General features: G+C 41.7%; 2 protein-coding genes across 4 annotated transcripts; both read right to left on the bottom strand.

The window, feature by feature from the left end:
- Window positions 1–20,968: 20,968 nt before the first annotated feature.
- On the bottom strand, window positions 20,969–55,257 carry LOC106585652 (apoptosis-inducing factor 3). Of its 3 annotated transcripts, none has more exons than XM_014172082.2 (20): window positions 54,807–55,257; window positions 39,257–39,480; window positions 35,866–36,085; window positions 32,999–33,108; window positions 31,149–31,258; window positions 30,997–31,041; window positions 30,805–30,898; window positions 30,043–30,155; window positions 29,448–29,534; window positions 29,080–29,171; window positions 28,818–28,948; window positions 28,485–28,600; window positions 27,666–27,737; window positions 27,104–27,167; window positions 26,623–26,699; window positions 26,201–26,318; window positions 25,950–26,048; window positions 25,209–25,284; window positions 24,895–24,999; window positions 20,969–22,843 (listed from the first exon to the last, which is right to left on the bottom strand). In XM_014172082.2, exons 2-20 carry the CDS (start codon window positions 39,285–39,287, stop codon window positions 22,801–22,803), a joined length of 1,803 nt encoding a protein of 600 aa, XP_014027557.1. In that variant the 5' UTR covers window positions 39,288–39,480; window positions 54,807–55,257; the 3' UTR covers window positions 20,969–22,800. The 3 variants fall into 3 exon arrangements, with proteins under 3 accessions (XP_014027557.1, XP_014027558.1, XP_014027559.1); XM_014172083.2 differs by lacking the exon at window positions 54,807–55,257 and adding an exon at window positions 46,881–47,113; XM_014172084.2 differs by lacking the exon at window positions 27,666–27,737.
- Window positions 55,258–58,845: 3,588 nt separating this feature from the next.
- Window positions 58,846–60,040, bottom strand: cldn26 (claudin 26). The gene has a single exon (XM_014172054.2). It carries the CDS (start codon window positions 59,728–59,730, stop codon window positions 59,065–59,067), a length of 666 nt encoding a protein of 221 aa, XP_014027529.1. The 5' UTR covers window positions 59,731–60,040; the 3' UTR covers window positions 58,846–59,064.
- Window positions 60,041–72,089: the final 12,049 nt, after the last annotated feature.

Here is a 72,089-nt window from a genome sequence, read left to right as displayed (position 1 = left end):
GCTAGGCCACAATCAAGAGCTGAGTCGGGTGTGAGATTAAGGAAGGATGGATGGAAATAAATAAACAAATGACAACGCAGGGACAGGGATTGGAGGTGCAACAAGATTTTAGCCTTGACATTGTGGCCTAACAATCAGGTGATTATCTGAGACATTTCCTAATGGAAATACATCAAGCAAATGATTGAGGGTATGAATTACCTAAGAATGTAAATGTATTTGTGTTTAATACATACAGGATGACATTGAAAGATTCTGTTTTGTTTCACGTTTTCTTTGTCTGACATTGTCATGGTTATCACTGTATCCTTGGAGGATATCTTGAATCTCATGTGGTCACCTATACATTTGAAATCAATATTCGTTCATATTAGCAAGTTTGATGTGATTTCACCAGTGATGAAATGAATGTCAATTTGGAGTACATTGTTGACCCAATTTCAATCGATGCCATTTCAGGTATGTGGAAGAACATATTCAGAAAATAGGCGTTGCCATCAATACACAGGGATTTAAATGTATCACAAACAGCTGGAAAAGAGAATCACTGACGGTACGTTTATAGCACCACGCCACCACTGCTCTGAACGGCTCTCAAAGCACTTTGGAATTTGAACCATGTTATGAAAAACTGATTTTGTATTCACCCAGTGCTGAATAGCATAATAATAAACTTTGTTTATAATAATGATTGCTTACCAATGGTTTATTGTTACAAGCTCCATGAATGTAATTCATTATAGCCATTGCTATGATCACTGCAGCCTGTTGTTAGTAACCACTGGTACATATTCAGGAAATCTTCTTGACAGCTTTGGTGCTATGATGTTATTAAAGGGACATCACACTTTCAAATATTTTATACTCATTTGGAATTGAGGCATATAGCTGGATCTACACAACCAATGTTGTGGGATTTGCTGATATTGATATTACTCTACATTATTTGTACTCCATATAGTTGTACAAGACAGTGCGATGAGAGGCCACGTTTTTTACTCGCTGAAGTGATGCCTGCATGCGTGTGTTAACATAACAGTACTGACAGTGGTGATAGCTCGCTCTGCATGCTGCTCCTTCCTCAGAGGAGCTGGGCTGCACAGAGAGAAATAGAGAGGGGATGGGGGAGAGGGAGAGCACATAGAGAGAGGGGAGAGCGAGAGAGCACAGAGACGAGAGAGAGGTGTAACTGCAGTATGGTTAGGCTCGGGAAAAAGCTTATTTCTATCCCTCCCTCCCCTACTACTGTGAAAGAAATGAAGATGAATAATATAATTATAGTGAAGGATTATCTGCTATATACAGGAAGGGCTTAAAGCCATGTGCGAGCCACAAAAAAGCCCCTGTCATTGAGATCAAGAGTGTCGCCTCGCCAGGCTACAGAAGGAGGAAGACATCTTTCTGACAACAAGTCCACACTTACCAAGACACTGTCTGTCTGTTCCTACCACCTCTCTCACCGTCTTTTTATCTTCCACAGAGAAACGCCACGCTCCATCTCTACCCTCATTTCCGACCACTCCTGGAGTTTAAAGGTAGGTCCTCCCCTGTGGTTGGAAATTCTTTCCGGAGTTCCAGTCTTTTTGTGGCACAATTTATATTTTTCTCTTGCGTGAGTAATATCATAGTAAGATTGATTGCCATCTATTTTCCACAGCTTTATATTGGGCCTATATTTCACTGTTTATGCTGTATTCCTGTTTCCTATACACCCATTGTCGTTTTCACAGTGGCAGAAAAGTCTGCCCACCTGTAACTTAATGACACTTCTGTGTGCTCCTGTCCATAAGTCTTATGGGAAGCATATTTACCTCAGAACCACCAGAGTTTCTGATAAGTTTCCACCTGTTTTGTTAAGGGAGGTTTAGAACACACACATTTAAAATTCACACTTGAATAAATACCATTTCGTGGTAAACTGTTCACTGGTGCAGAGGCTTAAAATTGTAAATCTGACCCAATTGACTTTGTCCACAGTATCAGAACATTACATCAAATCTACTTGGAATGCAATGATTTCTTATTGAAGATCCAAAGATGACCACAGTAACCTACTGCTAATTGTTTCTCTCTATAGCGTGTGTCTGTCTGATAGGAGCAAGAGGTTATAGGTTGTTCGTCTTGATGATAATGCTCAATTCAGAGTCATCATAGTCTCTGGTTGCTTCTTTAAAGTATTGCACTAAGGAATAGGGTGCCATCTGGGACGTGTCCTCTGAGATTATCAGGGAATTTGGCACGTCATCTGTCCTACAGACTCTGTGTACTTGCCTTTCAATCTCTTTTCTGTATTTATGAGATGGAGGTGAAATTGGGATTACATAGAACCATCAGATAAGGACAAATAACACTATGTATATATTGTTTCACAACAAGTACTGCTATCATCTTAGGATATGACACTTAGAAGATAGCTAGATGATGTGTCTGCAGCAAAACAAAGGGATGGTGTCAGAATGAATCAGATCCCCAACAATACAACAGCACACATGCATACACACCAATAACATTGTTGCCGTTATGATGTACAGTATGTAACACTGCAGTAGGCTGGAGCTCCAGAATGGTGGCTACTAGGTATGTGGTAATCACAATGTAGATATGTTCTGGGTGGGTGTGCCCAAGGTGCCTCAGGCCAGGGGAGGGCTGTGCAGTGTGGCTCAGTGTGGTGCCACATTGACAGTGAGATGTGTAGTACAGAGAGAGACTGAGAGAGAGAGAGAGGGTTCACAGGGTGCAGAGTGCACACTGTACTGTACAGAGCTGTGAGTCACACACCCCATTGACGGCAGTGCGGTGGAGTCGGGAGGACAGGAAGAGGAGCGGCTGAGAAATGTCACGGCCATTAGAGATGGAGCAGCCAAGGCACCCTCAGCCGCTGCCGCCGGAGAATCATCATGGATCTGTCCTGGATACAGTAGGCATTTATCTCCACACCACCCCGACACCAACGCCTCTCTCCAAAGACATGTTGAGATGTTATTAGGCACTGGAGGATGACTCATCGAAACGCTGTTTGATATCCTTCTTCATCTTTTGTGAGACTATTGGTTTTTGTTTGCTGGTTTATACTGTCTTTTAAGATGTGTTTCTCTATTTGCTTGCCACTATTCAGTACGCCTTGCAGTGAAGGGTGATTGAGCAGTTGTCAGAACAGAAAATGTGTACTCCTGTGGAACAGGTGTTTTATAAAACAATATGCGTAGTATCATTTCCACGGAGTGTTGGAACAGTCTTTAATCAAACTCCTGTCAAGAAGTTATTTGTTTTGACAGCCATCGATTTGGTCCAACTGGTTGTGTATACTTATACTACATTACTCTGGGGCCATATGTATCAAACTACGATCAGCTACACCTGTGCATGCAATCTGATTCATTGTGATCTAAAAAGGCAAAACTGACCGTAAATCAGAGCTCCTACTTCAAGATGCTTGATACATGCAACCCCTGTCCTGTGCTGCCCCCAGGGCCACCTTGTCTAGCAGTCTTGGGTGATGCTGCATTTTTGCAGCCTTTGGCCTTTTCCTGGTGCACTGGATATGGCGGGTATGTATCCCTCTGTCTGAGGCGGCCAGCCCAGCGCTAGCAGGGCCAGAATAGAATGTCTCTTTCTTTACCTTTTCATCTTTCAAGAGGCTTATTACGGCTGCTCGCAATTAAGTAATCTATTAAAGGAACATGTCTGTACCCAATCCATCTGATTGGCTATTTTTAGAGTTTCTTGTATAATGACAAGTAGCACAAGTTGTCTCGTGTCTGTCAACCCCTATAGGGGCAAACACAGGTGTCTGCGCTGGATCCTTAATGTCTTATAACTGGACCCTACTGGAGTGCAGTAACAGGAGCTCAAACTCGGTAACTGTGTTTGACATGCAGCTCGGTTGTGCCATTGAAGGGACCTTGCCCTTGAGTCTTGGTTGAGTTGTGAATGGAGACAAGTCCTGTTGGTGGAAATCTATGGAGACGTCTCGTCTCGAGCCGCTGGGGAGATTGATGCATTAGGGGAGCGAGCACAGAGCAGACATGTTGATGCAGGAGAATGTTGGGAATGCTGATGTGCACCAGCAGTACAAGACTGTGACAACCCAATGGGGGCGGAGTAGGGTGGGTATGTGTCTCTCAACATTCATCCATCCTGTTCTGATGCTGAGAGGGAAGGGGTTGGCTGGAGGGGGAGGGTCTGTCATAGCTACATTTAATGTGTTTGCGTATGTGTCTGTGTATGTGGAGTCATGTTACCCCCGCTGTGCGTTGCTTCACAGTCGTTCTTCACTGGCTAGCTTTATGTCTCCCTCCCCACCGTAAAGCTGCCAGTTGAAGAGCTGTTGTGGGTAACTATGACTACAGAACTCTCAGCAGATGGGGATGTTAAGACATGATTCAATCTAATTCAGGGCCCCTGATACCCCTCAGGTCAAGGACAAATCTACAGTTTTATACAGCACAATCACTGAATGGAATTCTTTACTAACTCACATTTTTCATGCAAAAAGTAAATCCACCTTCAAGAAAACAATAAAAGTACATCTAATGTGATCGACCATATTACTGCACAGAGACTAGAGAGCATCTACTGAATGTTAAATGTATTACCTGTCAGGTATTTGAATTGTCTGTAATGTCTAATTGTTAAATGTTTGTAACGTCTTAATGACAATTCTAATTGTTTGTAATGTCTTTTTAGTTCTGTGTTGGACCCCAGGAAGATTAGCTGACGTTATGGTGTCAACTAATGGGGATCCCAGAGTCAAATTGAGGGTTGATCTCTGAGGACATGTTTTTGCCTTAGGAGAGGGTCAAACAATGTGTACTATTAGCTCTGGATCAAGTCAGAGGGTTATTGAAGCAGTTTACAAACGATGAATCATAATTGTTACTGCAGGCGTATGCAAAATCATTTAGTTTAACAATTTGGAATGGACAGTTCTTGCATTATTGCAGACTAGGGCCACGTCCTCGGCTTTCCAAGTATTGACCGCACTGCGGTTTTATGGATAACAAATAAAACAGACATTGGAGCTGACAGCCTTCAGCGGGACTCCACTTCTTATTTATCACCTACAAGTTCTCCAGAAGGGCCACACTTTAGTCCAGAATCCAGTTCTGTATGTATGCACACAGCCAGTCCTAATTCACCCCTTCTTCTTGGACTCTAACCCGCTAATGTCTGCAGATATGTAAGGTGGAAGCAATATGGTGGAAGCTTCACCACTACACTGCTTATACCTATCCATACACTACAGCTCTGCTAACGTTAAAGGGTTGGGTCCAAGGGGGAGGGGTAGGGAGCGAATTGGGGCCAGCTGACCCAGTTGGCGTGTGTTGTTGATGTTACGGACTACCTGTCTGCTGAGATCTCCGCCCCCAAGCAGAAGAAGTTCATCCTGGTGACGTTCGTGGACATTCCGGGCCTGTTGAACGGGGACATGGCCTCCCTTTGATGTCAGCTGCGCTATAACCTCATTTGGTATGATTCCATGACTTGTTCCCTTCTCTGGTGTGGCTTCACATACAGTAAATGCACGCACGCACGAACACCCACACCCTGATCACATCACGTAGGTAGGACTGCATCACCTTGTGTAATCATTCTGGTATGTTGGTGGGTGGGTCTGTGGGGGGGTGGGTGGGTAACAAAGAGGATGCCTTTTGAAATAACTCTTAATCTTTTCAAAAATCACTCTACCTTGGGCTGCCTCTTATCTTTACATGTCTCACCAGGGGAGCAGGCGGACCTGGTTTTGTGTTCTTCGACCCCATGGGCCAGGCGCTGTGCAAGCGCACGCTCAACATCGTGAAGAAACTTAGCGATAAGATTGCGGACAAGCTGCGTTTCTACCTCAGCAAAGCAGACGAAGCCGGGAGGGAGATGAACAGACAGGTCAGTTACTCTTTGATGTCCATTAAACCTGTATCTAGATCTCTAGATCCCTCTGCTGTCCATGCAGGGACTGGATCGATGTCTGTAAAGAAACGTGTTTATGCTAGTTGGTTCAGAACTGGGTGGTATTACATTTTAAGTGATAATGCCAGAGAAGCCAATGTTTGGAGGATATATTGGCACGGGTGTTGTTATTATATTGGCCGGCAAACCATGCCAATATATCCTCCAAACACCTGCTTTGAGGCATGGTGTAAATGTAATATTCTTTACATACTATACTGTTTAATTAGACATACTATGCTCTTTTTACTTAGAGAATTGTCCATTGTTATGTGTTAATATTTTTTGCTGTTTTTAATTGTATTTATTTTTAATTTCACCTTTATTTAACCAGGTAGGCCAGTTGAGAACAAGTTCTCATTTACAACTGCAACCAGGCCAAGATAAAGCAAAGCAGTGTGACAAAAACAACAACACAGAGTTACACATGGGATAAACAAATGTACAGTCAATAACACAATAGAAAAATCTGAATACAGTGTGTGCAAATTAAGTAAGGAGGTAAGGCAATAAATAGGCCAATAGTGGCGAAGTAATTACAGGCTTGTCTTGTGTGGCTTAGTCATAAGACTGGGCTTACAGCTAAGAGCCATTTGGGTGCGACCGCAGCATGTGACATCCCATGGGTTTACTATCTACAGGAAGTCACATGTATGGAAACTTGCAGAAAGGAGCACATGATATTGTTTTCTGTTGTGAATACAGTTAGACGGTTGAGCCCTCTGGCTATCAACTTCATGCTATCTTAAATCTGCACAGACAACTAATTGCCTTTTACACACTATCTGCTGACTGGCACGTATACAAAAAGGATGTACTTCTCTATAAAAGCTGAGAACCGACACTGTTCGTTGGGCCTGAACTGCCCAACTGTTGAAGTGCATAGTTAACTGCTCAAATTTTTGCTAATCTTATAATAAAGTGTTGTTTGAAAGAATCTGCAACCTCTCTTCCTTTTGGTTAGAATTTCCACAACAATTGGCGACGAGGATGGGATGCTAACTCCGCTTACTGATCGTTCCCGAGGAGACCGAGGTTAATTGCGCACAGTAGATGCGGCTCAGGGTAACCACACTCAGATTAAGCACAGCAGAAAGGGACCCGCCTCGGACTGGCAGGGAGCGTCAGTGAGTGGATACAGTGGTTCCTCCTTTAAAAGTTGCGAGCTTATACCGCGTGACTTAGAGGTACCCAGCATCATGGCGTCATTGCTCCAGACCACCACAAGGGGGAGTTACAGCACTCATTATGCATTTGGGTCCCAATGTTTTTATATGACCAATCATATAGAGTGGTTCCAATGACGAATTTAACGCGAGCTACCCGTCCCTGGTGACTTTCTACGGCAAAGATGACATAACATTACGGGGGACATAACATAACATTATGGGGGAAGCAAATGTAAGTAATTTTAACATCATAACGAGTCAAACAAAAAATTTACAATTGAGAGGAATATGTTAGTTAATGTAGAGACAAACGATTCTGCATATTTTTCTGTCATAAAGTTAATTTACGAAAATTGCTATTTAGCAAGTTAGCTGACTAGCTAACATTAGCCAGCTAGTGAGCTGGTGTTGTAACATGAGTATGACATTCTAATTTGTGTTAGGGACTCCTAAGAAAACCAGCGAACAGGTTGTCGTCATGGGACACAGTGGATGTAAAGAATCCAGCTAGCTAAAGCATTTACTGCAAATTGAATGTACAATTGTGTAAGCTTGCCTTGCCGTGCAATGCAGCTGAAGTAACATAGCTAGCTAACTATTTAACGGTAACTAACTCACTTTTGTACATCGCACTGGTCCGTACAATTTACCTTAATTTAGCGCCCAAAAAACGTAATTCTTCCAGATCAACTGTAATATCAATACCATTGTAAAGTACAATTTCTCCCCTTTCCAACAAAACCAATGATGAGACCTTCATGATGCCCATCTCTGCATGATTCAAGAAGGCAATGAGCTCCGTCAGGTCTTTTTAAAAATGGCAGGTGGGGAAGCGAAACCTATTGCGTGATAGTGAAAGGGAGAGATATGTAATGTGGGGAAACGGCTTTTTTCACCAGATCTGTCCAACTTATCACCTTATCACCTCTAAAATGTAAATAAAACACTATAAAGAGTTCATATAATTTGTTATTCCATACATATTTGAAGGTTTGTGTCGAATTTGAATCGGGTTTTTAGGGTGGCGCTAAAGTTATCTTCAGAAGTAACAGCGTAAAAAATGACTAGGTAACGTTATCCCCCTTACCCTGTCCCTTTCTTATTTTTAAACGGTGAGAGAAGTGCTACACCTGGTGGAGAGAGGCTGTAAGACACATAGTTAGTTGCTTTATGTGTGCTGTACGTTACGTCATGACACAACACAATTTAACGTACAGCGTCGCAGGGGTCAGTTTTTTCAACTTTTCTCCAATACTATTGATCCATTACCGTGTCAATCAACGCATGAATAGAAACATAGTTAACATTCCAGATTTGGATGTCAACATCGCTGCAGTCCCATTAGTTTTCATTGCAGCCTCGTTTGAATGTCGTGGTTGCGCAAATTTGTACGGAATGGGGTTAGTCACCGTTACTTGCTTATTGTGTAGTGGAGGATAAGAATAACTATGCCTATGGATATGGATGTGTAGCTAGCTACAGTATGTAGCCGATCTGTGTATGGACCCTAAAATGTTAGGTTCTGAACTAATATTCATACCAATCTAGGAACCTCAGCTATCATAGTTGTTGTATCAACTTCAAGTCTGAATGGCATTAATGAAGCCTATGGATTGAGTAGAATATAATAACGTTATTGTGCCAAGGATGCAAGTCCTATATACATGTACTGTAGTTATAACCACGCATGAGATCCCCACATTGTAGCCTGTACATTGAATATATTCACTGATCATGTACTCTTCCTTGGCAATTAAAGGTGCAGTTCAGGTATGAATCTCTGTGAGACATTCTTTTTCAGTCATATCCAATACCAGGTGTATCAAACTCCATTCTTTGAATGATGCTGTGTCTGCATGTATGTATTACAATTATACACTTCAACAGTGTTTACCACTCCTGCTCCTGGGACATCAATGATTACACATTGTAGCTATGCAATAGAGAAGAAATGTGATTTAAGTAAAGGTTGATTTGTAATTCATATATACAGAAATACACCTATGCATATCTAACTCCCTTCATCTGCATTAATCTGATGACACAGGATAGGTGTAGTATTCCAATGAGATAATTAATTTCAACCAGTGGAGAATGTGAAACGCTTTATTGAAAGTTCATTATCCAGGTGTTATAAATACATAATACATGCATTATAAATATTATAATTGTAATATTCTAAATACAAGTTCAAGCTATACTTCAATGCACATATGGTGTGCATTATAAAAAATAGGAAGAAAGAGGAGGTGGGGAGAGAGGTGTAGAAGACAGAAAACAAAAGAGGTAAAATAGAGGAGCAGGGAAGGCAGAATATGATTAATGAATTACAGTGCTACCCTAATATTCTCTCAGTTCATCACAATTACATAGTGTCTCTTGCGGTGTCTCCTAACCAGCCTTGGGCCCCCAGTTAGCCCGAAGGTTATCTTAAGAGTGGGTGAGGTGGCGTTGACTGGACTGGCTTCCTCTCTCACATCAAAACATACCTGCAGGCGAGACAGATGGATAGAGAGAGAGCATGATTGAGCTTTGTTTTTTTTATTCTAACACGGTCAGTCATCATAATCATCAGGAGGTGAAATGCAAAACTGACCTTGGATCATTAACTCTGGGACTACTACATCTCTATCTGTATTTCAATGTAAAGCATCTCTTTAATAATACTTCCTGTATAATATAAGTATAATATCCCTTATAACAAATAATGATAACATTGGATAGATAGATGCATGTGACAATAGCAGGATCATATCAAGGATAGCGTCACAAATTAATACAAAAATACCACTTGAAGCTTGATTATGACTTGATCATTTGAATCAGCTATATACAAAATTAATAAGCAAAAACAAAAATGTGCACCCCTTTGAGTCCCCAGGACCAGGACTGAGAACAGCTGCTCTTCATTGGGACCTCTTAATCTGCAGACAGGCTTTCACAGCTCTCTGTATCTGTCTAGTGAAAATGGCTGAGTGTTTATGTGGTGTAAATCTTAAAATTAGCAGTTGACATCTTAAGGGTTTTTAAATGAATGCATGTGAGACAGGTTCCATGTACAACAAGACAGTCAGAGAGGAAGAGAGAAAAATAACACATAACAGTTTAATTACCTCTGGGTATGGACACTTTTGCCCACAATAAAGCTTCCACGGCCTGTTCCTCGGACAGTGAACATACATCTGGCAATATCTAAAATATCTACACCTACTTATGAGTTGCCATGAAAGAAAGTTAGATGAATTCAACTGAAAATGGCGATAACAGGCATTCGTAGCTAAATGTTTTTGGTTAGCTTGAGAATAATAATTGCATGATTTATCATTCTATGGTATGTATGTATCTATGTAATATAGTAGAATGTTATGAACCGACACTGAATCGTAGGAGCTAACTACTAGCTATGTAGAAGTTGGACGGAAGAACGCCCAGTGCTGCTTACCTGAGATGCCATCATCACACAGTCCTTCGTAGTATGTCTGCTATGACTTCCTTTGTGTCAGAAAGAAAGGCTGAACAGTATTGGTTGTAGTCAAAATGACACTCAAAAAATTGCCAAAATGGAGGGTGGTTGATAGCGAAATTAAATTGAAGTTTTGTTTTCAAATATATTTTTGGTTCTCAAAATATTTTGGTGGAATAAAATGCATAAAGTTTTGCGCTCTATTACAAAATATTTGATTGCAAAAAAATGTTTCTACTTTGAAGCCTTGTTTTTGCTTTCAGAACAGTTATTTTTGATTGAAAATAAAGTTTTGCTCTCAACAAAAAGACCTTCCATTTGTTGCAAGTTGGGGAGTGGGGCTAATAGCTGAACAATAGACTATTCAACCTTTACTAAAGAATAATCTAATAGCCGAGCTAGGTGTGAAAACCCCCCGTCCTATCACAGACCAGATTTGCCCTAATGACCAAGGGAGAGTTAGAGTACTAATTATGCTTTTGGGTCCCAATGCACTATTGTGTCTAACTGACAATGAATGGGAAATATAAACCTAATAACAAACTGATTATTGTGCACGACTTCAAATTAAACAAGCAGGGAGCAGGTTTTGAACCCTCAACCTTCTTGCCCGAAGTGCAGCGCGCTATCGACTGCGCACAAAAAGAATGCTCAAGCCGCAGAGTCGATAGAGCGCATCCTCGCGGTAGCTTGCTACTCAATGTAATAAAGTAATGACTTTTCAAATAAGTTACCTTACACGTTATGTTGGCTGACAATTTGTTAGCTACGCTGTCATTACGAACCACATAGAATATCATTACAGCAGTATGTACCAGTATGTTAGCTATCTACCTAACGTTAGTAGTTATACATCAAACTTGACAGTATATTAACTATAGGCTAACTACCCAACGTTTATTGACTTGATTATTCCCATCATTCTTAGCTTTTCTAAATGGTATAGTCGTTGTGCGTTCTCAATGGACATTCGGGTGCTTTCGTAAATTCGCTCTGGCTATCTACTCCGATTTCAGAGCACTCTCATCTGAGTGGACCAGAGCGCATAATAATGCATTTACAAGCACTCAACACCTGTTGAATATGGCCGGTGTCGGCAAAAAAGCGTAATTAAATTGTTTCCAGCAGCACAGTTACAGTCACCAATGCTCTGGTTAACGCAAAAACTGCCTAAACAGCTCTGCTAGAGCGAGTAAAATGGTCAGAGTGGTCTCATTTGTGTCTGGAAGTAGCTAGCAAGCCAGCCAACGTTAGCTTGGGTGCTTGACTGCCATTGTAAGGCCAGAATGCTCAAATCAACCCTACTCCTCGGCCCGAACGTCCAGTGTACGCTCCAAGAGCGAAACAGTCTGAATTTACCCAGAGGGTTTTTCATTTTTCATGGAATAGAAACACCATAATATTAATCAAATTAATTAAGCAAGTATCAGTCAAAAGTTTGGACACACCTACTCATTCCAAGATTTTTCTTTATTTTACAATTTTCTACATTGTAGAATAATAGTGAAGACATCACAACTATGAAATAACAAATATAGAATCAGTTAAGAACAAATTCTTATTCACAAGGACAGCCTACTCCTTCCTCCCTGTCGGGAAATTGAACCCCAGTCTCCCGTCCTGTCCAAACAAAACAGGGATTCTTTAGTTAAATAGCCTAATACTGTACTGCCGACCGTCACGTTGTACAGCGCCCTATTTTCTGTTCCATCCTAACAGAAATCCAGAGGGTTTTTTGTTTTTCATGGAATAGAACACCATAGTATTAATCAAATTAATTAAGCAAGTACCAGTCAAAAGTTTGGACGCACCTACTCATTCCAGGATTTTTCTATATTTGTATTATTTTCTACATTGTAGAATAATAGTGAAGACAACACAACTATGAAATAACACATATGGAATCAGTTAAGAACAAATTCTTATTTACAAGGACAGCCTACTCCTTCCTCCCGTCAGGGGATTGGACACAGGGACTCTTTAGCTCAATAGCCCAGCACTGTACTGCCGACAGTCACGTTGTACAGCGCCATATTTTCTGTTCCATCCTAACGGAAACCCAGAGGGTTTTTCGTTTTTTTTCTTGGAATAGAAACACCAGAATATTAATCAAATTAATTAAGCAAGTACCAGTCAAAAGTTTGGACACACCTACTCATTCTTGTACTTTTCTTTATTTTTACTATTTTCTACATTGTAGAATAATAGTGAAGACATCACAACTATGAAATAACACATGGAATCAGTTAAGAACAAATTCTCATTTACAAGGACAGCCTACTCATTTCTTCCCGTCGGAGAATTGAACCCCAGTCTCCCGCATGCACACCCCGTCTCTGGTAATAACAATATGGAAGACTAGGTTGGCGCCCCCCCCCCTTGGGTTGTGTCGTGGGGGAGATCTTCGTGGGCTATACTTGGCCTTGTCTCAGGATGGTAAGTTGGTGGTTGAAGATATTTTACATTTACATTTTAGTGATTTAGCAGACGCTCTTATCCAGAGCGACTTACAATAGTGAATGCATACATTTCATTAAAAGAAATTCTCTCCCCGTACTGGTCCCCCATGGGAATCGAACCCACAATCCTGGCGTTGCAAACACCATGCTCTACCATGCTCTACCAAATGAGCCACATGGGACCCTCTAGTGGTGTGGGGGCTGTGCTTTGGCAAAGTGGGTGGGGTTATAGCCTGCCTGTTTGGCCCTGTCCGGGGGTACCGTCGGACGGGGCCACAGTGTCTCCCAACCCGTCCTGTCTCAGCCTCCAGTATTTATGCTGCAATAGTTTATGTGTCGGGGGCTAGGGTCAGTCTGTTATATCTGGAGTATTTCTCCTGTCTTATCCAGTGTCCTGTGTTAATTTAAGCATGCTCTCTCTAATTCTCTCTCTTTTTCTCTCTCTTTCTTTCTTTCATTCTTTCTCTCTCTCGGAGGACCTGAGCCCTAGGATCATGCCTCAGGACTACCTGGCCTGATGACTCTTTGCTGTCCCCAGTCCACCTGGTCATGCTGCTGCTCCAGTTTCAACTGTTCTGCCTGCGGCTATGGAACCCTGACCTGTTCACCGGACGTGAAAAGCCAACTGACATTTACTCCTGAGGTGCTGACCTGTTGCACCCTCTACAACCACTGTGATTATTATTATTTTACCCTGCTGGTCATCTATGAACATTTGAACATCTTGGCCATGTTCTGTTATAATCTCCACCCGCTACAGCCAGAAGAGGACTGGCCACCCCTCATAGCCTGGTTCCTCTCTAGGTTTCTTCCTAAGTTCCGGCCTTTCTAGGGAGTTTATCCTAGCCACCGTGCTTCTACATCTGCATTGCTTGCTGTTTGGGGTTTTAGGCTGGGTTTCTGTACAGCACCTTGTGACATCAGCTGATGTAAGAAGGGCTTTATAAATACATTTGATTGATTGATTGATTGATTGACTATCAAATGCTTCTCAAAGATGCTCTCTGGTGGTCAAACTAGCACCAACTTGCATTAACAGAAAAAATGGCTGACAATTAAATGAAGTGCCACAGAATGCTGCGGTAGCCCGCAAGGTGTGCCGTAGTATTACGCAACTTTTAAAGGAGGAACCACTGTATGTCATTCCGAACATAGGAGTTAAGGGTGAGACTGATTTTCTTAAACACAACCTCGAATTGGTGAAAGTTAACTTTAAAAAAAATCCTGTTCTAGGAATAGGTCATGCGTGTTAGAGATGCCAGTCAGTGACTGGATACGCCATTCCGAACATAGGAGTTAAGGGTGAGGCTGATTTTTTTAAAATACAACCTTGAATTGGTGAAAGTTAACTTTAAAAAAATCCTGTTCTAGGAACAGGTCATGCGTGTTAGAGATACCAGGACAAGTCCTGATGAAAGCAATTCAAGAATAAGATCCAGAGGTATTATAGAGATACCAGGACAAAAGGCCTGAAGTAATATTCCATAGGTTACGATCGTAAGATGTAGATGCATGAGCTATATTAAGAGATAACAGGACAAGGTCCTGTTGAAAGTGTTCCAGGACTTGGTCCTGAAGAATTAAAAATGATTCCTGCAGGTTAGAAAAACATTGTAAAAAACAATGAATTAGTCAGTGTACTGGTAAAACAGTTGGTTATATTTGGGAAACCAGCTATAAATTTAAATCCTACACGGAAATGTGCATAGGAACTACCATGTGGGTACAACATTTAAAATTACATTGAGTAATGAAAAAATATTTTGATGAAGAAGAAATTACTATTTTTAAATTATAAGAAAGGAAGATGTTCCTAACCAAATACTGTTTGTTTTGTTTTGTGTGTTTGTTTTTGTTTCCTGAGTGTGTGTGTATTGACAAAATATTTATATTATGTACAGACGATGGACCCTAATTTTGGTAATATGTGTTGTCAACAATAGTGATATGTGAAGCATGATACTGGTATAAGACATTAGGTCTCCAATATTCTCAAGTAGTAAATTGGCAGACGCTTCAGTATTGGTTCTATTAAAAGGCAGAAATACCATAACTACTCTCCGGGTAAGTGGGTATCACTACCTTGGAAAATTGTTAACATTGGCTTATATTAAAACCATGAGTGAGGAAATCTGAAACTCTGGACACCATTGAGAGAGGCGCAGAAATAACTATTGTAGAAGAGGTAAACTATAGCAAAGCCACAGAGTCACTAAAAGAAGCGCAAGAGCATTCTACCAATTCGGCTCGAATATGGGAAAAAAATCTAATCATGGATAAAATTGAGCAGCATTTCCCTGCTGATGGAAAATTCCAATCTAATAAAGTATTCAGAGATGCTATTGTGAATTGGTACAATTATATAAAAGGAAAATCAGAAGCTCAATACACCAGCATTTTGATGTTAGCGTTCTATCAACAAAAAAAGAAAAACCAATAAAACCAAGATTAGTATATGTACTCAGTATAACTGCACTATTTGTGAATTAAATTGAGTATGTAGTGTGCATATTGGTCTGAAGATACAAATTCAATGATTTAATTAATTATGACAAATGTTAAGGAAATGTTGAGCAATGTTATAAATTAATAACTTTTCAAATAAGTTACGTTATGTTGGCTGACAATTGGTTAGTTATGCTATCCTTATGAACCGCATAGCATATCATTACAGCAGTATGAACCAGTAATATATGTTAGCTAGCTACCTAACGTTAGTTGGCTACTAATACATCAAACTAGCTAGTATATTAACTATACGCTATCTAACTACCCAACGGTTATTGACTTGATTGTTCACGTCATTCTTAGCTTAGCTAAATGGTATAGCTGTAATTTGGGTGTTTCGTAAATTCGCTCTGGCTATCTGCTCCGATTTCAGAGCACTCTCGTCTGAATGTGCCAGAACACAGAATAACCGTTGAATTTACGAACGCTCAACACCCGTTGAATATGGCCGGTGTCAATAAACATTGGGGGAAAAGAACGTCACAGTTAGTCACCAACGCTTTGGATAACATGAAAAAAGCCTAACCAGCTCTGCTAAGGTGAGTAAAATGGTCAGAGTGAGGTGTTCTCTTACTTGTGTCTGGAAGAAGCTAGCAAGCTAGCTAACCAACAGTTCCACACATGGGTGTGGAAATTATTTTGGGGTTGTATAATCCTTGCGAGAATTAAAGACAGTGGATTCTAAAAGGTAACATATTAAAATTGGCAGTATATATGGGCGAGAGCACGAACAATGTTTACAAATAGTCCAACATTGTATCACGCCGCGTTGAAACAATCGCTAAGGATGTAAATTTGAGGGTTCTGTGTTGGTAGAGTATGTAGCACATTTGTTATTGGCGTAAAAAGACAAAGAAACTCATATGCCAGACATCTCCACATTAGTAAACTATTTGACAGAGCAGGATCACAAAGCATCATATGGGAAAGTACAACAAGTGAAGCAAGAGATTGTAAGGACAGATGCTGGGAGACGAGAAGCAAGTACAGGGAGTGAACATTTAATGGATAACAGACAAGAAACAAACAAGGACAGCGTCTGGACAGGGGAAAAATATAATGACATCAATGCTGACACGGGGAACAAACTGAGGAACAGACAGATATAGAGGGGCAATCAACAAGGTAATGGAGTCCAGGTGAGTCCAATATTGCACAGATGCGCGTAATGATGGTGACAAGTGTGCGTAATGATGGGCAGCCTGGCCCCATTGAGCGCCAGAGAGGGGGAGCGGGAACAGGCGTGACAGAGATAACATATTTGGGGGTTTCGAGTAGGAACAATGCAGGAACACCGTAGGGGTTTTAGTCTGGTGAGACATTTTATTTTGTCTTATTCTGAATAGATGTATAGAATTGATGAAAGGAAGGGGAGTCACAAGAAGACAAAGACGGTTAATGAGTGAAGGGAGGATAGTTGCCTCCCTGTGAACAGAAGTTATCATGTTTGTTTTGACTGTAATTTAAAACATTTTGTTCACCTGGTAAAGTCAGTTAATAGGAAATAATTTGAATTGCTTGGACTGATTAAGATTTAGCAAAGTGAAAACTAACTAAATGTTTATTTTCTCTCCCTTTCAAATGTTTCGGGGGTTGTTGCCTTGGAAGAGCAGTTAGTGAAATTCTGCTGTTTTATAAAGTATAAATGTGTATGGATCCGGCTGTAGAGGGAGCTCCGAGATAAGTTAGGCCTGGCCATTCTCTTTGTTTGTTTTTGCCCTATGTTTTACCACAAACACCAGCACGCACACACAACCCACCGGTTATGAATATTTGTTAGATTTATTGTGTGGGGTCTTTTTTAATTTGGTTGTAAACTGGGTACGCAGAATGATGGAAATGTTTTTAAATCATTTCTTAACTACAGGAAAAAAAGGGAAAGAAAACACTTAATGGGGTTGAATGACCTTTGTTCTGATCATTCTCACTAGAAAGACTGGAGACATTGGGTGAGATTTAAATGGGTTATGTAAACACTAATAATTAGGAAGAAGTTTATAATTTAGCAATAGTCCTATGTGTGATTCAGACACGAGAAGGCGAGAGAGCGCGTTGCCCCTGAATGAGGGATACCTGTTTCTAGTCTATTTTACCATTACCTTGTGGGAAACAATTATTTCCTTATGGAGTTATGAAAAGTTGTAATTCTAATTTGATTTGTTATTCTAATTCATTTAATTTTGATTGAACAGGCAGTGTTGTTGTTTCAATTTCTGGTCTCCTGGGGCCTTTTGATAAATATGCAAATAGATTTTCTTCACACGCCTGCCTGAAAAAGGGAAAAAGCTATGTTGGTAATGGTTGACAGTTATTCTAAATGGATTTAAGTTTTTCCCATCTCGAGTGATATGTGTATTGTTTTCCCCCGCCTCTACTTTTATATGAAGAAGTGTATTGCTGTTGTTGTTGTTTGTTTGTTGCTGTCTTGCTTCCATAACAAATCTCATCAAATTGGGTCTGCTGTATGGTCGGGATGTCTCTCTAAGGATTGGCCCTCTAACTCCCTGACCCTGTAACTTTGCAGTGAGATCGCCAAGATGATAGAGAAGTATAAGCCAATTTGGTGGAAAATGGTTTAAACTGTGTATTCTTATTCTCTTTGAGATTTGTTTTAGAAATCCGTATAAAGAATATTGGTAGTAGTAATAATTTGTCATACAGTAAATAATTTGTCTGGATTTCCTGAATCGGAAATGCCCTTAACTAAACTGTTGATCTGGTCTGTCCTCTCTCGAGGTTATGGCGAAGGTGACCACAGATGGTATCTAGATTACCTTGACTAACCTGTACCCCAGCATATTGACTCGGTACCGGTACCCTCTGTATAAAGCCTCGTTATTGTTATGTACATTTCTTGTGTTACATTATGATTACATTTTTATTGTAATTTTTTTAAACTTTAGTTTATTTAGTAAATATTTTATAAACTCTATTTCTTTAACTGCATTGTTGGTTAAGGGCTTGTAAACAAGCATTTCACAGTAAGGTCTACCTGTTGTATTCGGCGCATGTGAAGAATAAAATTTGATTTGATTTGAAATAGGCATTTTAACATCATATATTTAGCCGATGGCAACTTGTGGAATAGACACCGGCTGGAACCCGTGTTTTAACCAATCAGCATTCAGGATTAGATCCACCCGTTGTATAATGTTTTGATATACAGTGCATTTCTGAAAGCATTCAGACACCTTGACTTTTTCCACATTGTGTTACATTACAGACTTTTTCTAAAAATGATTTTTTTTAAATCCTCATCAATCTACACACAATACCTCATAACGACAAAGAAAAAACAGGTTTAGAATTTTTTGCAAGTTTATACAAATGAAAAAAACAGCACTTATGTCACGAACAGGCTCATAGCCCGTAACAAAGAGGGAGACAACCCGGAGATAATGAATAACAAAAATATATTTATTAAATAAAGTAAACTATGGTGTGTGTGTAGTCATTAATCAGTAGTGTAAGTAAGTAGTTGCTTGCATACATGGTGATAATGACGGGTGTTGAGAGGTGCCAAAACAAAGAACACAAAGAAACAAACCACAAAATGCCACAGCCAAAATCCAACAGCGTGTCTGCATTGAGAGAGTCTAGATTGAATGACTGGGGGAAGGTGTATTTATCAACGGGACACACCCGAGCCTTGGTGTGTCCCATTTCCTCTGATGACCCTCCCGGCTCTGCCCACCAACATCCTATTAAGGAAAAAAAGAGCAAAGAGAAAGAATTCGGCAGACAGAGTGGGAGGGTTATCTGTAGCAGGGCAGAAATTTGACTTACTGACTTGTTGGAAAGGTAGCATCCTATGACGGTGCCACGTTGAAAGTCACTGTGCTCTTCAGTACGGGCCACTCTACTGCCAATGTTTGTCTATAGCAATTGCATGGCTATGTGCTTGAGTTTATATACCTGTCAGCAACAGGTGTGGCTGAAGTAGCCGAATGCACTTATTTTTTAAGGGGTGTCCACATACTTTTGTATGTGTAGTGTATTCCTCAGGCATGACATGTGCTACTGTGTACATGTAATCTGTATACCATTCTCAACCTATTCCTACAGGGGAAACTATACAAGGAGTATTTCGCGCTGTGTGCGGCTGAATTTGACTTCTGATATGGGGGGGGGTCCATTGGAAATCTTATGGACTGCCCTCTTTAATTGAAACTACAGGTTTTCAATGGGATTCAAGTCAGAGGACTGAGATTGCCATTCAAAATGTAGATTTTGTGGTCAATTATCCGTTTCTTTGTGGATTTGGATGTGTGCTTGCGGTTATTGTCTCGCTAGAAGATCCACTTGCAGTGTCAGCCTCCTGGCAAAGGCAACCAGGTCATTTTTTCATGTATTTATATCAGATCACAGCACCGCCTGGAGTTTGATAAATGGCATTGGCACTTGGATTGGAACCGGTGCTATGGTCAGATGACATGAAAATAGAGCTCTTTGGCCACGCACACCAGTGGTGGTTTTGGTGTTGAAAAACAGAAGCATCTGCAAAAAAGTACATCATACCTACAGTAACATATGGTGGTAGATCTTTGATGTTATGGGGCAATTTTGCTTCAACTGGTCCTGGGGCCTTTGTTAAGGTCAACGGTAGTGATGGGGGAAAAAATGTATACAGTTACATATTATTGTTATTAATTTGACAATATATTGTATCATATCGTTTTGTTAATATTGAAATATTATTTTTGCGCTTGTTGGTTGTACCTTTGCCAAAACTCCAGTATTTTTCATCCATAGCTTGTCCTCCATCTTCTTTTTAAATAGGGAGACAATTTGTTTTCAGCACTTTTATTTCTATGACTAATCAAAACTCAGCAGACATATGGCGAGCAATATGTTTGGAACATCGAATCGCAATAAAATCAGAGTATCTAATCGCAATACATATAGAAACCTGAGAAGCGCAATACATATAGTATCGGCACCTAAGGATTGTTATAATATCGTATCACGAGGTCCCTGGAAATTCCCAGTTCTACTCAACTGCATCATGAACTACCAAGGAGGCTAAAACTTGGCCACAAGTGGATCTTCCAGCAAGACAATGACTCCAAGCACTAATCAAAATCCAGAAATAAATGGTTAATTGACCACAAAATCAACATTTTCCAATGGCTATCTCAGTCTCCGGACTTAAACCCTATTGAAAACCTGTGTTTTGAATTGAAGAGGACAGTCCATAAGCGCAGACAAGAGGATATCAAGGATCTGGAAAGATTCTGTATGGCAGAATGGTCTAAGCTCACTCTAAACATGTTCTCCAATCTCATAAAACATTTTAGAAAAAGGCTCAGAGTCATTATCCTCGCAAGGGGAGGGTGCTAGATTATTAAAAACGGGTGCCAATAATTATGGACCCCACTGCACATGCAGCTTTAATTCCAAAACATGCAGAGTAGTACAGAAAAAATAGTTGAAGACTTTTATTTCAAAGTTTATATTATAAAAAATATCATTATAATCTTCCCTGTATGAAGAATATTTTTTTAAAATGTCTTTCACCTCTGGTCTTAAGTATTTTGGAATCTTCAACATGCCAAAATAGAGATGGGAATGCTTTCTCCTCTACACATCTAAGGGAATTATAAGCAAGTTCTGAAAACAAGACCTCTTCAAATACAGAGAACTAATATATGGTAAGAAAATAAAATAAACAAATTAATATGTGTTTGCAATGGGACCAATCCCAATGTGACCAGGCCTCAAACCTCAGTTCCCTGAGTTAGTAACAAAGAGCATTTAGAGGTGACAACTACCAAAAATAGCCTTCAGCAACTATGACATGACCATATCTAAAAGAACCACAGTCATTTACCTTTTAGAAAGCACAGACATATTATTCTATTGCGCAAGCATGAACATAGATTAAAGTACATTTCAATTTCTCATTTATGCAATCTACGAGCCTGCCAACAAAGGTCACCACCAATAAATAGAGGTACATGGTCATCCTTAAAGGAGTGATTTGTGAGCATCTTGTGAGGATTTCATTGTTGTTGTTGTTGGTGTGTGTGTGTGTGTGTGTGTGTGTGTGTGCGTGCGTCCGTGCATTTATGCGTCAGGTGGGGAAAGGTACAACTATGGATTAGGTGTAGTTTATCTTGTTATGATACATTGCATCACACTGGACTCAGGGGTAGATGTAGCATAGTACATGTAAATCCTGGACACTCTAATTAGTATGATATGTTACGTTTTGTATGCTATATATTAATTTGTGGATGTCAAATTACAATTCGCTTGATATGTTATGAATTGCAATTCATGCAATATGTTACGAGTTGCAGTTTGTACAATATGTTACACATTTTTCAAAATGCATGATATGTTACGAATTCCAATTTGTTGTTGTTAACATTAGCTAGGTGGCTAGTTGGCTAATGTTAACGTTAGCTGGGTGTCTAACGTTAGCTAGGTTTAAGGTTAGGGTTGGGTGTTATGTTAAGTGGTTTTAAGGTTAGGGCTAGGGGAAGGGTTAGCTAACATGCAAAGTAGCTAAAAAGTAGTAAGTACTTGTAAAGTTGCTAAAATGCTAAAAGCGTTATACTTAACGTACATAACATATCATACTAATTTGAATATCCCGGATTTACATATACTATGTTATGTCTAGTCTATAAGAACAGGCTGTTTGCATGGCTTTGAGGCAAACATTGTGCAGTTAAGGGTCAAAATGCAAAGCTGACAAACCTAAGCATTGTTTTTTATGTGGCTTTTATAGGTAACAATGTCTTTGCTTCTATAAGTTGGGGCTGAACAATCTATTAGAAATCCTATTATTTCAACTACCAGATATACTGTACATTGCCTGTTTTAGCCCACATGAGCATACTTAACCAGATTAGTTTCATCTCAACCTTAGAAAACTCCAGTTTAAAACTGTTTTGTTTACAGTGTATTGAGAATTATAGCTATGTACAAAGTTGCATGTACAAAAAAATTCAATACCCCTATCTGGCCCCTTATAAAAAAGTGTACAGGTAGATACATAATGCAGAAGCACAGAGACTGCATCCAGGATTGCTTCACTGTGAAGTCGCATGAGGACACAGATCTTCCATTACGGTATTGGAGCATCGTCTCAGTCTCGATTCCAGGGGAGCAACTCCAACAGTCCCAGACACGGGTCTTCTGCTGTATGTCTACAGTTTGGCACAGCATCTCATCAGCACCACAAGTATCCATAGTTAGTGTCCAACAGACCCCAGACGCACGGAGAGCCTGAGATGTGGAGGCTCGCTCACTGCGACCCTTTGTCTATCAACCAAGACATGTCCCCTGTCCTGCAATGCGGAGGAAACAAACCAACAAAAAACATCACTCAGAGTGCATATTATGCAGTTTAGACAATAATTATGTGGATAATGTAGTCTAGGCTCTGAACAACAGAAAACAAGAGTGTAAAACTGGAAGTGAACTACATGTCATTATAAACCGGGTGGTTTGAGACCTGAATGCTGATTGGCTGACAGCCGTAGTTTAAATATATATATATATATATATATATATATATATATATATATATATATATATATATATATATATATATATATATATATATAAATATATATATATATATTTTATATATTTTTTATTTCATCTTATTTAACCAGGTAAGCTAGTTGAGAACAAGTTCTCATTTACAACTGCGACCTGGCCAAGATAAAGCAAAGCAGTGCGACACAAACAACAACACAGAGTTACACATGGAATAAACAAGCGTACTATAGAAAAAAAAGTCTATATACAGTTTAACAAATTAACACTGGAGTGATAGATGAGCAGAATGTGATGTGCAAGTAGATATACTGGTGTGCAAAAGAGCAGAAAAGTAAATAAAAACAATATGGGGATGAGGTAGGTAGATTGGGTGGGCTATGTACAGCTGCAGTGATCGGTTAGCTGCTCAGATAGCTGATGTTTGAAGTTAGTGAGGGAAATATAAGTCTCCAGATTCAGCGATTTTTGCAATTCGTTCCAGTCATTGGCAGCAGAGAACTGGAAGGAAAGGCGGCCAAAGGACGTGTTGGCTTTGGGGATGAACAGTGAGATATACCTGCTGGAGCTCGTGCTACGGCTGGGTGTTGTTATCGTGACCAGTGAGCTGAGATAAGGCGGAGCTTTTCCTATCCTAGACTTATAGATGACCTGGAGCCAGTGGGTCTGGCTCCAGGTCATCTATCAGACTATACCACGGGAATGACAAAACATTTATTTTTACTGCTCTAATTACATTGGTAACCAGTTTATAATAGCAATAAGGCACCTCAGGGGTTTGTGGTATATGGCCAATATACCACGGCTAAGGGCTGTATCCAGGCACTCCACGTTGCATTGTGCGTAAGAACAGCCCTTAGCCGTGGTATATTGGCCATATACCATACCCCCTTATGCCTTATTGCTTAATTATAGCATAAGCATGCTGAGGCTGATCATTGTGTGTTCTGACAGAGCGTTTCACACACAGCCGTATCGTATAGTGTTTCATGAAGGGATTTATTTTTATTTATTTGTGTATATATTTTTGGGGCTATATCAGCTTTAATATTGCAGATACAGCATATTGTGGGTTCTATCAATGTAATTGTCTGCACATGAAGGGATTGTTAGTGGAGACGGAGATTAAGAAAGACATGCATCTTAGTTTTTGTACTTGCGTTGTCGGGTTAACAACCTTCATTGTATGAATGCACGATTAAAAATGAAGGATCTACATTAGAGAAAGTAAGATATTGTTTACAGCACAGATGTCAAACTCATTCCACGGCGGGACGAGTGTCTACGGGTTTTCGCTCATTCCTTGTACTTGATTGATGAATTAAGGTCACTAATTAGTAAGGTACTCCCCACACCTGTTTGTCTAGGGCTGATTTGAAAGGAAAAAACTAAAACCTGCAGAGACTAGGCCCTCCATGGAATGAGTTTGACACCCCTGGTTTACAGTAAAGCATTACAGTACTGTATCTTAAAGGAAAAATCCACAAAAAAAACGTATCATATCATCATGATGATGTGGCAAGTGACAATTTGCTTTTTGAAAGTCCTATATTTTGAAAACTTGATCGCTGACGTGCGTTGTATCAACAGTGGACTAATGAAAATTAAAACATTTAAATACATAAAACTTTCCTTCAAGCAAACTGGCAGACACCCACGGGAAAATATGTAAACCCTCATTTACTTATTAACATTGGAAAAGTCTATCACTGTTATCACTTATCATGTGGTAACATTTATAGAGGTCAGTGTTTGCTCATAGTGAACCTCGGAAAATGTAAAGAACATAACCTCATTGTCACCCAGACCCAACTGAAGACCATAGACATGCACTTACTCCACATCTCGCTTTCTAATCGTCTTTCCAGACCCTAAGACCTCTGCCACACGGGATACAATGGGGTCATAGTTCATGCTGGCCACGGCAACCACCTCCTCACCCCTATAGGTAGGAGAGATTAACCAAGGAACTTTTAGGGAAAACTCTAGGATTACTAGAGTTTAGTCTGTTGTAATGATGAACACTCCTGGATTATATAAGAACAAACAAAACATGACAAAAACAAAACAGAGGATTTTCTTTACAAAACAACATGAGCCAATGGCTGAATGCATCTCAGTAGATAGCCACAATTGTGATTGGACACATACCTGGTATAAAATGCCACAAACTTCAGCTCGTCCACGTCTCCTTGGATGATGACATCATCAAAGCCATCCCCGTAACCTTGGTAATAGAATAAAACCACTTTTTTAAGTAGGTTTGTAAAAAGAGTAAACATACCATCACATCACCACCACCACACCCATTATGATGGCATACTTCTGAATCCTATGATGACTGAAAACCCTCAGTGTCTGACTTCACAGCTAGGTGGCAGTACTGGAGCTACAATCTCAACAGAGACATTTGGAGGAGAGCAATTTTGGTAGTAGTCTTACCAACTCAATATTTTAAGATTACTTCCCAAACAATTCACACAGTACATAAACAAAACTTGTATAACTTGTGTGTGAAAAAGTTTCATCATTTACATTTTAGTAGACGCTCTTATCCAGAGCGACTTACAGTAGTGAATGTATACATTTCATACATTTTTTCTCCATACTGGTCCCCCGTGGGAATCGAAACCACAACCCTGGCGTTGCAAACACCATGCTCTACCAACTGAGCCACACAGGACCAATGGGTCAGTGGGCTAGACTGTGCATGGTGCTGGCAACTCCATGCTGGACCCCATGGTGGAGGTTTGGATACATGCACAGGCCACATGTAAGGAATGGATGTGTCACTGTCCATTTTGACAGTTCTGCCATGTGCTTCGGATATAATCTGCTAAATAACCCTACCGGTATTAAATGATATTACTTGTGGAGTGAGGCGTTGTTTACCTGCGTAGCGTAGGCTTTTCCCAAACATGGCCGACCAGAAATAGGGCACTGTTTTGATCTCAGTGGGTCTTCCCATCATGCCATGTGCTGCCGTTCTCCCTGTCAATCCCAAACAAACAGAAAAGGTCCCATAAAAACCAACACTGCAAATCCAGCCCCAGACATGCAGCTGAGTGTTTGACCCCGTAGGGAAAAACTCACACTTTAACACGTAACATTGTAATACTTAGCCCTTAAAAATGAACACTTACCGTGCACATGGGCCATTTGCCAGTGTGGGATGTTCACCTTCTTATTGCTCCGCCCCGGAAAAGGAAACGTCACAATGTCTCCTCCGGCAAAGACACCATCAACGTTGGTCTGCATTGTCTGAGGGTTAGAGGGTTATCCAGAAGAATACAGGAGCCAATGTGGAAATCAGGAGGATCTCTTACTTGTAGACAAGCCACCTGACAAATTAGAGGATAACTGCAATTTTCCCTGTCAGGAAAAACTCAGGCCTCTAGCTCTGCGAATAACACAGTAACACTTGTACATTGCAATAGAGTGGCACTGAAATTACTTGTTTCTATGAAATGAGTGCATTTGAAATTAAATGAGTACATTCAAAGTATTTGTGTGTTATTATAATTGTTGTGCATGCCGTGCCGTGTGTCCCAATTGTAGTTTCTACCTTGTTGACGGGGACGAAACCCTTGGAATCCATGTGAACTCCACTCTGTTTCAGGAAGCCAGTGGCTGGGCCTGACCCTGCAGGGGTCCCACATAGATAGAGTCCACCATTAATTCACCATCAGGAAGCAGAGTAACAATGGCTATTGTAAGCCAGAAGAGGACTGGCCCACCCTCAGAGCCTGGTTCCTCTCTAAGTTTCTTCCTAGGTTCCTGCCTTTCTAGGGAGGTTTTCCTAGCCACCGTGCTTCTACATCTGCATTGCTTGCTGTTTGGGGTTTTAGGCTGGGTTTCTGTACAGCACTTTGTGACATTGGCTGATGTAAAATGGGCTTTATAAATACATTTGATTGATTTGATTGACTGAGAGTGAGTTGGATCAACTCTACTTTACACTCCTGCCCCACCACTGATAGGAGTGAGTTTGCTAAAGTGGAGGCCATTGCTGAACGAGCATTTGTGTCTCTGAGCTAGCGCCTCACCTGTGCCAATGACACACACGTCCGCCCTTAGTACTTTCCCACTCTTCAGAACCACCTCTTTCAACTGTGGAACATAAAAACAACATTGACAAAAACAGTGAGGCAACACACACATAATATTACCAATAGATTACCCTCAGTTCTACTACTTCCGTTCCTGAATACAAAGTTCAGATATTTTTTGCAAAACCAGTATTGTCAAGTCTTTTTTACTGAGCCACACTCCAAATGGAGGCTGTAATTGGTATTAATCTTGGCTGCTTGTCCTTTCTTTTTGTTGGCACGCTGTGGTACATCAGGGTCAGTCACACCCATTCATCAGCATTCAATGGCTGCATCCCCATTCTCCACCCTTCTCCCCAATTGTATCGTTGCACACTTCCCATCATGGATTTGAGTAATAATTCGCAGAGGGAGTTTCCACCATGGTGAAATCAATAACGGAAGTGTGCATGGTAGAGAATCTGGGCGAAGCCTAAAAGTGGGCTTGACTGGCCAGCAGAGAGAAGGAAGGAGAGAGCCATCTGTGCATGTTATGCTGTTTCTCTCACTTTCGGAATACCTGTCCATCATGGCCAAGCATCTCCGATACCTCGTTCAACATGTAGAACTTCACCCTGTTTGTCTCAAACAGCTGAAAAGTCACAGGCAGATAGACAGGCAGACACGGTGAGAGAGAAAGAGAGAGAGAGAGATAGCACTGGGTCAAGGTTCAAAGGTCAAAACTACTTCTCAAAGAGTTGAGCTTTTATTAAGTTTAGCCTTAATTGTATTCAGCTACAAATATATTTCTTTATTTAAAAAAAATCTTCCATATGCCTGTTATTAATGCCAATGGTCAATTGGCGGGTAGGCAGTAACGCTTCTTATGAATACTTTCTTAATAATGGATTATTAACACATTATGCATTACAAGGTATGACTGTATCAACAGTCTCCCTCTGCCTTATCTTAACAGCAGGGAACATGCAGTGTTACCATGCTGAGACCCTATCATGCTGAGACCCTATGTACACACGCACAGACACACGACACACACACACACACACACACACACACACACACACACACACACACACACACACACACACACACACACACACACACACACACACACACACACACACACACACACACACACAGTATAATCTCCCCTGAAAAAACAGGACTAGTGGGCAATATCTACCTGATTGTCTAAATAAGTGCATGAGCACGGATAAGAATATATTCTAAATATTCCCTTGTGGTGCCTGGTGAATTGAGCCCAATGAACATGATTCACATTTCAAATATACGTTTCTCTGAGTAGAAATGCAGATTAAGCTGTTCTAGAGGTAGTAGGGCTGACACAGAGCCTGATTTCTCAGGGGTGGGTCCCTACCTTCATTATGGCTTTTCCTACTTTCTCCCCCAGAGCTTTCCGGAAAGGGATGGCTTCTATCCCAATGATGGAGACAGAGTGGGCCTTGTCGGTGAGAGCAGCAGCCACCTCCATACCTAATGCAGAGAATACAGATGATTACACATGCACACATTTACAGATAGACGTGCTACAATTACAGTAGTACTATCAAAACAAAGGTTCCAAACAACTGTTCAACAAAGTACAACTTAATGTAGCCTTCATAAACCCTTTAAGGCTTATAGATCAACATTCCTTCGAAAAAAGAATATGTGACTGTTTTATCTACTGCATGCCTGTCATCTCTCTCACCAACAAATGATGTTCCCACAATCACAGCATTCTTGTTGTTGGCCAGCCTGGCTACGCTGTTAGCATCTTCAGGGGTTCGGAGGTGAAACACATTCCTAACGTCCTGGCCTTTGTAGTTCATCAGCTTGGGTCTTACAAGAGACAAAATACGGGTATATCAGTGTCTACAGAACAATGAGTCACAACTGGTCATATCAACAAGAAGAGAATTGAATTCCATTTTATTGCATTCAACCAAAGACAATTTACGGTTACTCCTCACTTGCTTCCTGTGGCAATGAAAAGCTTCCTGTATTCCATCCTAGAGTCGTCTTGAAAAGTCACAGCCCTCATCTTAACGTCCACTGCCACAGCCTATTGACATCCAAACATCCCAGTTAGAAAGAGAACATAGGACCAGGGTGTCACCAAGGGAATCCATACCACTTCATTGCTGCTCTGAGACCAGTGTCGTGTTCAGTAGGGCACACTGTAACAAAAGTTTGCAACGGAAAAAAAAACTAAAATCTTCTTGGAAGAAGTTCGACCAGGTAGCAACTCCCTGTTTCAATCTGTTTGAAGACTGCCCACTGAACACAGCCCTGATGTAGATTCAAACTCAGCCAATATAATCAGTGTTTCAGGTCTTACCTCCTTCTCCGTGAGCAACTCGATGTCGTGGGCTTGGAGGAAGTCTATGGAGCGTAGCCGGAGCTGCTCTGCTGTGCTCTCTAAGGACTGAGGGGGAGATGGTTAGTTACGCCGCACCACAGCACAGTACACCACAGGTTGGAGTTTATGGGGTGACGTTTGTTAAGTTGAAATGTTATTGGTGACATTCAGTGAAGAAATGCCACTTTTACGATGCTAAAGCAACATACATTTTTTGGTTTCATTTTTAACCTTATCACAATTTGAAACTCAAGGTCAGCAAACCATTTTCTCATAGATATCATGGGCAAATTTCTACATTGGCTGGCACAAATATTATCCCACGATTACAGACTAAAGATGGGTTCAAGATGGGTTAATAATACTAGCAATAACAAAATGGGAAGTATTTTGGGAAGAATATTCAATCTGCTACGAAATACAGTACAGCATAACTGGTAGTCCTTCATCAGCAATTTCAACAATGTTTGTATCCAGAAGAATGGTCAACTTAAAGAACCCTCATGGTCACTAAGTCCTTATGGAGATAGTCCTTTTACCATCTCTGTGGTGTGCTCTGGATCTCTGTACAAACCTTACTCAGTTTAGGCCTGTCATAGGGTGGGTGTTTGTCCATGGTGCACATGACAATGCGATCAGTGAAGCCTTCCTGTCGCAGCGTCTCAGCGCACACCAGCCCTGCTGGACCTGGAGACACAAGACACTTGTTTAATGTCTATATAGGATCTTAGATCCTTGCTATCCAAACTGAATCCATGCTCCCTTTACCATAACTATTGAGTGAAATAGTAGTGGTGAATTGGAGAGTGGATTGAGTTTGGCATACCAGACACAATCTTAGAGCGTTTTGATGATAAACAAAATGCTTTGAAGCGTGTTAAAACTAAAAGCATACAGTTGAAACATGTACTGTAGTACAAATACACTATGAACTAAAATCCTTGTTGTTGCAATAATTCTTGGGAGCTGCTATCATCTATCCTTCTTTGGAATACTCAGGACCTATAATGAACTGTACATATACTGTATGGTTCAAGTCCTAGTCGACAGTTTGAACATAAACAAACAGACTTCTATTTACCAGCGGTGCATGCAGGAATGGAACTTAAGTATTTTGGGCACTGGCCGGCCGGGCTAGTAGACTGACATTTTTTACTAGCCGGGTCGAAAATTTGTGTCATGCGATATTTGAAAAGGCAAAATGTCAGTTGCCGGCGTGCTAGTTGAACACATTTTCTTCTAGCCCGGTCTGAAAACGACTAAACACGGGCTAGCGGGCTAGCTTAATTTCCATCCCTGAGTGTGAGTGTAAGGAGATGCTCAATGGCCAACTCACCTGATCCAATGATAAGGACCTGGCTGAAGCCAGTGCTGGAGTTAACTGCTGAACATCGGGCCATGGCTTTTGACCTCTTCTGTGACTGAAGATCCTGGAAGACAGAAATGTTTGCCAGGTCACAGGTCATCAAAGGGGGATCAGTTGATTTAGCACAATGATCTATTCTAAATAGTCCCAGAGTGTCTTTACCTGTTTGTTAGCACGAATTATCACTTTGTCCTTTTCAACTCGGACCTGAAGCAAACAGACATGAGCGATGTGTACACGGTTTTGACGATGCTTAGAGAGAATGTGAAGGCAGGGAATGTGAATGGCATTGCGAACCGAACAAGGAAGGTCACCTGGAAGGTGGGCAGGCTGTCTAGCCCAGGAAAGTCCTCAATGTCTCCTGTAACGATGTTGAAACAAGCTCCATGCCAGGGGCAACGCACGTGGCCTTTGGACAAGATACCTGCAACACACAAAGATATACAGTACCAGTCAAATGTTTTGACAGACCAACTCATTCAAGGGGTTTTCTTAATTTTTTTACTATTTTCTACATTGTAGAATAATAGTGAAGACATCAACACTATGAAATAACACGTAAGGAATCATGAAATAACCCAAAAAGTGTTAAACAAATCAAAATATATATTATATTTAAGATTCTTCAATGTAGCCACCCTTTGGTCTTGATGTCAGCTTTGCACACTCTTGCCATTCTCTCAACCAGCTTCATGAGGTAGTCACCTGGAATGCATTTCAATTAACAGGTGTGCCTTGTTAAAAGTTAATTTGTGGAATTTCTTTCCTTCTTAATGCGGTTGAGCCAATCGATTGTGTTATGACAAGGTAGGGGTGGTATACAGAAGATAACCCTATTTGGTAAAAGACCAAGTCCATATTATGGCAAAAAGAGCTCAAATAAGCAAAGAGAAATGACAGTCCATCATTACTTTAAGACATGAAGTTCAGTCAACCTGGAAAATGTGAAGAACTTTAAAAGTTTCTTCAAGTGCAGTCGCAAAAACCATCAAGCGCTATCATGAAATTGGCTCATGAAGACCGCCACAGGAAAGGAAGACCCTGACTTACCTCTGCTGCAGAGGATACGTTGCTTCAGAGTTACCAGCCTCAGAAATTGCAGCCCACATAAATGCTTCACAGTGTTCAAGAAACAGACAGATTTCAACAACAACTGTTCAGAGGAGACTGTGTGAATCAGGCCTTCATGGACAAATTGCTACAAAGAAACCACTACTAAAGGACACCAATAAGAAGAAGAGACTTGCTTGGGCCAAGAAACATGAGCAATGGACATTAGACTGGTGGAAATCTGTCCTTTGGTCTGATGAGTCCGACTTTGAGATTTTTGGTTCCAAACACTGTGTCTTTGTCAGACGCAGAGTAGGTGAATGGATGAACTCTGCATGAGTGGTTCTCACCGTGACGCATGGAGGAGGAGGTGTGATGATGTGGGGGTGCTTTGCTGGTGACACTGTATGTGATTTATTTAGAATTCAAGGCACACTTAACCAGCATGGCTACCACAGCATTCTGCAGCTATACTCCATCCCATCTGGTTTGCGTTTAGTGGAACTATGATTTGTTATTCAACAGGACAATGACCCAACACACCTCCAGGCTGTGTAAGGGCTATTTGACCATGAAGGAGAGTGATGGAGTGCTGCATCAGATGACCTGGCCTCCACAATCACCCAACCTCAACCCAATTGAGATGGTTTAGGATTAGTTGGACCGCAGAGTGAAGGAAAAGAGGCTAACAAGTGCTCAGCATATGATGGAACTCCTTCAAGACTGTTGGAAAAGCATTCCAGGTGAAGCTGGTTGAGAGAATGCTAAGAGTGTGCAAAGTTGTCATCAAGGCAAAAGGTGGCTACTTTGAAGAATCTAAAATCTAAAATATATTTTGATTTGTTTAACACTTTTTTGGTTACTACATGATTCCATGTGTGTTATTTCATAGTTTTGATGTCTTCGCTAGTATGTTACATACAATAGAAAATAGTAAAAATATAGAAAAACCCTTGAATGAGTAGGTGTGTCCAAACTTTTGACTGGTACTGTACATCCCACTGTATCACTCACCAATCCATCTCAGGACTTGATTATGACATAAGACTGCAAAAATATGAATTTCCATACCAATATTCCACAAAAATAGCAAACAATGCAAAACGGGACTCACCTTTGACCAGTGGTGCCCCATAATGTGGGCACTTGTGCCCCATTGCAGAAAACTCGCCATGTTCTTTAATGAGCAGCGCTCTGCCACTTCCCAAATCAACCTCTCGCATCCTAAGCAGGAATAAGAGCACACACAGACGCACACACACACGAACGCACGCACACACACACAGGAAGGGACAAAAATTGTGAGGCAAGGGGAAATAATGACAGGTTCCAGCCATACAAATTTCAATATTCAGACCCCTTGACTTTTTCCACATTTTGTTACGTTACAGCCTTATTCTAAAAAAGATTAAATTGTTTGTTCTAATTAATCCACAATATGACAAAGCAAAAACAGGTGTTTGAAATTTTTGAAAATGTATAAAAAAGTATTCAGACCCTTTACTCAGTACTTTCTTAAAGCTCATTTGGCAGCGATTACAGCCTCAAGTATTTTTGGGTATAAGCTACAAGCTTGGCACACTTGTATTTGGGGAGTTTCTCACATTTTTTTCTACAGATCCCTTCAAGCTCTGTCAGGTTGGATGGGGAGCGTCTATGCACAGCCATTTTCAGGTCTCTCCAGTTATTGGCAGGTCTCTCTCAGATAACTGAACTAAAAGCCTACCGCCCTGTAGCACTCACTTCTGTCATCATGAAGTGCTTTGAGAGACTAGTCAAGGATTGTATCACCTCCACCTTACCGGCCATCCTAGACCCACTTCAGTTTGCATACCGCCCCAACAGGTCCACAGATGATGCAATAGCCATCACACTGCACACTGCCCTATCCCATCTGGACAAGAGGAATACCTATGTAAGAATGTTGTTCATTGACTACAGCTCAGCATTCAACACCATAGTACCCTTCAAGCTCATCATTAAGCTGGAGTCCCTGGGTCACAATCCCGACCTGTGCAATTGGGTCTTGGACTTTCTGACGGGCCGCCCCCAGGTGGTGAAGGTAGGAAACAACATCTCCACTTTGTTGACCCTCAACACTGGGGCCCCACAAGGGTGCGTACTCGGCCCCCTCCTGTACTCCCTGTTCACCCATGACTGCGTGGCCATGCACGCCTCCAACTCAATCATCAAGTTTGCAGACGACACAACAGTAGTGGGCTTGATTACCAACAACAACGAGACAGCCTACAGGGAGGAGGTGAGGGCACTCAGAGTGTGGTGTCAGGAAAACAACCTCTCACTCAACGTCAACAAAACAAAGGAGATGATCGTGGACTTCAGGAAACAGCAGAGGGAGCACCCTCCTATCCATGTCGAAGGGACAGCAGTGGAGAAGGTGGAAAGTTTTACGTTCCTGGGCGTACACATCACAGACAAACTGACATGGTCCACCCACACAGACAATGTGGTAAAGAAGGTGCAACAGCGCCTATTCAACCTCAGGAGGCAGAAAAAAATGTGGCTTGTAACCCAAAACCCTGACTAACTTTTACAGATGCACAATCGAGAGCCTCCTGTCGGGCTGTATCACAGCCTGGTATGGCAACTGCAACACCCTCAACTGCACGGCTCTCCAGAGGGGGGTGCGGTCTGCACAAGGCATCACTGGGGGCAACTACCTGCCCTCCATGACACCTATAGTACCCAATGTCACAGGAAGGCCAAAAAGATCATCAAGGACAACAACCACCCGATCCACTGCTTGTTCACACCTGTCAGAACTAGAAGCACAAGCATTTAGCTACACTCGCATTAACATATGCTAACCATGTGTATGTGACCAATACAATTTTATTTGATTTTGATTTGATTTCAGATGTTTGATTCGCCCCAGTCTTAGGTCCTGAGCACTCTGGAGTAGGTTTTCATCAAGGATCTCTCTGTACTTTCCTCCGTTCATCTTTCCCTCGATCCTGACTAGTCTCCCAGTCCCTGCCACTGAAAAACATCCCCACAGCATGATGCTGCCACCACCATGCTTCACCATAGGGATGGTGCCAGGTTTCCTCCAGACGTGACGCTTGGCATTCAGGCCAAAGAATTCAATCTTGGTTTCATCAGACCATTGAATCTTGTTTCTCATGGTCTGAGAGTCTTTAGGTGCCTTTTGGCAAACTCCAAGCGGGCTGTCATGTGCTTTTTACTGAGGTGTGGCTTCCGTCTGGCCACTCTACCATGAAGGCCTGATTGGTGGAGTGCTGAGATGGTTGTCCTTCTGGAAGGTTCTCCCATTTCCACAGAGGAACTCTGGAGCTCTTTCAGATTGACCATCAGGTTCTTGGTCACCTCCCTGACCAAGGCCCTTCTCCCCCGATTGCTCAGTTTGGCTGGGAGGACAGATCTATGAAGAGTCGTGGTGGTTCCAAACTTCTTCCATTTAAGAATGATTGAGGCCACTCTGTTCTTGGGGACCTTCAATACTGCAGAAATGTTTTGGTACCCTTCCCCAGGTCTGTGCCTCGACACAATCCTGTCTCGGAGCTCTATGGACAATTTCATTCGACCTCATGGCTTGATTTTTGCTCTGACCTTACAGTATATAGACAGGTGTGTGCCTTTCCAAGTCATGTCCAATCGATTTAATTTACCACAGGTGGTCTCCAATCATGTTGTAGAAACATTTCAAGGGTGATCAATGGAAACTGGATGCACCAAAACTGAATGAGCTCAATTTCGAGTCTCATAGCAAAGGGTCTGAAAACCCATGTAAATAAGGTATTTCTGTTCATTTTTAATACATTTTTTAAAAAATCTAAAAACCTTTTCGCATTTTCATTATGGGGTATTGTTTGTAGATTGATAAGGAAAAACATTTTGATCCATTTTAGAATAAAGCTGTAACGTAACAAAATGTGGAAAAAGTCAACGAGTCTGAATACTTTCCGAATGCACTGTACATTGTCTTTTGTTAGGCCTTACTGTCCATTTTCCAGGTCCTTGACATGACAAACGGAGGCCTCCAGGTAATCGCGGGGTTTGTAGAGCCTGAGGGGGGCGGCAGCGGCGGAATCCTCATCGGAGCAGTGTTCCAGTGCTCCGTTGGGTCTGCAGTCAGAAAAGGGGCTCGCCTTTCCATTAGCGGACTTCACACCTGCTTCCTTTTCTTTGCCCAGAAGGGTTAGCTCCACTTTCACCTCAACTGCAGGACACAGACCACAGACCATTAGCAAAACTGCAGAATACAGACCACAGACCATTAGCAAAACTGCAGAATACAGACCACAGACCATTAGGAAAACAACACCCTTTTCAGGCTGATGTTTGCCCAGTCAGTTACATTTAAAAAAAAATTTATTCACTTGTTGATAACTTTTACCCATCATCCTCCTCAACTTTAAGGCACCAGCAGCCACTGATACTCATTAATTTTTCCTTTGATTGCAGCACTCAGCGTCAGACTCCCCACGGAGAAGAGTTCTGTATCGAATGAAACTGACATGACCATGAAAATACTTTATAAGATTAAGAAAAACGTGGGGCAAATTTGCTGTGGTAATCTTGAGAGCTTCATGACATATATTTAGGATCACTACCACATGCATTAGATATTTGCTGAAATAACACACATACACAAGGACAGGCCTAAGTGGATGTTTGTGTTTATTTGTTGTGAGGCACCCTGAGGCATTTGATGACATCTAATAAGTTGCCTCTGGTGTTTGTATTTCTGCATTTGAAGAGGTGGTTGTGCAACCCGTTTTCACTGCAGCCAGATTTATCTCTTCGGCTGTAGAAATGTGCTGACCCTCCGGTTCCTACACGATAATCTGGCTGGAATTTTGACCTGCTGAGCGAGTCTTAATTAAAATCAATGGAAAATCATGAGAGTGACTGCAATCACAGGAGAGGAAAGGGGTAGAGGCATCCATCCCCAGACTCATATGGGATCTTTTTTTTTTCAAAGGAGAGATCTTCAACTAGGACCTTATGTAAGAGAATTCACATTGTGTATTAGATTTGTTATAGGGATATTTTATATTTTGATATTCTCTTCTCTTTTGATTCTCAGATCATAAAATCACATCCACTGATCGGGGCAATTCTGAATCCATAAATTGATAGCTTACTCAACCATATGCTCCATGCTGAAGTCAGAATGTTGATTGATGTATAGTGAGCTCCAAGTATTGGGACAGTGACACATTTGTTGTTGTTTTGGCTCTAGTCTCTCTGTTTTAGGGGACCAAATACTAAACTTTTGACTACTTTAATACACATATAACTGAATTTGGCCCAATACTTTCGGTCCCCTAAAATGGGGGGACTATGCACAAAAATGTACGTCATTTCGAAACGGTTCACCCAATATGGATGAAAATACCCTCAAATTAAAGCTGACAGTCTGCACTTTAACCTCCTAGCCATTGTATCATTTCAAATCCAAAGTGTTGGAGTAAAGAGCCAAAACAACAAAACATGTGTCACTGTCACAATACTTTTGGAGCTCACTGTATATATAAAATGAAGACTAGCATGATAATTGAACATGAATTAATAAATTCTATAATTTGTTAATTCACTGAATCTAAAGTAAGCAGCACCACCCATTCATGTACATGAGCATTTTTTTAAAATCATCATTAAAAAAGCAAAGTGTATATTTTGGTTCACCTCACCTTCTCCTGGACAGGGGTTTATTTGTCAATGACTTGCAAACTATGTGAGATGACTCTGTCCAAAAACCTATTACCTTTAACTGAGGGTATTTGTCCACAACGTGTAGTTACTCTTACTTTTGTACTGTACATTACATGTACAAAGTGTAATTTTACATTCATACACACTGCTAAAAAACAAAGCTGATTTGTGGTTCTATATAGCACCACTTCTTCTAGAAATGCAAGCTTCTTTGTTTTTGGATTATTCCTGCCTAGTTAAGGGATCAATCTCTCCACTGAGATTATCCAATGCACCAAAGACCAATATGACTCATTGACAGCAAAACTGAGTGAATTTGTACACCTCAGGAGAAACATACTTGTCAAGTGAGGAAGAGATACTCCTACTGCATTCTCTCACTTTGCCATATGTTACCACTTCATCCCCCTCTCTCACACACTCATTCCCCTTTCTTTTCTCCCTTCTGTTTTTCCATTCAGAGGCATCATGTGCTTAATCCTTTTGAGTGGGCACTGATGGCTTTATATTATTCCTAGTCTTAGAAACTATTCTGTTTACTTGACTCTATGTTGCTAAAATATTTTATTGGATCAAATTGAGTGGTCAGCTCTGTAGGGATCATGTAAAATGTATTAGTCAAATTAGGTACCAATCTGCTTTTCACTGACTGCAGAAACTCACAGTGTGCATCAATGTTTTGACTAAGCCCATGCTTTTCAGAAATGTTCAGTATCACATCAGGCAACACACTTGAATAATTATTATCATCTTCATGTAATTGCTTTATGATTTCAATTTTTCTCTGGATTTTCCCTAGCCCTAACCCTAACCCTTACCTTAGCGCTAGGTACAGTTTAAGTAATTACAATACTTTTTACATTGTACTTACAGGAATAATTACACAGTAATGATGGTGTGATATTGTATTCTATATTAAAAACATAACTATACTGGTGGTCATCCCTGCTGTGTCCAAGGTTCCATTCAGGGTCCCACTTGTTTCCTAAAGACTCTGACTAATTAGACATTTTACAGTGAGGGGCCTCTGTTCCAGCACAGCACCCTCTAAAGTCGCCCCTATAGAACTGGAGACAAGCTCCCTATCCCCTCCACTTTATTCATACTAGCTGCTAGTGTGGTATTGCAGTGGTTGTTTTTGTGAAAATTATGTTTAATTTGTTTTGGTTTTTTAAACCGCTCTCCATAAGAGCTAAAACACTATTAAGTCAAAGCTTTAGGAGCAAGCAAAGATATAAAAAACGTAATGTACTTAATTACAGCACTTACCACAGCCTTCAACAAGCTGACTGCATTGCATCAGTGATATTTTTGCTTTGAAACAGTCATACATTGTGCCATACGTTTAAAACTCAAATTTGACTATGTAATCCTCTTGAAGGCAATGCAATTGAGAGCATTAAAATTCCTCCTCCACAAATCGCCATGCTACAAAGGCAGTCAGGAGAGGGGTTTGTATGACCTATATACTGTATAGCTGGCGAACAAATGCCAATTATTCCAGGATTTGGAAAGGGGTAGGACAGATGGAAGGAGAACAGGAAGTAGGACGGAGGGAAGGAGAACAGAGGGTAGGACGGAGGGAAGGAGAAAGGGGGTAGGACGAAGGGAAGGAGGATGGGGGGTAGGACGGAGGGAAGGAGAACAGTGGTTTGGTGGAGATGGTGTTCACCTGGCTTGCTTTTGGAGAGGCATCCTCCCATTATGGGCCCAGGGTAGAGCCAGGAGGCCTGGCTGGAGGAAGCCCAGGGGAGGTGAGGAAGAGACAAGGTCAGATCCTGGGGTTGGGCTGCTGGGTCGGGAGGTAACCACGACAGTGTTGAAACGGGGGTATCAGTATGTGCAGGTGCAGATCCAGGTCAGCCATTGTAGACATCAGCTCTCCCACATCACCACCTGGGAGGAGGAAGAGTGAACAACAGCTGAGTGGCTGAAAAGCCCAGTGGAGGCTGGTCGAGGGAGAAATCGGGAGATTACAAAAGCCCAACCATCAAACAGCACCACTACACCAATCTGGACTCAGGGGTAGACTTAACATAGTAAATGTAAATTAGTATGATATGTTATGTTTCATATGGTATGCATTAATTTGTGGATGTCCATCATCCATTTTGTATGATATGTTACGAATGAGAATTTGTATGATATGTTACAAATTGCAATTCATACAATATGTAATAAATTCCAATTCGTACAATATGTTACAAATTTGCCAAACCTATGATATGTTAGGAATTCCAATTTGTTGTCGCTAAATTTACCTAGGTGGCTAGGTGGCTAACGTTAACGTTAGCTAAATTTGCCAATTAGTTAAAATTAATACACAACCTTTGGGTTGCTAAACGTTCACGTTATACACTCACCCATCCACCCCGACCAACCACCCTACTTTCGTTTTTGCCTTAAGTAACCTTCTGTCTTATGCAGCCATACCAAACGTGACATGTCATAATCATTTTACGTCTAGTCTATGAGACCAGGCTGACTACACAGTTCTATAAGTTTCTCACATGACTACTTGTGTTTTTTAGAGTTCCTCTGTATAGAGTGGTGTGTGTGTGTGTGTGTGTGTGTGTGTGTGTGTGTGTGTGTGTGTGTGTGTGTGTGTGTGTGTGTGTGTGTGTGTGTGTGTGTGTGTGTGTGTGTGTGTGTGTGTGTGTGTGTGTGTGTGTGTGTGTGTGTGTGTGGTGTGTTTGCATTTGTGAACCACTTCCCATTTTAGTCATTTAAATACATACAGTTTGTGAGTTTGCCTAAGGATACCAAATAGTTGATATCAACATTAGGAAAACTTTATATTTTCATAATGTTCCGAAGTAATTGAGATAATATCACGTGAGGATTAGCCACTTATATCAACCATGGCTTAGAAATGGTACAATGAACTACTATGCATTCATGATGCCATTCATGATGCTGAGAAACATGGACAAAGTCCTGGAAAGGCCACTGTGGTCGTTAAAGGGCTAGCCTAACACTCATTAACAACCATTAGCATTCACAGCACCATCCACAGTGCTCTCAATGGCATTGTTGACTATTTGTTTTCCACCACAAAAACTGCCGTTTGAAAAGGAGAGGGTGTGTAATTGTCCGTCAACCTGTAGGAACTGTACACAGATCAGAGAAGAGAACTCCATGTTTGTGAGATGAGGCAGGAAAATGATGTGGCCCTAACTTGGTTCTCTGAGGTGGTATAGAACTAAGCAGCTTCTAACACTATTCCTGTGTGCTCTGCCCTCCAGCAACACTTGGCTGAGAAAAGGTTGTCACTTGTTTTCTACACTTGTCTTCAGTGTTGGGGAAGCTACTTTGAAAATACAGTTTACAAAGCTACCAATTACTTCACACTGGAAGAAGTTAAGCTACAGTAGAGCTACCCTTAAGAAAAATATTGTTTACTGAACTAAAGTCACTTTGAAAACGTAGTTCACCACATCCAAACTACTTAGTGAAAAATTATCATATCTAAATCAGAAATTTCATAGACTACAATTGCATGACCAGATCACTCTGGAGTCAGATGTTAACATAATGTGTAATTTAGCCTATTAAAAGTAAAATTATGTTTCAAGTGAGAATTATGCAGGTCTAATGCTGAAAAAGAAAGTAAATTCTTGCCTACTTCACTCATATTTATTTTAGTAAAAAAAGTGGTGCGTATTTACAATAGTTAGCTACACCCCTATATGGCAAAAAGTAATTAACTACTGAAAACACTACCTAGATTTGAATTGAGTTAAACTACCACCAAGCTACTTCAAAATGCAGTTAAATTACTAGTTGAACTACATGTAGTTCACTCCTCCCCAACACTTATTGTCTCTCTACTATGAAGCTAATGAGTGTGTGTGTGTGTGTGTGTGTGTGTGTGTGTGTGTGTGCATGCATGTGTGTTTGTGTACAAATGCCCTTGAAGAGAAGGTAATAGTGTTAATCATGTTAATTGATCAAATTTTCGATATATATTGTTACTTAAAACCTGTTGGGGCTCGGGGGCAGTATTGAGACATTTTGAAAAAAATATGTGCCCATTTTTAACCGCCTCCTACACCAACTCAGAAGCTAGGATATGCATATTATTAACACATTCGGATAGAAAACACTCTGAATTTTCTAAAACAGTTTGAATGGTGTCTGTAAGTATAACAAAACTCATATTGCAGGCAAAAACCTGTGAAAAATAGATCGAAAAAAAATGTGAATTTTGTGACTGTACTATTTAGTGTCATTGTTTTATAGATACCATAGTGAGAAAGCATTCATTTCGCAACACCTACGGCTTCCACTAGATGTCAACGATCTTTATAAAGTTGTTTGAAGCGTCTATGATAAACAGAGAGCAAATTAGAATCCAAGGAAGTTGACATGTCATCACTTCATTTTTTGCGCCTGCACATAAATCTGAGAAGCGTGAGTTTGTCATCATTGTTTATCTAGACATAGGATAGGTTGTGTGAAAATATTACTGATGTTTAACGTTAAAAATGGACCAAAAGATTAATGCTAAACAACATTTGACATGTTTGAACGAACGTAAATAGATTATTTACTAGGTTTTTTTTGCTTTTCGGCGTGATTTTACACTCCCCCCACCACGTTTTGTGGGAGCATAATGAACGCTAAGTACTTGGTGTTATTTGGACATAAATTATGAACTTTGTCAAAAGAAACCACATTTGTTCCGTACCTGGGATGCCTTCCGGACCTGGGATGCCTGCCTTCTGATGGAGATAATCAAAGGTAAGGGGATATTTACAATGTTATTATCGTTTTTTAGATGATGCTAACTGTATAGCATAGCTTATTGTTCTTAGCATAGCACCCCGTTTATTGCAAAATGTGATTTCCCAGTAAAGTTATTTTGAGATCTGGCCATTCGGTAGCAATTACGAGATGATAATATATTATTCTTTGAATGACAATATTATAATTTACCAATGTTTTCGAATAGTAATTTTGTTATGTTCACCGGAAGCATTTCAGAGAAGAAAAACATCTGAATTTCACGCTACTGTAAAATGCTGTTTTTGGATATAAATATGAACTTGATGGAACAAAAAATGCATGTATTGTATAACATAATGTCCTAGGAGTGTCATCTGATGGAGATTGACAAAGGTTAGTGCATAATTCTAGCTGGTTTCTGCTTTTGGTGACGCCTGACCTTGAATTGAAAATGGATGTTTGTACTTTTGTGGCTATGTACTGTCCTAACATAATCTAACTTTATGCTTTTGCCGTAAAGCCTCTTTGAAAATCGAACAATGTGGTTAGATTAAGGAGATGTTTATCTTTTAAATTGTGTAAAATAGTTGATTGTTTGAGAAATTGAAATTATTAGATTTTTGATGTTTTGAATTTCCAGCCTTGTTAGCAATCCCGACTCGGGGTTCATTGCTAACCTGTAGCCCCAACAGGTTAATGTTACATACATACAGGGCCTTCAGAAAGTATTCACATCCCTTGACTTCTTCCACATTTTGTTGTGTTACAGCCTGAATTTAAAATTGATTAAATTAAGATTTTACTACACACGAAACCCCATAATGTAGAAGTGGAATTATGTTTTTAGACATTTTTACAAATTAATTAAATATGAAAAGCTGAAATGTCTTGAGTCAATAAGTAATCAACCCCTTTGTTATTGCAAGCTTAAATAAGTTCAGGAGTAGAAATTTGCTTAACAAGTTACATAATAAGTTGCATTGACTCACCCTGCGTGCAATAATAGTGGTTTTTAATGACTACCTCATCTCTGTAGCCCACACATACAATTATCTGTAAGGTCCCTCAGTCGAGCAGCGAATTTCAAACACAGATTCAACCACAAAGACCAGGGAAGTTTTCCAATGGCTCGCGAAGATATACAGTTAAAGTCAGAAGTTTACATACACCTTAGCCAATTACATTTAAACTCAGTTTGTCACAATTCCTGATATTTAATCCTAGTAAAAATTCCCTGTTTTAGATCAGTTAGGATCACCACTTTATTTTAAGAATGTGAAATGTTAGAATCATAGTAGAGAGAATGATTTGTTTCAGCTTTTATGTCTTTCATCACATTCCCAGTGGGTCAGAAGTTGACATACACTCAATTAGTATTTGGTAGCATTGCCTTTGAATTGTTTAGATTGGGTCAAACATTTCGGGTAGCCTTCCACAAGCTTCCCACAATAAATTGGGTAAATTTTGGGCCATTCCTCCTGACAGAGCTGGTGTAACTGAGTCAGGTTTGTAGGCCTCCTTGCTCGCACACATTTTTTCAGTTCTGCCCACACATTTTCTATAGGATTGAGGTCAGGGCTTTGTGATGGCCACTCCAATACCTTGACTTTGTTGTCCTTAAGCCATTTTGCCACAAATGTGGAAGTATGCTTGGGGTCATTGTCTATTTGGAAAACCCATTTGCAACCAAGCTTTAACTTCCTGACTAACGTCTTGAGATGTTGCTTCAATATATCCACATCATTTTCCTGCCTCATCATGCCATCTATTTTGTGAAGTCCCTCCTGCAGCAAATCACCCCCACAAGCTGCCACCCCCGTGCTTCACGGTTGGGATGGTGTTCTTCAGCTTGCAAGCCTCCCCCTTTTTCCTCCAAATATAACGATGGTCATTATGGCCAAACAGCTCTATTTTTGTTTCATCAGACCAGAGGACATTTCTCCAAAAAGTACGATCTTTGTCCCCATGTGCAGTTGCAAACCGTAGTCTGGCTTTTTTATGGAAGTTTTGGAGCAGTGGCTTCTTCCTTGCTGAGCGGCCTTTCAGGTTATGTCGATATAGGACTTGTTTTACTGTGGATATAGATACTTTTGGACCTGTTTCCTCCAGCATCTTCACAAGGTCCTTTGCTGTTGTTCTGGGATTGATTTGCACTTTTCGCACCAAGGTACGTTCATCTCTAGGAGACAGAACGCGTCTCCTTCCTGAGCGGTATGACGGCCGCGTGGTCCCATGGTGTTTATACTTGTGTACTATTGTTTGTGCAGATGAACGTGCTACCGTCAGGCATTTGGAAATTGCTCCCAAGGATGAACCAGACTTGTGGATGTCTACAATTTTTTTCTGAGGTCTTGGCTGATTTCTTTTGATTTTCCCATGATGTCCCGCAAAGTGGCACTGAGTTTGAAGGTAGGCCTTGAAATACATCCACAGGTACACCTCCATTTGACTCAAATGATGTCAATTAGCCTATCAGAAGCTTCTAAAGCCATGACATAATTTTCTGGAATTTTCCAAGCTGTTTAAAGGCACAGTCAACTTAGTGTATGTAAACTTCCGACCCACTGGAATTGTGATGCAGTGAATTATAAGTGAAATAATCTGTCTGTAAACAATTGTTGGAAAAATTACTTGTGTCGTGCACAAAGTAGATGTCCTAACCGACTTGCCAAAATTACAGTTTGTTAACAAGAAATTTGTGGAGTGGTTGAAAAACAAGTTTTAATGACACCAAACGAAGTGTATGTAATCTTCCGACTTCAACTGTAGTTGGTAGATGGGTAAAAATAAAAAAGCAGACATTGAATATCCCTTTGAGCATGGTGAAGTTATTAATTACACTTTGGATGGTGTATCAATACACCAAGTCACTACAAAGATACAGGCGTCCTTCCTAACTCAGTTGCAGGAGAGGAAGGAAACCATTCAGGGATTTCACCATGAGGCCAATGGTGACTTTAAAACAGTTACAGAGTTTAATGGCTGTGATAGGAGAAACTGAGGATGGATCAACAACATTGCAGTTACTCCACAATACTTACCTAATTGACAGAGTGAAAAGAAGGAATCCTATACATAATACAAATATTCCCAAAACATGCATCCTGTTTGCAACAAGGCAGTAAAGTAATACTGCAAAAAAAGTGGCAAAGCAAATATTTTTTTTCTCCTGAATACAAAGTGTTATATTTGGGGCAAATCCAATACAATACATTACTGAGTACCACTCTCCATATTTCCAAGCATAGCGGTGTCTCCATCATGTAATGGGTATGCTTGTAATCATTAAGGACTGGGGAGTTTTTCAGGATTAAAGAAACGTTATAGCGCAAAGCACAGGCAAAATCTTAGAGGAAAACCTGGATCAGTCTGCTTTCCACCAGAGACTCAGAGATGAATTCACCTTTCAGCAGGACAATAACCTAAAACACAAGATAAAATCTACACTGAAGTTGCTTACCAAGAAGACAGTGAATGTCCTGAGTGGCTGAGTTACAGTTTTAACAGTTCAGGCTGTAACACAACAAAATGTGTAATAAGTAAAGAGGTATGAATACTTTCTGAAGGCACTGTAAGTGTTGTTAACCATTAACAGCCTTTGCACCTTTAACGTTCATGTCACTGTGTTTTGAATGGAAGCAGAGGCCCCATGAGTTTCAAAACCACTTTTGTTTTGCTGCCACACATTGCCCACACACCTCTGCCAGAGCTTGTGATATTTCAACCCACTTGGTGTTGCTAAACAATACAGCTGTTGATATGAATATGAGAGCAGTACTACAGTAACAAGCATTCACAGGATGGCAGGTGTATTACGCAACGCAGTGGGATTCGTTAGCAAAAGCAAGCCACCCTTCGGGGGTGCACCAAAGAAAGTACTTGATATTCAGAGCACATCTTAATGTCCTTGAGGTTAATAAAAGACGCTTGCACCTTTAATGGAAAAGTGGTTAAAGTTCCAGAGACCAAGTGAGACATGGAAAGATCTCTCTTTTGAATCATGAAACATTTCACACAGTAAGAAATGTCTGTGTCATGTCTTCGTTGTCATACTGCTACATCGAAAGTATATGAGTGTATATACTTCACAATAAAATCAATTCAAAAGGATCACAAAAACATTCAAGAAGTTTAAAGTTTTGCAGCATGGAATTATCAAGAGTCACTTTAGTCATCTTTTTAAAGGTAATATAGAACCGGAGCAAGCTAAATAACTGGGATAGACTAGTTCTTTTGGGCAGAATGTGGGCATCTGTTTTTTCTCTACACGAACTGTGAAAATGTCATGGCAGCCACTAATTATTTTCTACACTAATTTTATAGCTTCACCAATCTCAATGACCCACCAACAACAAACACATTTCAAAATGCCATTTTGTCATGAGAATGTCTCCCTATGAAGAAATCAATGAAGGTTAAACACTTCATAAAGACGTAAGTGCACTCTATCTTCTCTATGTTCCCATATCAATAATTACAATACAAATTAAAATTGAATGAACGTTGAAATTGCATCAAAAAGGCTGCCGTTGAGAGGTTCCAGCAAGCCTGAAATATTTTGTACTAACCCAAAGTCAGGTTAAGCAGATTTGGTCCTCAACATATGACGCAGATTCCATTCGCTCACCGTTGGGCCTGTCCCCAAGCAGTGCTAATAATCCTTCCTGCAAACAAGCTGTCAGTTTCACTCACTTTTCTCCACAAATGTAATACTTTTTACTGGAATGTAGCAGGGAATTAGCCATTGTCGCACAACCCTTAGGTAGTTTCCCCCCACACACCCACCCCAAGAATGGATCTGAGTGAAACCAATGTTAAACTCAGAGGACCAGAATCAATTCCGATAGCCACATCAATCACTCAGAAAAGGGACTTTACTTTTCTTTGAGCAGCCCAGGTAAACACACTGTGTTTCTAAACAGACTACTCCAGTTGCGCAAACATTTCACTGCACCACAGTGAATAGCCCTTATTTGATCACCGCTGTGGCACAGCTGAGGGGTTGGTACCACACCCCAGAAAGATGAGGTCAAACCACCAAGACAATGTAGTACCATCCAGGTCATGATAAAGCCCATACACTATCAGGTATCAAGGTAAGACCCAGATGCAGACCGTGTCAAAGTAACAATGTTTATTACAGCAACAGGGGCAAAGGTACAGGATGGCAGGCAGGCTCAGGGTCAAGTCAGGCGGAGGTCAGTAACCCAGAGGTGGGGCAAAGGTACAGGACAGCAGGCAGGCTCAGGGTCAGGGGCCGGCAGAGTGGTCAGGCGGGTGGGTACAGGGTCAGGACAGGCAAGGGTAAAAAACAGGAGGATGAGAAAAGAGAGACTGGGGAAAAGCAGGAGCTGACACAAAAATGCTGTTGGCTTGACAAACAAGACGAACTGGCAACAGACAAACAGAGAACACAGGTATAAATACAGTGGCTTGCGAAAGTATTCACCCACCCCCCCCCCCTTGGCATTTTTCCTATTTTGTTGCCTTACAACCTGGAATTAAAATAGATTTTTGGGGGGTTTGTATCATTTGATTTACACAGCATGCCTACCACTTTGAAGATGCAAAATATGTTTTATTGTGAAACAAACAAGAAATAAGACTTGAGCGTGCATAACTGTTCACCCCCCCAAAGTCAATACTTTGTAGAGCCACCTTTTGCAGCAATTACAACTGCAAGTTTCTTGGGGTATGTTAAGCTTGGCACATCTAACCTCTCTGAGTTTTGCCCATTCTTCAAGGCAAAACTGCTCCAGCTCCTTCAAGTTGGATGGGTTCCGCTGGTGTACAGCAATCTTTAAGTCATACCACAGATTCTCAATTGGATTGAGGTCTGGGCATTGACTAGGCCATTCCAAGACATTCAAATGTTTCCCCTTAAACCACTCGAGTGTTGCTTTAGCAGTATGCTTAGGGTCATTGTCCTGTTGGAAGGTGAACCTCCATCCCAGCCTCAAATCTCTGGAAGACTGAAGCAGGTTTCCCTCAAGAATTTCCCTGTATTTAGCACCATCCATCATTCCGTCAATTCTCACCAGTTTCCCAGATCCTGCCGATGATAGTATTTTTGGGGTGATGAGAAGTGTTGGGTTTGCGCCAGACATTGCGTTTTCCTTGTTGGCCAAAAAGTTACATTTTAGTCTCATCTGACCAGAGTACCTTCTTCCATATGTTTGGGGAGTCTCCCACATGCCTTTTGGCAAACACCAAACGTGTTTGCTTATTTTTTTCTTTAAGCAATGGCTTTTTTTCTGGACATTCTTCCGTAAAGCCCAGCTCTGTGGAGTTTATGGCTTAAAGTGGTCCTATGGACAGATACTCCGATCTCCGCTCTGGAGCTTTGCAGCTCCTTCAGGGTTATCTTGGTCTCTTTGTTGCCTCTCTGATTAATGCCCTGCTTGCCTGGTCCATGAGTTTTGGTGGGCGGCCCTCTCTTGGCAGGTTTGTTGTGGTGTCATATTCTTTCCATTTATTTATACTGGATTTAATGGTGCTCCATGCGATGTTCAAAGTTTCGGATATTTTTTTAGAACCCAACCCTGATCTGTACTTCTCCACAACTTTGTCCCTGACCTGTTTGGAGAGCTCCTTGGTCTTCATGGTGCCACTTGCTTGGTGGTGCCCCTTGCTTAGTGGTGTTGCAGACTCTGGGGCCTTTCAGAACAGGTGCATATATACTGAGATCATGTGACAGTGTCACAGGTGTCGTAAGGAGTGGAGCAAAATGCAGCGGGTAAAGTGCTCATCTTCTTATTTATTAAAGGAAAACACTTAAACAAAACAAACGATGAAAACAGTCCCATAAGGTGCACAGACTATACAGGAAACAACCACCCACAAAACACAAGAGAAAACTAACCCAACTAAATATGGCATCCAATAAGAGGGAACGACAACCAGCTGCCTCTAATTGGAGGTCCAACCAAAACCCCAACATTGAAATAGAAAAACTAGATAAATACATAGAAATAGAAAATGTAGAACATAAACCAAAAAACCCGAACCACACAAAACAAACACCCCCTGCCACGCCCTGACCAAACTACAATAACAAATAACCCCTTTTACTGGTCAGGAAGTGACAGACAGATCATGTAACACTTAGATTGCACACAGGTGGACTTTATTTAACTAAGTATGTGACTTCTGAAGGTAATTGGTTGCACCAGATCTTATTTAGGGGCTTCATAGCAAAGGGTGAACACATAGGTACGCACCACTTTTCAGTTGTTTTTGTTTTTTTACTTTTTTAGTTTCTTTCAGTTTTTTGAAACAAGTAAAACAATTTCATTTCACTTCCCCAATTTGGACTATTTTGTGTATGTCCATTACATGAAATCCAAATAAAAATCATTTTAAATTACAGGTTGTACTGCAACAAAAACGCCAAGGGGGATGAATACTTTTGCAAGGCACTGTACACAGGCGATAATGGGGCAGATGGGCGATACCTGGAGGGGGGTGGAGACAATCACAAAGACAGGTGAAACAGATCAGGGTGTGACAATACACAAACAGAAACTTCAGGCCAGGCAGTAGATGACCCTTATCCCTACAGAGACAACAATACGCTAATAAACTCCTCACTGCCTCAGGGATTTAGTGACATTATGGGCCAGTAGCTTCAGTAAATATGTATCAGAAATGATTGTGGTTCCTCAAGCATGTGGCACAAGCAACCAACCGTGTAGCTCAGTTGGTAGAGCATGGTGTTTGCAACGCCAGGGTTGTGGGTTCAATTCCCACGGGGGACCAGTACGGAGAAAAAATTTATGAAATGTATGCATTCACTACAGTAAGTCGCTCTGGATAAGAGCGTCTGCTAAATGACTAAAATGTAAATGGTTCCATTTTCACCTTAATCTGGTAAACCTTGAAAGTAGATGCGGTCAGATCTTCACCAGTAATGCAAGAGTGTATGTTTTTGTCTGTAAGCATGTGGTCTATGCTGTACATGAACCAACATGATAATTTGTCCCTCGAGCATAGGTAACTGGTTATTTACATTTATAAACTGGGTGGATTGAGCCTTGAATGCTGATTGGCTGTAAGCCGTGGTATAGCAGACCATATACCATGGGTATGACAAAACATGTATTTTTCCTGCTCTAATTACATTGGTAACCAGTTTATAATAGCAATAAGGTACCTCGGGGGTTTGTGGTATATGGCCAATATACCACGGCTAAGGGCTGTATCGAGGCACTCCGCCTTGCGTTGTGCCTAAGAACAGCCCTTAGCCATGGTATATTGGCTGGCCATATACCACACCCCTCTTGCCTTATTGCTTAACTAACATCTCAGTTGGTTATTTAACATCTCATGCACCTAACACCTGTTCCACAGGTAAATCAGGCCGCTCGACTAGATCCACGGCTGATAAGGACCAAGGACAAAGTAACACCACACAAGACAAAGTAGCACAACACCTATCCCCCATTACTGCAGATTCGTGAAATACAAGATAAACTTGATCGTCCTAAGATTGTGTTAACCACCGCTTGAACAACAGCCTTTTTCGTCCGAGACATTTAACAGCTGCATTTACAATGTTTGTCCTGAGCCTAATCAAGCCTGTGGAGTTAACCTCATTTTGAATGTTCTTGTTATGTTAAAAAACCTGCAATGCTGATCAAATACTTAGCTTGTTGTTCAGCTTTAATTACTAAAAAAAACAAGCCCTGGAAAGCTGATGAAATAATAAAACTGTATTTAATTCATAAGGGGTGGAAAGAAGTTTTGTTAACTCATCCTATACTTGTATTTGTGGCAAAAGCACAAATTGGTGAGAAAAAAAAATGTGAAAAGAAATCCCACCTCAAACTTGCATCTCAAACAGACCATTCCAAAAATTCTTGCTATTTCCTAATAGAACATGATGTCATGTTGACTCATTGGCTGAGCCGGTTTACTCACTTGAATCTTTTTAATGACCGGTATACACCCACACCAGTCTGTTGTTGGGGTATGCCCACACCATTCCAAGACAGAAAATATGCTTTTTAACATACTTAATTACCATTTCTTTGGAAGGAAAACTATTTAACTCATATTGTTGTTAGATATAGGTCCTATTTCATAGAAATCTGGAAACACTGGACAGTTACTTTGTATTACTGTTTTGATTATTTCCAGAGGCTACCAGTTTTACACTGTGAATGTATTATACATTCCCCAATACTAGGCTCTAGAAGCATGTGAAACAATCACCATACATTGTGACTAAGTGCATTCCCCTGTTTGTCTTGTACATGCTTGCTTGCTTGTTTAAGTTTGTTTGTCCATAAGGTAAGATCAAAATCTAACATTGTTTTTTAAATGTTGTTTCTCCAGTGTAAAATGTATTCATGCGTCCTTCACAAAGACAAATTTCATCCTTGCTGAAGAAACCCCAGATCATCACTGATCCTCCACCAAATTTCACAGTGGGTGCGAGACCTGGGGAGGCCTACAAGCCACAGTGTCTTGCTTCCACTGTGAAATTTGGTGGAGGATCGGTGAAGATCTGGGGCTGGAATTGGACAGATTTATTTTTGTGAAGGACGCATGAATCAAGCCACGTACAAGGTTGTCCTGGAAGAAAACTTGCTTCCTTCTGCTCTTACAATGTTCCCCAACTCTGAGGATTTTTTTCCCCAGCAGGACAATGCTCCATGCCACACAGCCAGGTCAATCAAGGTGTGGATGGAGGACCACCAGATCAAGACCCTGTCATGGCCAGCCCAATCTCCAGACCTGAACCCCATTGAAAACCTCTGGAATGTGATCAAGAGGAAGATGGGTGGTCACAAGCCATCAAACAAAGCTGAGCTGCTTGAATTTTTGCACCAGGAGTGACATAAAGTAACCCAACATCAATGTGAAAGACTGGTGGAGAGCATGCCAAGACGCATGAAAGCTGTGATTGAAAATCAGGGTTATTCCACGAAATATTGATTTCTGAACTCTTCCTACTGTAAGTTAAAACATTAGTATTGTGTTGTTTAAAAATGAATATGAACTTATTTTCTTTGCATTATTTGAGGTCTGACAACACTGCATTTTTGTTGTTATTTTGACCAGTTGTCATTTTCTGCAAATAAATGCTCTAAATGACAATATTTTTATTTGGAATTTGGGAGAAATGTTGTCAGTAGTTAATTGAATAAACAACATTTTTAAAACCAGAGAAACTGATCATTTTGCAGTGGTCTCTTCATTTTTTCCAGAGCTGTATATGTCCAAGAGGGACAAGGTTCCAGGTAGCTACTGTGGCTAATAGACAGTGAAGTTTCCATGCAATAGGTGCTGAAAGTTGCTAAGTCTGGAATGTAATGTTTGCTGTCTGAAATGTGTTTTTACCATGATCAGGCTGCGGAGGTCAGTTAGGTTATTTTGTATTTGTATTTATTATGGATCCAGGAAGAGTAACTGCTACCTTGGCAGCAGTTACTCTTCCTGGGGTCCAGACACATTAAACACATCACAAAATACACAAACAAAAAAAACCTATAAAACAGTACATTCATTACACCTCTACATATCTACAACACAAATGTACACTGAGTGTTCAAAACATTAGGAACACTGCTCTTTCCACAACATAGACTGACCAGGTGGATCCAGGTGAAAGCAACGATCCCTTATTGATGTCACCTGTTAAATCAACTTCAGTAAAGGTAGATGAAGGGGAGGAGACAGGCCAAAGAAGGATTTTTAAGCCTTGAGACAATTGAGATATTTGTATTTATTTTACTAGGCAACTCAGTTAAGAACAAATTCTTACTTTCAATGACAGCCTAGGAACAGGAGGTTAACTGCCTTGTTCAGGGGCAGAACGACAGATTTGTACCTTGTCAGCTCGGGCATTCAATTTTGCAACCTTTGGTTACTAGTCCAACGCTCTAACCACTAGGCTATGCTGCCGCCCCAATATGGATTGTGTATGTGTGCCATTCAGAGGGTGAATGGGCAAGACAAAAGATTGAAGTGCCTTTGAATCGGGTATGGTTGTAGGTGCCAGGCGCACTGGTTTGAGTGTGTCAAGAACTGCAACGCTGCTGTTTTTTTCACACACAACAGTTTCCTGTGTGTATTAAGAACTTGACACAACTGTGGGAAGCATTGGAGTCAACATGGGCCTGCATCCCTGTGGAACGCTTTCGACAACTTGTAGAGTCCATGCCCACGACTAATTAGGGCTGTTCTGAGGGCAAAAAAGGTGCAACTCAATATTATGAAGGTGTTCCTAATGTTTTGTAGACTCAGTGTTTAACACCACCATACAACAATATTAAAATGTACGCGTGTGTAGAGTGCATGTGCTAGTGTGTGTGTGTGTGACTATGCACGTGTGTGTGTGTCTCTTCACAGTCAGCGTTGTTCCATATGATGTAGTTCTATCTGTTTTTAAATCTGATTTTACTGCTTGCATGAGTTACTTAATGTGGAATAGAGTTCCATGAAGTCATGGCTCTGTGTAGTACTGTGTGTTACCAGGAGTCTGTTATGGACTTGGGGACTGTGAAGAAACCCCTGGTTGTGAAGAGACCCCTGGTCGTTGAACTTGTTGTGGAATTCAGAGGCTAACCATTAGTACACTTGATGGGATAAGGCAGGGATACCACGTGATACTACACAAGTTCTAGCGACCTACAATTAGTTGTGTTAACCATGTAATGCCACTCCAAACATCAAACTGAACTGAATTTACTGAAATGAAACATTGAGTCTGATTAGGAAATTTGAAGTTTACAGATATATGACAAAGAATGGAGAATTAAAGAGATGTTACGCTGAGTAGCAGGCAGTAACACTAGCGAGATGTAGTGTCAGGGTGTTTTGGTGCTGCTTTCAGCGTTTGCCTCCCAATTAGGCCAAAGGAATTGTGATGTCATGGAAAACCAGAATAGCCTTTTACAGAGGGGTGTCCACTCCTGCAGGGGACCAATGTTTCCATGGTCAGAAATAACGAATTAAACAACCAATTTCCGAGAAGTGCGCACACGTGCGTACACACAAACACACACAAAAACACACACACACATATCAAAATTAAGCTAAACAAATAAATGATCAATCTCCCTTAGTGGGCCATTCATTGTTTTGAGGTCAGAAAATCTCTCAATTACCTCCTCTACTTAATATGGCTGTTTATTTTGATTACTGTAATTTACTGTACATTTGCCACTGTGTAAGAATGTGCTTGTTTGTGAAGTGCCTTGTGTCCATTGGTGTACTGTTTGTCAGAGTATTGAGTATATTACTGCACCACATTGCTCCACTTCTTTAAGCAGGACTGCAGAAATCTGTGGAACTGGCCCAGAACCGAGTTACTTCCTTGGCTCTATAATGCTGAATGGCCATAGTGCTGTACCACATACAGACCACAGAAAGTAGTAAAGTCTAGTGATATACTGAGCATCACATTAAGATATCATACCAGCAGAAACAAGCACAATCATAAAATCAGCCCTTGGCCTACTGACTGTAAAAGAGGAAAAGGATCTTACCCAACAAGCTAGTGTGGAGCAGGTGCACCGCTGAGTGCCTGTCTGTCAAATGCCCCAGTGTTCAGCCTTTCCTGTGGAGCACGTTAGAATACTATCACACCCAGTCTTCCAAGAATCCTGTCCCTCCCCCAGGATTGTCTCTCTCTTCTAGAGTATTCCCACTCCGTATCTACTGTTCAGCTCTCCTCCTGTCTCTTCCTCGCCCTCCGACGCAGCAGTAGCGGCCGGGGCTCTGGTGTGTGTGTTATCCCTGGGAGAAACCTCTCGAGCAGCACACGGATTGGGGGGATTGTGGAAGCTGCTCTCTCTCACTGACGGAGCCGGTAAATGCAGCACCAGGGGCCTCTGCCTGTTTCTTAGCTGTATGCAGTATTGACAGAGTTGCTGGGTGGATGCTAACACAGCAGGAATTCTCACAGTGCTCGGCTCTCCTCCCTCTCCTCCCTCCATCGCTCGCTCCAATCCACTCCACCCCTCTCTACCCCCTCTCTCACTCTTTCTCTCTCTCCCACACACGTGCGCATACACACACATGCACACACACATGCACACATGCACGCACACAGACACAGACATGCACGCACACACACACACACACACACACACACACACACACACACACACACACACACACACACACACACACACACACACACACACACACACACACACACACACACACACACACACACACACACACACACACACACACACCAGTCCCCTTCCTGGTCAGATCCTTTCAGCCTTGCCTTCAGATGCCAAAGGCCTGACTGGCCAGTTAAATCTGATCAAAGATTGACTGGGATCCCCCCTGTACTGCCTGGTCTGCCGGCTTTCTTTGATTGTCTGCCTGCTTGCCTGCCTGCTTAATGCATGCATGTGTGCTCTACTGTATGCCTGCTTGCCTGTTTGTGTGAAGGATTGTCTGCCTACTGTAAATGCCTATTTTACTGGCTACTGGCTGGCTTGACTGCCTAGTGGGCAAAACGAATTGCAATGACATTCTTAAGTAACATTATGTATATTGGCTGTTAAAGGAAGTGACCAGAAGAACTGGTTGTAATGGTTGAACTGATTGTAATCTGGTTATCTGACCAGTTAATAAATATGTCTTCACCTGGTTGTAATCTGGTTTCTGATGTCTTTACCAATAGAAAAACAGTTTACAACCAGAAAATGACAAGATTATGACTTCCCATGCTAAATCTTGACAGCTGGCTGTCTATCTACATTGGTCAAAATTCTATATATCCCCTTTGCTTGGTGGATGGAATGAGAACGGGGCACACTGATAAGATGTCCTTGACATAATTTATTTGGGGAATGGGGCATAGGTATGCTGGTTGCTCTGGTGTGGATTAAATTATGTATTGATTGTCAAATCCCCTCTGTAACTTCTGACAATGGCAATACAGTACCTCATATCATATGCCCTGGAAAGGAATTTATTTTATAGTAATACTGCACCAAGATACAGATGGGTCATTCTTGAATTGCAGTCTCTCAGCTTCGCAACCATGAAAATACTTTTAAATGACAGTTACACATCATACAGGTTTTTGTTTATATTGTTATACTGTTTATGACTGATACAACATAATGCAAGTCCTTTAAACAGCAAAACTTTATCTATATGCATTGTTTAAAGTACTAGGGGAAAGAAAATCTACCAGTAGTGATGAGTTGTTGTGACATGTTTTGTGGATTTAGAGATATTTATCTATTATTTTGAATGCTAGAAAGTATTTCATATATAGATCAATAGAAAAAAAGAAGGCTATTAAAATACCTATGTTATCATAATGCAAAAAAATATTTATAGTAATTAAGCTGTCATATTAGTTGATTTAGAATGGGACGATACCCAAATACAAATAAATACACATCTAGAAAAATGTACTTCTTTAATTGTTTAATACCATGCCCAAATGTTAGAGCAATTCAAGAACAACCTAGATGTATCTATCTCAGGGTATAGATTGTGTATTTCATGACATGAAAATGTTTTCTGAATAGTTTAGAATAAGTGAAGCACAGGAAGCTGGTGGCATCTTAATTGGGGAGAACGGGCTTGTGGTAATGCCTGGAGTGGAATAAATGGAATGGTATCAAATACATCAACCATTATTATGAGCTGTCCTTACAGCTTTGGCTGTAATGCTCAACCAACGCAAAAAAGCATAATTTGAGCTCGCTTGTCTTGCTGCTCTGCTCACAAGATCCTCTGCTGGTCACACAGTGAAAGAACAGCACCACTGTTTCTGTGTGTGTGTGTGTGTGTGTGTGTGTGTGTGTGTGTGTGTGTGTGTGTGTGTGTGTGTGTGTGTGTGTGTTTGTGTGTATACATGTGTGTCTGTGTTATTGTTACTATAAGGGCGGCAAGATTACTTATCGTCTCTCTCCAAGGGCAGGAGGGTCACAACATGACATCACTGATACATCCCTCAGTTGAATTTAATTACAGTAGTACTCCAATCCCCCCATGCCCCAGGGACAGCCAGCCACGCACAGCCAGCCACGCACACGCACTCCAAAAACCCAGATTAAAGGAGTGTGCCACATGGGTGCCTCATTTATGTGCTATGATCTCCAAATGTTAATGTCAGATGTTTTAAGTGTAGGCTTAACCCCTTTACTACTCTCTGGGCAATACTACACTGTGTAAATACTAACCATCTGATTTCACTGACATTGGCACAGAGAGTGACTCATTTTACCTTACTCTTATTGGTGATAGATATGACTGTTTGGCTGTCTCCCTTTTACATTTACAGTAGGCTACAGTCTTTCATCAAACAAACGTCTATTTATATATGTACAACATACAGTAGCGTCCCTGAGCCAAAATGTGCATTAAGATCTCAGGCCGCCTCACGTGGCTAAATCCCTCCCCCAAAACGAAATACATCTCAGAAGAGGTGGGGCTTTGGAATGCATCTCTCTCTCACCAGTGGAGGCTGCAGAGGGGAGGATGGCTCATAATAATGGCTGGAACGGAGCAAATGGAATGGCACCCAACCATGTGTTGGATGTATTTGATACCATTCCACTAATTCTGCTCAATGTCTGTATTTTTTTTTACCCATCTACCTTTGCGAGTCATTGGAAAACCTCCCTTGTCTTTGTGGTTGAATCTGTGTTTGTAGGCCAGAAACCAACAAATCTCAATTTAAATAATTTTAAATTCAGGCTGTGACACAACAAAATCAGGAAAAATTCAAGGGGTGTGAATACTTTCTGAAGGCTCTGTATGTTGATGTTGGGGTGTGGAGATGATGAAGTTGAAATATTTAGAACTTTCCCTTTAAAGGGGAAGTTCTGTATTTTACAACACGTAACGATAGATTGTCCCTCACCCTGAAAGCAGTCTTCGGGCACAGATAAACTGTAATCCATGGTTTGGTTTACAAACTTCAGCTAAATTTAGACACTGCTAGCTAAAATCACTGAGAGTGGTAAAGACCTATTAAAATGTTTAGCTTGATGTTATTTCAAGGTGATATGGCAACAAAACAAATTACAAAGGTACTGCATGCCCCTACCACTCCCATTGATTTTTAGCTAGCAATGGCTAAGTTTACAGTGGCTGTTTAAAGAAAACCAAACCATGGACTACAGTTTTCACTGACCCAAAGACTACTTTCAGGATGAGTAACCATCTGACATTACATTGTAAAAAACAGAACTCATCCTTTAAAATTGCCCCCTGAGCTCCACTAAGGGAAACAACTGCAGAGTTGGCATTACAAAACAAGTAGCTCCACTTATATCATGGCATATTGTGGCAAACTATCCCTTTAAGAGCTTTAGTGATTGTGGAAAATCACAGTGATCTTTTCCTTTCTCTTAACATAAAATTCCTAATTGAAAGGAGTTGTATTATCTTCACCAGTAGGAATACCTTCACAGTGCGACAGAGACCACTGATCCAGCTTGATGCATATCAAGAGACAAGACATACTGTGTAGGAACAAAGTAGGCACTCAAATTACAATGACCAGAGTCTCATGTAATTAATAAATGAGAGGCTGCAAACAAGTTACAGACAAAAGGTTTTCATTGCACTTTTCCATCGGAAATACAGCACTTGATCCATGTTCAACAATATTGAAATATACAAATATATCTTTCAAACATTTCAAACGTGACCTTTCATATTTCAAAATGAACCCAGGCAGTCGCAGTCTGAATTCAACTTTATCATTCTCCTTCAAACTAGGCATTTTAAGCTACCACCATTCATTAAGTGAAAATGAGACTATAAAACCTCTGTCTTTAAGTAGTACTGACTCCTTGGCTTCTCCTGGGGGGTGTTTGGGAGACTGGCCACTCGCTGCTGCCCGTCGTGATCCGCCATGCACACAGCCACAAAGAAAAGAGAGCCTCCAATGACCAGGAAGAGACCCGCAAACCAGCCGGAGAACATGGCCTCGCCATACTCCCAGCGTGGAACGACGTCAGGCAGGTTCTCGTCCCAGAACTCCACCAGGGTCACGTAGGCCACCAGGGAGACGGGGGCCAGTGTTGTGAGCCCCGACACCCAGGACAGCACCCCGCTGACAATGAGGAGGCCCCTCTTTAACCCTTGCTGCCTTCCAGAGCCCAGTTCCACCCCCTCCAGGCCTGGGAAGGCCACCACCACGGCTAGGGCCCCAGTACCCACAGACACCAGCATGAGCACCCGGGAAGCCAGCAAGTCCATGGGCAGGGCCATGAGGGATTCAAAGGCTTTACATTGCATCCCAACCTCCTCGGCAAAGATGCAGATGTGCCACAGGCCTGAGTACCAGTTCTCCACTTCGTTCAGCTCTGAGTTCAAGGTCTTCCACAGGGGAATGAAGGTGGTGACCAGAGTAGTGACCAGACCCCCGAATATCACAAAGAGCGCAGTCCTCTCCATGATTTTGGCAGTCAGGAGCACCATCTTCAGTGTCCGTTGTCGTTGCTTACACTCCTCGCACTCTTTCTGCTCCTTTCTCTATCCTTCTCTGTCCTGGCTGAAGAACAGCTAGTGAGTGACTGGGAAGCCCGTCCCCCTCTCCTGTGGTAGCACTTGGACCGACCCAGCCAGTCTGCCTCATCCAGCTTTATAATAGAATGCATAACTGGGAGATAATCCCAGGTCCTGAGGCATTACAAAAGACATATTGTTTGTCGTAGTTTTAAATATCATTGTAGGGAACAATGGGCTCTGTTTTGTGATGAAACCATATATGTAAACCAGATATGTCTAGTGGGATCCTGGGACTGAGTGTGGTAACAGAGAAACATGAGCAAGTTGGTCATGGGGGAACAAACAAAAAGAGGAAGGGCCAAAAACTCTCCCAAGGGTGTCCAGTGGCCTGATTCTATGGACTCTTTGATTGGCCACGGCTAATTATTTGAAATGAAACCATGTGCTGATGTTATTGATAAGAGCTTATGAGATTAGCTCTTCATGTGAGTGAAGTTTTCTTTTTCTGAAGAAATCTATAGAAAATCAGTTGATTTGCCAAATGTCTCAAGTGTTAAGACTAGGAATAGTGCTCAAAGCAATACTACTTACAAAAGACCTCAACACTTGGTGAGGTATTCATTGAGGTTTTAAAGGTCTGGGTTTGTAGCTGGCAGGAAACATCAAATCCTATCTGGCCATTCAGCCCTCGAGTCTTTGATTCGTTCACTTCAGGGAAAGCATCTTATTTTAAATGTTACATGAAATTAAATGGAATCAGATGAAAGGAGTCAACATTCCACTGCAAAATCAAAGTTTATCAATTGTTTTCAGATGTGAACATTTGTATTTTGTACACATCCCAGGTAATCTGTTTTGTAGACCCAGCTATACGCTGACAATCCAAAATGAATGGTAAGCTTGACTACCGGTATACAGAAATATCTAAATATCTTTCATTAATCATTCAGTATGTAATAAATAAATATTAAAAAGGAAAAACCTATAAGGTATAAGGTCTGATAACCTTGCTTAAATGGAAGGATTTCGCCCACTCTATTGAAAGGTGCATTGTGCAAGCTTATCTTACACATATCAGTGGAACCTGAAACTGCTCATGTGTAGAGACAAAGGTCGAGGATTAACCTGCGTAGACTTGGGACTTCTCCTTCAGCTTTGATTCCCCCTGGCCACCTGCTGGTGCAGCAGCTGACATGTGCTCCATTTCCCTCAAGCGGTCCACTGATTCAACATCATCTGCTGAATTTGAAAAAGTAAAATACTTTCACGTTTCTAATGCCAGCTTGCTGCAGCCCAACGACTGAAGGCAGTGTCGGTTGCACACTTCTGGAAGACGGTGTGTCAGAGAGAAAGAGATCCATTGTGCTGTAATCAGGTCACTCAGTCTCTTTTCTACTATTACGTTTCAGGTAAGGGACGGGTAGACAAAGCACACAGCAGGAGAAAGAGAGACCTGGTAGTCAATCAAACTGTATCAGAACGTTTTTCTTCTTTAAAAAGTGGTCTACCTTCAGATTGTTGCTTAATGTGGTTTTTGGAGCCTTTTCTATAAGCAATCACATCTTTGCAATTTGCAAAATGACATTGATAACAATCCCCGTGACAGTTCTCAGCAAAACAAAAATTTACACAAAGCCAACCTATATAGAGTGACAGGATGGGGTGTAAGTACATAGACTAAGTGATGAATTTCACATTTGTATTTTATTTATTTAACCTTTATTTAACTAGGCAAGTCAATTAAGAACAAATTCTTATTTACAATGACAGCCTACACCGGCCAAACCCGGACGACGCTGGGCCAATTGTGAGCCACTGCTGCGCCACTCAGGAGCCCATAGGTCATTTATTAAGGCTTTGATGCAGTCAATGTGAGAAACATTTGACTCCGTAGCATGTCATCATAGCAAAACACAAAACAGAGGATTTGAGCAGGTTCATATTCCTGCAAACTGTACAGCAGCTGGTTAAACAGAGAATTTTCCAATATGGTCCTGTGTTTGCCAATGTCAAACATCCATTCAACTCAAACACCAATATTAAACAAAACCTGGTTCTCCCAAGCTTAAACAAACACCTCTACAGTACTAGACATGCCATAGCTCATCTGAAACCATTCAGAATTAAATGATACTGATTATATGCTGTGATGTTAAAAATGTCCAAATGTTTTTATTTTATAATTGATCAGCAGAGAGGAGCAAATACTTTCGGTGATACATTTCCCATCCTGTTTGATTTAGTTGCTAAGGAAGCAATTATTGATTTAGTTGCTAAGGAATTAATTATTCCCTCAGAATAATGACCACATCTTCAATTCTTCTTGAAACACATTTTATATTATATACTGAGTTGTTCGATCCCTGAATTCTGATTGGCTGACAGCCGTGGTATATCAGACCGTATACCACGGGTTTGACAAAACATTTATTTTACTGCTCTAATTACGATGGTAACCAGTTTATAATAGCAATAAGGCACCTCAGGGGGTTTGTGATATATGGCCAATATACCAAGGCTAAGGGCTGTATCCAGGCACTCCGCATTGTGCTGTGCTTAAGAAAAGCCATTAGCCATTGTATATTGGCCATATACCACACCCCGTTGTGCATCATGGCTTAAATATAGTACAACTATAAAGAGTTCTTCTATGTCACACATATATAATGCATACAGTATGTCAGGGATCATCAACTAGATTCAGCGATGGGCCAATGTTTTCTTGAGAGCATAGTCGGGGCGGCCGGATCATAATTACAAATCATTTGTAGACACTTGTATACGTGTCTCTCTATTATGCATGGGAATACTTAGAAACAGATTTCTTCAATTAAAATCCCTTGGAGCTGATTTCCTGGTGTTTTTACAGTCTTTTATGTCCATAATAATAAATAATATATATATATATTTACACAGTGCATTGAGAAAGTTTTCAGACCCACTGACTTTTTCCACATTTTGTTACATTACAGCCTTTGCTAAACTTTTTAAAAACTTGTTTTCACTTTGTCATTTTGGGGTATTATGTGTAGATTGATGAGGAAATTCAATTTTAGAATAATTTATTAAAAATAAAACAGAAAACCTCATTTACATGAGTATTCAGACCCTTTGCTATGAGACTGGATATTGCGCTCAGGTGCATCCTGTTTCCATTGATCAAAATCAAACCATGAGGTTGAACGAATTGTCTGTAGAGCTCAGAGATGGGATTGTGTTGAGGCACAAACCTGGGGAAGTGTTCCAAAAAATGTCTGCAGAATTGAAGGTCCCCAAGAACACAGTGTCCTCCATCATTCTTAAATGGAAAATGTTTGGAACCACCAAGACTCTTCCTAGAGCTGGCTGCCGGCCAAACTGAGCAATCGGGGGAGAAGGGCCTTGGTCAGGGAGGTGACCAAGAACCTGATGGTCACTCTGACAGAGCTCCAGAATTCCTCTGTGGAGATGGGAGAACCTTTCAGAAGGACAACCATCTCAGCAGCACTCTACCAATCAGACCTTTATGGTAGAGTGGACAGACGGAAGCCACTCCTCAGTAAAAGGCACATGACAGCCTGCTTGGAGTTTCCTAAAAAGGCACATAAAGGACTTTTTACCCATGAGAAACAAGATTCTCTGGTCTGATGGCCTGAATTCCAAGCGTCACATCTGTAGGAAACCTGACACCATCCCTACCGTGAAGCATGGTGGTGGCAGCATCATGCTGTAGGGATATTTTGAGAGGATCTGCAGAGAAAAATGGGAGAAACTCCCCAAATACAGTTGTGCCAAGCTTGTTGCATTATACCCAAGAAGACTTGATGCTGTAATCGCTACCAAAGGTGCTTCAACAAAGTATTGAGTAAAAGATCTGAATACTTATGTAAATGTGATGTTTCCGTATTTTAAACAGTTCAAAAATCCTGTTTTTGTTTTGTCATTATGGGGTATTGTGTGTAGATTTATGAGGGGAAAAAACAATTGAATACATTTTAGAATACGGCTGTATTGTAACAAAATGTGGAAAAAGTCAAGGGGCCTGAATACTTTCCGAATACACTGTATATACAGTCATATGAAAAGGTTTGGGCACCCCTCTGAGGCTGCATAATAATTTACTCTGTCGTCACAGAAAATGATCACAGTGGCATGCCATTCATTTTCTAATAAAAGCTGAGTTCTGGGGTATTGTCCAGACAAAGAATTTTAGTGTAGCAATATTAAGTTGTATGAAATTAAATCAGATGTGAAAAATAGGCTATGCAAAAATTTGGGCACCCTTGTCATTCTGTTGATTTGAATACCTGTAACTACTTAGCACTGATTAATTGGAACACACAATTGGTTTGGTGAGCTCATTAAGCCTTGAACTTCATAGACAAGTGCAACCAATCATGAGAAAAGGTATTTAAGGTGGCCAATTGCAAGTTGTTGTTCTCTTTGACTCTCCACAGGCACAGTTCTTGTTAAGGCCAGAAGTGGCAGGCCAAGTAAAATATTGGAGAGACAAAGGCGAAGGATGGTGAGAACGGTCAAAAACAGCCCACAGACCACCTCCAAAGACCTACAACCTCATCTTGCTGCAGATGGTGTCACTGTGCATCGTTCAACAATTCAGCGCACTTTGTACAAGGAGAAGCTGTATGGGAGAGTGATGCGGAAGAAGCCTTTTCTGCACACACGCCATAAACAGAGTCGCTTGAGGTATGCAAACGCACATTTGGACAAGCCAGCTTCATTTTGGAATAAGGTGCTGTGGACTGATGAAACAAAGATTGAGTTATTTGGTCATAACAAGGGACGTTATGCATGGCGGCAAAAGAACACAGCGTTCCAAGAAAAACACTTGCTACCCACAGTAAAATTTGGTGGGGGTTCCATCATGCTGTGGGGCTGTGTGGCCAGTGCCGGTACTGGGAATCTTGTTAAAGTTGAGGGTCGCATGGATTCCACTCAATATCAGCAGATTCTTGGGAATAATGTTGAAGAATCAGTCACAAAGTTGAAGTTACGCCGGGGCTGGATATTTCAACAAGACAACGACCCAAAACACTGCTCAAAATCTACCCGGGCATTTATGCAGAGGAACAAGTACAAAGTTCTGGAATGGCCATCCCAGTCCCCAGACTTGAATATCATTGAGAATCTGTGGGATGATTTGAAGCGGGCTGTCCATGCTCGGCAACCATCAAACCTAACTGAACTGGAGATGTTTTGTAAGGAGGAATGGTCCAAAATACCTTCATCCAGAATCCAGACACTCATTAGAGTCTATAGGAAGCGTCTAGAGGCTGTTATTTTAGCAAAAGGAGGCTCTACTAAATATTGATGTGATTTTTCTATTGGGGTGCCTAAATTTATGCACCTGTCTAATTTTGTTTTGATGCATATTGCACATTTTCTGTTAATCCAATAAACCTAATTTCACTACTGAAATATTACTGTGTCCATCAGTTATTTAATAGATCAAACTTTTTCATACGACTGTAATGTTTTTGCTCAGAAAACTTGGGGGGGGGCAAATAAAATCAACCATGGGCCGCCAGTTGGGTAACCCTGCAGTATGTAGCGTTACTATGCAGGAGAATCAACATTTAACCATGATCCATGTTTTTTTATATACCATTTATGAAATTATAAAATGAATATATGAGGGAATAAGTAGATGAAAAAGGTACTTATAAACCATGCTAACTGAAATCAGGCTAACTGAACAAGGATGAGAGTTCATCTCAGCCTATGCTACCCTCCAGTCCCTAGACTTCCTGGCGCTGACGGAAACATGGATTACCACAGAGAACACTGCTACTCCTACTGCTCTCTCCTCGTCTGCCTACGTGTTCTCGCATACCCCTAGAGCATCGAGCCAGCGGGGTGGTGGCACTGGAATCCTCATCTCTCCCAAGTGGACATTCTCTCTTTCTCCCCTGACCCTGATCAGGGGAGAAAGAGATCTGTCTATCTCCTCATTTGAATTCCATGCTGTCACTGTTACCAGCCCTTTCAAGCTTAACATCCTTATCATTTATCGCCCTCCAGGTTCCCTTGGAGAGTTCATCAATGAGCTTGATGCCTTGATAAGTTCCTTTCCTGAGGATGGCTCACCTCTCACAGTTCTGGGTGACTTTAACCTCCCCACGTCTACCTTTGACTCATTCCTCTCTGCCTCCTTCTTTCCACTCCTCTCCTCTTTTGACCTCACCCTCTCACCTTCCCCCCCTACTCACAAGGCAGGCAATACGCTTGACCTCATCTTTACTAGATGCTGTTCTTCCACTAATCTCATTGCAACTCCCCTCCAAGTCTCCGACCACTACCTTGTATCCTTTTCCCTCTCGCTCTCATCCAACACTTCTCACTCTTCCCCTACTCGGATGGTATTGCGCCGTCCCAACCTTCGCTCTCTCTCTCCCGCTACTCTCTCCTCTTCCATCCTATCATCTCTTCCCTCTGCTCAAACCTTCTCCAACCTATCTCCTGATTCTGCCTCCTCAACCCTCCTCTCCTCCCTCTCTGCATCCTTTGATTTCCTCTGTCCCCTATCCTCCAGGCCGGCTCGGTCCTCCCCTCCTGCTCCGTGGCTCGACGACTCACTGCGAGCTCACAGAACAGGGCTCCGGGCAGCCGAGCGGAAATGGAGGAAAACTCGCCTCCCTGCGGACCTGGCATCCTTTCACTCCCTCCTCTCTACATTTTCCTCTTTTGTCTCTGCTGCTAAAGCCACTTTCTACCACTCTAAACTCCAAGCATCTGCCTCTAACCCTAGGAAGCTCTTTGCTACCTTCTCCTCCCTCCTGAATCCTCCTCCCCCTCCCCCCCTCCTCCCTCTCTGCGGATGACTTCGTCAACCATTTTGAAAAGAAGGTTGACGACATCCGATCCTCGTTTGTTAAGTCAAACGACACCGCTGGTCCTGCTCACACTGCCCTACCCTGTGCTTTGACCTCTTTCTCCCCTCTCTCTCCAGATGAAATCTCGCGTCTTGTGACGGCCGGCCGCCCAACAACCTGCCCACTTGACCCTATCCCCTCCTCTCTTCTCCAGACCATTTCTGGAGACCTTCTCCCCTACCTCACCTCGCTCATCAACTCATCCTTGACCGCTGGCTACGTCCCTTCCGTCTTCAAGAGAGCGAGAGTTGCACCCCTTCTGAAAAAAACTACACTCGATCCCTCCGATGTCAACAACTACAGACCAGTATCCCTTCTTTCCTTTCTCTCCAAAACTCTTGAACGTGCCGTCCTTGGCCAGCTCTCTTGCTATCTCTCTCAGAATGACCTTCTTGATCCTAATCAGTCAGGTTTCAAGACTGGGCATTCAACTGAGACTGCTCTTCTCTGTGTCACGGAGGCTCTCCGCACTGCTAAAGCTAACTCTCTCTCCTCCGCTCTCATCCTTCTAGACCTATCTGCTGCCTTTGATACTGTGAACCATCAGATCCTCCTCTCCACCCTCTCCGAGCTGGGCATCTCCGGCGCGGCCCACGCTTGGATTGCGTCCTACCTGACAGGTCGCTCCTACCAGGTGGCGTGGCGAGAATCTGTCTCCGCACCACGTGCTCTCACCACTGGTGTCCCCCAGGGCTCTGTTCTAGGCCCTCTCCTATTCTCGCTATACACCAAGTCACTTGGCTCTGTCATATCCTCACATGGTCTCTCATATCATTGCTATGCAGATGACACACAATTAATCTTCTCCTTTCCCCCTTCTGACAACCAGGTGGCGAATCGCATCTCTGCATGTCTGGCAGACATATCAGTGTGGATGACGGATCACCACCTCAAGCTGAACCTCGGCAAGACGGAGCTGCTCTTCCTCCCGGGGAAGGACTGCCCGTTCCATGATCTCGCCATCACGGTTGACAACTCCCTTGTGTCCTCCTCCCAGAGTGCTAAGAGCCTCGGCGTGACCCTGGACAACACCCTGTCGTTCTCCACTAACATCAAGGCGGTGACCCGATCCTGTAGGTTCATGCTCTACAACATTCGCAGAGTACGACCCTGCCTCACACAGGAAGCGGCGCAGGTCCTAATCCAGGCACTTGTCATCTCCCGTCTGGATTACTGCAACTCGTTGTTGGCTGGGCTCCCTGCTTGTGCCATTAAACCCCTACAACTCATCCAGAACGCCGCAGCCCGTCTGGTGTTCAACCTTCCCAAGTTCTCTCACGTCACCCCGCTCCTCCGCTCTCTCCACTGGCTTCCAGTCGAAGCTCGCATCCGCTACAAGACCATGGTGCTTGCCTATGGAGCTGTGAGGGGAACGGCACCTCCGTACCTTCAGGCTCTGATCAGGCCCTACACCCAAACAAGGGCACTGCGTTCATCCACCTCTGGCCTGCTCGCCTCCCTACCTCTGAGGAAGCACAGTTCCCGCTCAGCCCAGTCAAAACTGTTCGCTGCTCTGGCACCCCAATAGTGGAACAAGCTCCCTCACGACGCCAGGACAGCGGAGTCAATCACCACCTTCCGGAGACACCTGAAACCCCACCTCTTTAAGGAATACCTGGGATAGGATAAAGTAATCCTTCTAACCCCCCCTTAAAAGATTTAGATGCACTATTGTAAAGTGGTTGTTCCACTGGATATTATAAGGTGAATGCACCAATTTGTAAGTCGCTCTGGATAAGAGCGTCTGCTAAATGACTTAAATGTAAATGTTAAATGAGAGGGGGAGGTTACTTCATGCTAGCACAATATCAGCATTCTCAAAACTGGCCCAGACGTACACATTCAGGTGATCATTGTATAATATTCAGTATTCTTCTCGCAGGTCATTCAAACATGATTCATTTAGAGAGCGGATCCAAAGTAACCCAGCATAGGTAAAAAGGGACATTTGGGACAAGGTTGAGGAAATGTTATGTAAGGTCCACAGTAACTTATTTTTGCATTTTTTTATTTAACCTTTATTTAAGTAGGCCAAACCCTCCCCTAAACCAGACGATGCTGGGCCAATTGTGCGCCGCCCTATGGGACTCCTGATCACGGCCGGTTGTGATACAGCCCAGTTTTGAACCAGGGTCTGTAGTGACACCTCTAGTACTGAGATGCAGTGCTTTAGACCGCTGCGCCACTCGAGAGCCTTAACCCTAACTTATAAGGCAGTGGTGGCTGGTGGAGAGAACCCATCCTCCACATTTCTCCTTTTATCAACCCCCACTGGTGTAATGGAATGACTAATGAGGGAGGGAGCAGACATGGAGGGCTTCGGTAGAGAGAGTAGGTCAACAGCCTGGTCCTAGATGTAGGAGCCCATCTGGTAGTATTTTCCTTGGTTTGTTAAGACAAAAGATACTCCCACATGGCACTGTAAGGAGAGTGGACAACAGTGAAGGATAAGTTGCTGTTACTGCTAAATGGCATATATTACTACATGCTTGGCTGTAAACTGTCTCTCCTCTAACCACTGTGTAGAGCAGTGGTTCCCAAGCATTTTTGGTTACTGTACCACCAAGCTGTACCCTAGAAGTATCCCCTCATGTGCATTTTACCAGTAAGCCTATGGTCTCATGAGTCTTCTCAAGTTCCCCCTGTGGAAAGGCCACGTACCCCCAGGGGTCCTAGTTACACTGGTTGGGAACCACTGGTGTAGAGGCTTCCCCACAGAGTTTGCCCTCAGGGGTTTAGTTTAGCTGTGGAGTGGGGGGCAAAACCTCCCCATGGCTCCAGACACCAGTAGCCCACCCACCTTGATGAACTGGTGGATGAGGATGTGCAGGCAGTGCTTCTTCATGTCCCGGGCCTGAGTTTTGTCCGCTGCCTCTAGGATCTGAAGGGAAGGATCAAATGAAGGACATGGAACTGAAGGAGGACGAGTGATGCACACATGTTCAATGACACACTAACAGGATATTAATGGTGGGTGTAGAATACCTGGAGGACGTTCTCCACCATCACATACATCTCCAGGTTCTGCTTGCAGTAGGCCTGTAGTCTGTTGTTCAGGAAACCGTAGCAATATGGTGCTGCGAACAGGTAGCTGTTATCAAGAGTCAAGGGCTTCATTCATTCATTCATTGCATACAAATATCAGTATTGCCAAGTGATAGGAATTCATATTTTTCATGAAATGTTGTATGTTAAACACTGTTGTATTGCACACAAATGGATGATGTGGAAGATGCTCGCCACGTATTGGCTGAGTGGGAAGGATAGAGAGAGTCTTCCGGAGGCAAGTTAACATCCCATAGTACATGTAGCAGAGCATGGACTCAAAGGCCTGCATGCTGGGCACCATCTCACCGATGGAGATGTTCATCTGGCGGCGAGTGTGTAATCGGCCTATACCATCAGTCCTATTAGCCAATGTACAATCATTGGATAATAAAACAGACGAACTACGAGCACGTATATATGCTACCAATGGGACATTAAAAACTGTAACTGTTTCACCGAGTCGTGGCTGAAAGACGACATGAATAACATATAGCTGGTGGGCTTTACGTTTTTTCGGCAGGATAGAACAGCAGCCTCTGGTAAGACAAAGGGTGGCGGTCTATGTATATTTGTAAACAACAGATGGTGCACGAAATCTAAGGAAGTCTCGAGGTTTTGCTCGCCTGAGGTAGAGTATCTCATGATAAGCTGTAGACCACACTATTTACCAAGAGAGTTTTCATCTATATTATTCGTAGCTGTCTATTTACCACCACAAACCGATGCTGGCACTAAGACCGCACCCAATGAGCTGTATATGGCCATAAGCAAACCGGAAAATGCTCATCCAGAGGCGGCTCTCCTAAGGGCCAGGGACTTAAATTTGTTTTACCTAATTTCTACCAGCATGTTTTTATTTTTATTTATTTATTTCACCTTTATTTAACCAGGTAGGCAAGTTGAGAACAAGTTGTCATTTACAATTGCGACCTGGCCAAGATAAAGCAAAGCAGTTCGACAACACACAAAAACACAGAGTTACACATGAAGTAAAACAACATACAATCAATGATACAGTAGAAAAATAAGACTATATACAATGTGAGCAAATGATGTGAGATAAGGGAGGTAAAGTCAAAAAAGGCCATGGTGGCAGAGTAAATACAGTATAGTAAGTAAAAGACTGGAATGGTAGATTTGTTATTTGAAGAAAGTTCAAAGTTAAAATATAAATAATATGGTGCAAAGGAGCAAAATAAATAAAATAAATAAATACAGTAGGGAAGAGGTAGTAGTTTGGGCTAAATTATAGATGGGCTATGTACAGGTGCAGTGATCTGTGAGCTGCTCTGACAGCTGGTGCTTAAAAGCTAGTGAGGGAGATAAGTGTTTCCAGTTTCAGAGATTTTTGTAGTTCGTTCCTTTCATTGGTAGCAGAGACCTGGAAGGAGAGACGACCAAAGGAGGAGTTGGCTTTAGGGGTGACCAGAGAGATATACCTGCTGGAGCGCATGCTACAGGTGGGTGCTGCTATGGTGACCAGTGAGTGGAGATAAGGGGGGACTTTACCTAGCAGGGTCTTGTAGATGACCTGGAGCCAATGTGTTTGGCGACGATTATGAAGCGAAGGCCAGCCAACGAGAGTGTACAGGTCGCAGTGGTGGGTAGTATATGGGGCTTTGGTGACAAAACGGATGGCACTGTGATAGACTGCATCCAGCTTGTTGAGTAGGGTATTGGAGGCTATTTTGTAAATGACATCGCCTACGTCGAGGATTGGTAGGATGGTCAGTTTTACGAGGGTATGTTTGGCAGCATGAGTGAAGGATGCTTTGTTGCAAAATAGGAAGCCAATTCTAGATTTAGCTTTGGATTGGAGATGTTTGATGTGAGTCTGGAAGGAGAGTTTACAGTCTAACCAGACACCTAGGTATTTGTAGTTGTCCACGAATTCTAAGTCAGAACCGTCCAAAGAAGTGATGCTGGACAGGCGAGCAGGTGCAGGCAGCGAGCGGTTGAAGAGCATGCATTTAGTTTTACTTGTAATTAGGAGCAGTTGGAGACCACGGAAGGAGAGTTGTATGGCATTGAAGCTCGTCTGGAGGGTTGTTAACTTGTTATGGATAGGGGGCAGTATTTTCACGGCCGGATAAAAAACGTACCCGATTTAATCTGGTTATTACTCCTGCCCAGAAACTAGAATATGCATATAATTAGTAGCTTTGGATAGAAAACACTCCAACGTTTCTAAAACTGTTTGAATGGTGTCTGTGAGTATAACAGAACTCAAATGGCAGGCCAAAACCTGAAAAGATTCTGTACAGGAAGTACCCTGTCTGACCATTTCTTGGCCTTCTTTGTCATCTCTATCCAAAACAGAGGATCTCTGCTGTAACGCGACACTTTCTAAGGCTCCCATAGGCTCTCAGAAGGCGCCAGAACGTTGAATGATGACTCTGTAGTCTCTGG

The sequence above is a fragment of the Salmo salar genome, chromosome ssa24, assembly GCF_905237065.1.
Source record: "Salmo salar chromosome ssa24, Ssal_v3.1, whole genome shotgun sequence".
In the NCBI taxonomy this organism is placed as follows: domain Eukaryota; kingdom Metazoa; phylum Chordata; class Actinopteri; order Salmoniformes; family Salmonidae; genus Salmo; species Salmo salar.
This window is presented reverse-complemented; position numbering and strand designations above follow the sequence as displayed.

Excerpts from the sequence above, each read along its gene's own strand:
- LOC106585652 (XM_014172082.2), bottom strand. The coding sequence starts at position 39,287 with ATGGGAGGATGCCTCTCCAAAAGCAAGCCAG. Across the intron at positions 31,259-32,998 it reads TGGGGCACCACTGGTCAAAG|GTATCTTGTCCAAAGGCCAC; the intron begins GTGAGTCCCGTT and ends TGTGTGTTGCAG. Across the intron at positions 28,949-29,079 it reads TTCATTGCCACAGGAAGCAA|ACCCAAGCTGATGAACTACA; the intron begins GTGAGGAGTAAC and ends GTCTCTTGTAAG.
- cldn26 (XM_014172054.2), bottom strand. The coding sequence starts at position 59,730 with ATGGTGCTCCTGACTGCCAAAATCATGGAGAGGACTGCGCTCTTTGTG.